At 37.0% G+C, this 68,564-nt stretch overlaps 1 pseudogene across 1 annotated transcript; it reads left to right on the top strand.

Moving 5' to 3' along the window:
• Positions 1-20,127: 20,127 nt before the first annotated feature.
• On the top strand, positions 20,128-33,098 carry LOC114301664 (uncharacterized; annotated as a pseudogene). Its single transcript, XR_014336720.1, has 4 exons — positions 20,128-20,226; positions 21,926-23,112; positions 29,288-29,368; positions 30,147-33,098. The product of XR_014336720.1 is annotated as an uncharacterized LOC114301664 (transcript).
• Positions 33,099-68,564: the final 35,466 nt, after the last annotated feature.

Consider the following 68,564-nt stretch of genomic DNA (forward strand, 5'->3'; position numbering starts at 1 on the left):
ATTATTACAAAACTTGAATTAATTAACTAAACTAATTTAACTAATTATTACAACACTTGAAAGAATTAACTAGATTAACTAATTAATTTACAACACAAGTAAACTAAGCAATTAACATTCCTAACTATGCTGTCAATACTCTACCCCGGGAAGTGGAAGATGCATATGCTCGGTTTTTGCCTGAGAAGCCCTCTGTTTTGCTCTCGAAAGCTTCTGTTTGCATGGTTGAGCATTTCCAGAACCTTCCAGCTCCATCTTACCAAATATTTGCTAAGATTTACATCAGTGGCCCGTTGGCCATGGATGGATGCTGCCAGCCCTCTGTTGGACAAAAGGGTGGTCTGCCCACCATTTATGGTGCACTGCCAGCCACCAATGGTGCATTGCCGGCCACTGATGCATTGGATCACCATGTTGCAACAAAGTACAAACAAAGCAAAAAGAGGGTTTTTCCAAGGATTGTCTGCATAATTCACCTCTCCTTTTCATGGACAAATCCAAGGAATTGTGACCTTAAACCACAAACCACCAATCAAAGCAATTTCATTGCATGATGGCTTGTGCTTCAAGGTGTGCAAACTTAATGAATGCAAAACAAGACACTCAAGAACCATCACCCTATCATGCATGATCAAGGGCAATGGAGACATAGGAAAGTGGCACATTTCATCACTTTTAAGTATGAAATGTCCCATTTTCCTTATGCTCAAACTAACGTCCGATTTGAACACATGTAATGCAATACAAAGAAATGCTTATCTTGCCTCTTTTGCTTACCAATTTTGTTTACACATTTTAGTTACCAAATCATTCTTTAATCAATTTGTCCATTGGTGAATGTCCTCTAAGATGAAGGAAGTGATAACCAAGGGATAATGTAAGGCAAGAGAGAGATCATGTCGTTGATAATGAACCCTTAAAGAGGGTTAAAGTATTAAGCATGACCTCAATCTCAAGCTTAAAGGATCCCAAGCTTGAAACAACTCTTAAAAGCAAATAAAAGAGTGAAGCAAAGAGGGAGGTTGTAGAGTTTATGGTGCGAAATGGAGTGAAAAACAACACCAAAAGATGCTATCAACTCAAACAAGAGGTGTCTAAGACCCTAAAACACCAACTTGTGAAGACTATTACATTGCAACCATGCAAAACAAGATTCAACCGACCCAAATAGCCCAAAACAGAGCTAAAGCAATCTATTTCAGAGGCAAAAACATGTTGGACTTGAGCTAAGATAAGCTAGAAAAATATACTAACACATGAATTTAACTAGACTAGCAAACAAGACACAAGAAGGGGAGGCTAACCCCTCCAATTTTAGACTTCAAAATGAGTTTTTTGCCACTAAAAAACCTCTGAAATTCAGTGGTTAAAGGCCCAGAAAAAGGTAGTTTTAAAATGGGAAACAAAAGTGCAAAGGCCTTAACAACAATGAATAAAGAAAGAAGAACCACCCTCTAACCTTTAATAGCCAAAACACCAATTTCAGCCCATGAAAACAAAGGGCATGTTTGGTTTGGCTTTGTAGAGTGATTTTGGGAAAAAATTTCTAAAAGACTTGTTTGGTTTGTAATTTTTCCAAAACAATTTTCAAAATCACTTTCTCTCTCTTACACATTATTCAATCACTTTTTCTCTCTCCTCTCTCATTCTCAATCACTTTTTCTCTCACACACATCTACTCAATTACAACAAAATATTAAATCATTCCAAACTCCCAAACTCCAAAGCTACTTTCAAAATACACAACCAAACAAAACAAAAAAATTTCTAAACTCTCTCCCTAAAACAATTTTTAAAAACTACTATCTCAAAACCAAACCAAACCAAACATACCCAAAGTTTTTTATAGCTCAAAATCAGCCCACAACAGTAGGAAAAAGATGGAAATACAAGTAATCAAAGTAAGCTTAAAAGGCTAGTATTATACCTCTTGAAGTGAAGAGTGATTCCAAGCCACAATTCAAGCCAAAACCAACTTCAAGAGCTCCAAGAAGGACTCAAAGAATCTCAGCTCAAAGATGATCAACTTTGATTAAGGAGGTGTAGGCAAAAGTGTAGTGTATGTAGGCTAATTTGCACAAACTTGCAAGAGAGAGAGAGAGAAATGTAGAGAGAGAGATTAATTGTAGAGAGAGAGAGACTCCCAAAAATTTTTTGACCTTGAAATATGAGAGATATGTCATCTATATATTGAAAAATGTGAGCTTTGGTCGAAAATATCATCAAATGGACAGTTGGAACTTTGTGCAAACAGCTGGAGGTTAATAACAAAAAAAAAAAAAAAAAAAAAAAAAAAAAAAAAAAAAACTGATTTTTGACACCAGTGACCGGCAAACTTCATCCATGGTTGGCAACAAAAATCTTTTTTTTCGGGCCCGACTTTAAATGGGCATATCTCCTTCATCCGGACTCCTTCATAGGTCATTCTTGAGTCTAAATTGAATCTCCAGAAGTCCACTTTCCAATGGTAGTGGCCTCGCAATTATAGTCCAAGTGTACAAAAGGATAGGCCTGATTTAGTGGAGACTGCTCAATCCTCTCTTAACGGTTTCAAGCCCAACTACTTCCCCAACTAGTTTTCTTCCTTCCACTCTTATTTTCTTCAACTCCAAACCACTAAATAAGATGTTTAAAATATTTTTCAAACAGTTCACCTCTCTTTCATTTATTTTCACTTTGTCCTTACTCGGTTTACCGAAAAGCGCAATCTTTAACGAAATGCGAGCCTCGAAACATCGTAGAAACTTTTTGAAAAATATTTTGAAAGAGAGGGTTTAAAGGTCTAAAATAGTTTTAGTTCAAAATAGGGTGTAAGGTTGGGATTTAGAAACTCTTCTTGTTGAAGAAATCAAACATTTGCACAACACAACTTTCATCATCGAGTGATCAATTAGTGGCGCCCAAGTCTTAAGGGCGGTCAAAAATGGGTTGTCTACACATGATACTGATAATTACATCATCATATCCTTGCTTGCGTGATTTATGCTTTTACTATAGTTGATTGAGCTTTCTTTGTCAATTCATGACAAAAAAAAATGGAGAAAGTTTGAGGGTGCATGTGTCTTAGGATTTCATCTATTCATGCTATACGTTCTTAAAATCTCCGATTTACATCTATTCATATTTCCATCTCATGCTTCAAGATAATCTTGTCATATGTCTTTTTCATATACTCTTGTGGCATTAATAGTTGTTTTGGAAATTGTGGCACTAATTACTGTTTTGTAGATCATGACCTTGAGAAAGAAGTTTGCTTTTGTTAGCTGTAACGGGTTGGGGTGATTAGGATTTTATTTGTTAGGTATGTTTTGTCACGGCATTGCCAAAGGGGGAGATTGTTAGGTTTTTATTCTTGGTAATCTCGTTTGACAAAATTCCTTTCAGTTGTAATTTTGTTCAACTTTTATTTTAGTGAGACTATGAGTTTTAGATGTGAATCCAACCCTAATTGTGCCTTGTAGAGATGTTTCAGAAGTTAATTCTTTTATGTTTGCCACTTCGTTGACTATGTCGGGGATCGAGCTATTTGTTCGCTCGAGAGGCTATTTCTGCGCTCAAGCAGAGATCGCGACCTTTCAGAAGTTTCACTCACCTGCAAAAGTACTAGGAGTTGTTTTTTTCTGCTTGAGCGGCCATTCCTGCACTCCAGCGCAGATCCGCTCAAGTGGCCATTCTTATGCTTGAGCAGAGATCGCGGATCTATTTTCCATAAATATGTGTTTCAGTCCATTTTTAGGGTTACGGCTTCCAGACCTTCTTCTTAGGTATTAGGGTTTTCTTCTAAAGCTTCTTTGCTTGTTTCTTTTGATATTTGTGAGAGATTAATCATGAATTGAGTGGATTATATCAAAGGGTTTGTTTAGTTTATTTTATTCACAAAAGAGAGAGTTACTCTTTAGTGGGTTCCATGGAACTTGAAGCTGAAACTTTGGTGGATTCCGGAGTGGCTCATCGTCGTGGATTCGACATCGGCGTTGTGGATACAACGTTGGGCAAGACTATTCCGAGGTGAAGATGAGGCTGGAAAGGCACATAGGGGTCGGTTCGATTTGGGCATGGATTCGCTAGGTAATTGAGAGTATACTTGTGTAATTCCTTTATATCTTTTTAGTGGATTGTTTTGTGGCTTCGGCTCGTGATTTTTTTTATCACAATTGAAGACACTCCAATTGTGGTTTTTTCACGTTAAAATCGTTGTGTCGATTTGTCTTAATTGTTTGATTAGGATTGTTATTTACTGCTTAAAATTGATACATAATCACAAATCAATATCTAGGGGATTTCTAGATTTTTCAATTAAGTAGGCCAAATTGACATAAAATTTAAAATTAAGAGTCAAAATTGAGTCAATTAAAAATGTAGAACCAAATATAACAAAATGAGTAAAATGTAAGAACTACTGAAGCAAGTTAACCTAAATTTTGTTTTTGGTACATAACAGTTTTATCTCAGCAAACTAAATGAATGAAAATAGATGTTGTTAGGATTAGTGAGTCCACTTCCAAATTAATTTTACTCATTCGAACAGTTGATTTTATTAGAGTTATTGAAAATTTTATTTATAAAAAATTGGATAAATTACAAATATACCCTCTAAAATTTGCTTAAAATACGAATTGCTTCATGTGGTTTAGAAAATTACAAATACCTTCCCTGTCATAATTTTTTATTTAACAAAATTAATTGAAAAAGTGAAATTTCTAACTGTTTACCTGTACAATAATAAAATTATCTGAATTATTAATTGAAATAATATTTAACATTATTAAAAACTGTTAATTAACTTGATGATTTATTAATAAAATGACTTATTTGTTATGAAATTAGAAACATTAAGGGCATAATGTAATTTTTAGAACTGTAGAAGATAATTTGTAATTTAACTAAATCTTAGATTATGTATTTGTAATTTACTCAATTTTAAATTAATTGGCATAGATAACTCTCTACCAAAGATGTTCTGGTGCCAAAATTCAAACATGACAGATGGGAGCTTGTTAGACTTTTCTCTAATTGAGGCTGCTGGTCATACCGACCACTTCAAACTCTCTGGTGCCGTTTGGTAACACTTACGTTTTCAGTTTTTTGTTTATATTTACAAAAATTTTAAAAACTCAAATAAAAACTTGTTTGGTAAATTTTTGATTTATAAATCAGTGGTCTCCGTTTATAAATTTGGCCAAAAAATGAAAACACAAAAAATGTGTTTCCGTTTTGAGCTTTGAGTTTTTTTTTTTTTACCGCCCAACACTAGCCACCACCCGCCAATATTTTCCATCATCGTCTTCCGCCACCACCACCCACCCCACACTACCACCTGCCACCACCACCCACCACCCGCCACTACCACCCGCCACCCATTCGCCACCACCACCCATCCCTCGCCGCCACCACCACCACCCACCACCTACCTGCCATCCACTCGCCACTAGCATCCACCGCCCGCCACCTACTCGCCACCACCACTCACCACCCACCTGCCACCACCATCCACCACCCGCCACCACCAGCCACTACCCACCTACCCGCCACCACCACCCACCACCTACCACCACCACCACCCACCATCCACCCGCCACCCACCTGCCACCACCACCCACCATCCACCACCACCACCACCTACTCGCTACCACCCACCACCCACCACCGTCACCCACCCACCCACCTACCACCACCACCACCCACCACCTATCCGCCGCCACCATCCACCTGTCACCACCCACACCCACCCGTCACCACCCACCACCACCCGCCATCCGCTACCCACCTGCCACCACCACCCGCCACTCGCCACCACCACCACCCACTCGCTACCATCCACCACCCGCCATCATCACCCACCCACCACCACCTGCTACCCACCACCCACCGTCACCACTTTCCATCACCGTCTTCTGCCGCCACTTGCCACCACTTGCCATTTCTCACTCTTTTTTATATTTTTAAAATTTTTGAAACATTTTGTCAATTACCAAACGCGTTTGTAATTTATGTTTTTCTAAAAATAAACAAAAATCAGTTTATAAAAATTTTGTAAATATAAACTGAAAACGTAAACGTTACCAAACAGACTATATTCGTGTTTAATTAAGGATGTATTTAAATCTTATATTTCAGTATATGTCTTGAAAGAGAGACAAAAAGAAAATTAAAAAGAAAAAGTAATAAAATTTTAGTTTATGTTATTGTGAATATTTGTGTTCTTTTTTCTTTTTCTTTTTTCTCTTAAATCACTATTATATAATTCAAAATTTAAACACGGTTTAAAAATTGCGAATTGTTTTCTTCAATAATGCTCATAAATTCTAATTGAACTTAGCTTACATCCAGCCCACTCTAGTGCAGTAGGGGCTCATAGGCTCACACAAGTCTTATTTCGATAATTCGAATCGTTAATTTTTTAATTTTTTATGTGTATGTTGTCTATGCAAAAAAAAAAAAAAAATTATATTGATCTAACAGTTATAGTCACTTAATTTAATTAAATTTATTTTCAAAAAAAAAAAAAAGAACAGTTTGTTTCTAAATTTATATTTGTCATTTTAAAAAAAAAAAATGATTAAGGTAAGTGTCTACAATTATTAGATTAATGTAATTTTTTATACGGATGATCGACATATACAAAATTAACAATGTAGATTATTAAAATAGGATCCGTGATTACTTAACCAGTCCAATGACAGTATGAACTAGAGAAGCTAACCTCATTCTAATTTATGACCTGAGACCCAAAATTCAACAAGTCTTCTTGGCCCCACAAATTAAATTGGTAGAAAATGAAAGCAACTATTACTTGTGTTACAAAAATGGTGACCCATAAATGCCCGCCCTTGTAATGGTGAAAAATGGCTTTAGAAAAGGTTTTTGTGGTTTTGAAGGACCTCTTGATCCTTATGCTTCTCTTTGCTTCTGAGGTTGCTGCAAGAGAACTGATCCACACTTCGAGTCCTCTCATTCCCTGTAAGTTTCCAATTGCTTGCGGTTCATTTAAATTCTGAAGACCATACAATACACATACTACATGTATTTATAAAGAGAAACCACCAATATTCATCATAGTAGAGCAACAAAAGTATTCTTTGCAGATCGTCTCTCTCTCTGTCTCTCTCTCTCTCTCTCTCTCTCTACACATATATATAGAATTTCCATTATATATATGCAAGGCACACACATAATGTATAATTTATAATTGGATCTAATAACTAAATAGATATTTGAAACAATTAAAAAGAATTGAAGTAATTTATATCATGGACAAATTGTATTGATAGTGCTTATACTTTAACCTTTGTAATTGGATCTAATAACTAACAACCGTGATTTATACGCCCAGTGGGGGTCGACCCCAGTGAGGTGGCGACCCCCTATTCGCTGAAAACACAAAAAAAAAAAAAAAAAAAACTGTTTTTTTGGGCCAATCCCCCAGTGACACCTCACTGGGGTCGACCCCCAGTGGGGGTAGGAAGCATTTCTGAATAACTAAATAGATATTTGAAACAATTAAAAAGAATTGAAGTAATTTATAACAGGGACAAATTGTATTGATAGTGCTTATACTTTAACCTTCGTGTCATTTTATAATTGACTCGATATTGACCTTATTTTTTTAATTTATCTCAATTTGGCCTAATTAATTAAAACTGTTAGCATTATTTTATAAAAAAAAATGCCCTCATGAATGATATGTGTCATGCCTTTTGGGACAAAATTATAAACTCGATCAGTGAATTAATCTCAATCAACTTAGTAATCATTTTCATAAAAAAAAATTTAAAAAAAAAAAAAAAAAAACTAATGACATTGTCAATTGAACCAAATTGACACGAAATTTAAAATTAATGGTTAAAATTAAGCTAATTAAAAGTGTAGTGTCAAAATGATATAAAAGACAAAATATAAGAATTACGGATGTAATTTATGCTTATAACAATTATCATGTTTAGGGGTATTTTCGGGAAAAAAAATTATGTAATGTCTACACCAACAGATGCGTTTACTTTATAAATTAGTGTGTATATATATATATATATATGTATGTATATTAATGGTAAAAAGCCATTGGTTTACTATTTTTCATCTAAAATTTTGAGTACATTTCATTAAGCTTAGGGAGTCTCCCCAATTTATTCAAAAATTTACCAACTGTATTGATTACTTAATTAATTGAAATGTTATTCTTTTCCTTAAGAAAATGCTTGAGACCACTAATTAGTCGTAGTATTAATGATGTGGTGATAGGCCTCACCCACTGCCATAGTGTTGTCGTGTCTTGTTTTTTTCTTTTTTCTTTTTTCTTTTTTTTTTTTTTAAGTGTGTACCAACTCACTAGTGATGCTTCAGAGCACAATTTTTAGTGGTACATAGCAGCACTGTTTCCTTAAAAGCTTCTACTTTGATGTAGGCCACTATATGGATAGTTAGTAAATATTTTGATAAATTAGGAAGGCTCCCCTAGTCTTATTGTTTCATTAATGATGAAGGCGTGTTGAATTTAAAAGCTATTTAGTATTTATTTAAGAGTTTTAATAGAGGTTGGTTGTTGGCAAAATAAAATGTGTGGGCTATTAACAGTTTAGGTTATTTGAATAATCCTTCAAACTCTCAGCGGGGTGACCCCATCACTTCCGCTATTTTTTGATTGGTGCGGATTTTTTTTTTATTATTTTTTTCTAAAAGGCATGCACTCGCAGCCCCCCACGTGGGGTGGGGGGTGCTGGGGTCACCCCCCACTGGGTCCCCAGCTGTGCTGAGGTTATTTACATAGAAACCCTTTAAATTATTAAAAAATATTATTTTGACCCTTTGAATTATAAAAATATACAAATAGATCCCGTAAACTATTGAGAAGTATCATTTTGATTTCCTTAAATTATAAAAACGCACAAATAGACCCCTAAATTATAAAAATGTACCAATTAGACCCCCCTAATAAAAGGGTTCAACGTAAAACTTGTCAATAGTTCAAGGGTTCATTTTTATGATTTTATAATTTATGGGGTAAAGCGATATTTTTCAATAGTTTAAGGGATTTATTTGTACGCTTTTATAGTTCAAGAGTCAAAGTGATATTTATCAATAATTTAGAGAATCTCTATCTAAATAACCTCAACAGTTTTATAAGTACTTCTTGGAAAACAGAATAAGGGTAACGAATCTTTGAAAAATATTTACTTCAAACAGGTGTATATACTTTATATAATACTAGTTGTTTTCAATTTCACATCTAATTTTTGGGGGATTTAATGAATAACAAAGACGGGTTGAATTTGAAATCATTCAGCAGTTGTTAACAGTTAACACTATAGGCATTCATGAAAAAAAATGTTAATATATACTTTTAATCTAGTTTCAATTTAATCATTTCATTCAAGTTGGGCACTTATCATTCTCCTAAAGTGTACATATAAAAAATAATAATGAAATTTTGGACAAAATGACTAAATTAAAATTGAATTTAAAGACTAGAGATTAAATTATTTAATTTAAAAATAATAAAGATTATAGTAAAATTTAAATTACACGATTACACATTTCCCCAGTAGAATACATAGTAACCTCTTGAGTAGTAGACAATTTGTTCCTAATAGCAAACCAAAGTATGAAACTACATTGTTTTGGAACTAATTTTGTAATTTTTTTATAAAAAGATGTCAAGAAAAATATTTTTAAAAAAAAGAAAAAAAGAGTTGAGTTTTTAATACTTAAAATAGCTATTGTCAAACTTGATGTTAACAGATGGTATTTGCCTTTAGGAATGACAACGGTCCGGGGCAGAACCGGGGATCACTTTTCCTGTCCCCGATCCTTGAAACTACAAAATTTCTCGTCCCCGGCCCCTATCCTCGGCGGGGAATCCATCACCCCCCCGCCCCCGCCCCCTAACGGAGATCGGGTTTTCCCGACCCCAGAAAGTCCGCGTAACTCATCATCAACAACATCATCAACGGCAGCAACATCATCAAAAAAAAAAAAAATGAAGACAGATCTGGCGGAGGAGGGACGACATTGACGGTGGCGGTGGCGAGATCTTCTTAGATCTGCCTTGGCAGAAGGAGTAGAAGGCGAGAGATAACAGAGTATGAAGGTTTGGCGGTGGCCTGGCGAAGGAGGAGCCGACGGAGGAGGAGGCCGTGAGAGGCGACAGAGGAGGAGGCAGTGGTGGAGGAGGCGACGAGCAACGAAAGAGACGACTGCAGAAAGAAGAAAGAGAGTGAGAGAGGCAGATCAAAGAGTGAGGGTCAGAGTGATGAGAGAGATAGATCAGATCAAATTGTATAGAGGGGGGTTATATATATAAATGAATAGAGGGGTATTATGATAATTTTATTTCAGGGAGAAACGGGGTTGGGAACGGGGCTGGGAAAGTAATTCCCATCCCCAATCCGAAACTGATCGGGGATTTAATTTTAAATATCATTTCCAGCCCGTCAAGAATATTTTTTAAAAAAAACTACTTTTATCGAAGATAAAGGGTCGAATCCTCGTCAAATCGGATTTAAATTGTCATCCCTATTTGCCTTGTTCAACAGATAAGCCGGCTGGCCAGCTGAGTAATGTGAAAGCTATAGGTAAACTGCCCAACTATCCCCAGCCGCACAATCCATGATATTCTTTGTTTGACAAAAGAGACAAAATTGTACCTTCTTACTATTAAGTTTGGACGAATAAAAATAAAGTTTGTAAAATAAAAATATATGTGAGATTTTTTTCTCGTTTTTTAAATTTTTAAATTTTTTTATTTCTCTTTTATGATGGATAATCTTAGTATTATAAAAATATGAGTTACATTTTGTACGGCTACACATTACATTTGTTTGGACAGATTGTATTAAGTTGAATTAGCATTCTCATGACTAATAGTGTTATAGTTACGAATCATTTGCATTGCGTATTTTATCCTATGTTTGGATTGAGATAAAATTATAAGGAATGATTAATAAAATATTATCCAATCTGATATTTGTTTAAGAGGATTAGAATGGATAGGATATGGGACATCCAATACATTGATCATAATTCCTCAATTATGGTCATTTGATAAATTAGTCCGGACTTTGACTTACTCCCGCAATTTATATCGCACTCCCTATGTAAGATTGAATAACCCATCATATATGGGATACCATATCCAGATGGATTGTTAGTCCGTACTTTAATTTTTTAACCAAATATCGGATTAATAATTTTATTAGACTATTAGTCCAATCCCAAGTACATGTCTGCCTAAGCAAGCATGACCTTAGGATGTATTTGTTTGGACAGACTGAATAAAGGGGGATTGGAATCCATCGGACTGTTAGTCCTGCAATACATTGTCTCCGAACTATTTGATTGGACTGGAGTTGTATCCCATGTTTGTTTAGTCATGGAATTAGATGTCAAAAAATGACTATTTGGTTAGATATTATATGAATCCTACATTTGTTTGGAATATTATGGAGAAAGATAAATTTTCAAATAACTATTTTACCATTTTCAATTATTTACTAAGTAATAGCAATATTAAACATATCTTTAATATTTTAATTATTTTTAATTAGATTAAATAAAAATTTATTTTATTTTATTTTTTACACAATTAAATAAAAAAAATTTAAAAAAATTAAATAAATAAAATATCAATAAAAATATATGTTATTTTTTTAACTAAAATTTTAAATAAATTTATTTTAGAAAATAATAATAATTGAATAATGAAATTAAATAAAATATAAACAAAATTTTAAAATAAAATATCTATAAAAATTATTTTAAAAAGTTAAATAAATAAAACATCTATAAAAATTAAATAAAATTATTTTATTTTTAAATTGAGACATTTAAACTTTATTGAATTTTACTAAATATAATACATAATTAAATAGTAAAAGGTAAAAATGGTCATTTCAGCACCTAATCCCATATCCCTCCTTATCCCTCCATTTGTGTCCTACCCCTCCTCCCATAAGACACAATAGTCTAATGGATTTAGGACTAATAGTCCGGTATAAAAATTTTGAACCAAACAATAGATTATTAGTCCAGATGGACTAATAGTCCAATCTCACCCCCCAATCCCTCAAAACAAACACCACCTTAATCCTCAATCCCAAATTTTGAATTAAGTTGAAATTGGGCTTATTTATATAACACAATTTTTAAAACTAATGGACAACAATCATGTAATAGTATTGATTACACATTGCATCCTTTCACGGTTATCAAAATCTCAGTTTTATCCTCCACTTTAGTCTTTGACATGTTTATACTTTTATCAAAATCTCACTTTAGTCTATCCACTTTAGTCTATTTGTCAATTTTCAAAACTATGTTATATGACTAGACGTAAATGTAACTTGACTTGAAATCTAAGGCGTTAACTAAAATAGTAAAACATTTGGGAGACAAAGTGAGATTAAGTGTAAAGTATAGGGATATAAAGTGCAATTTGTCCTAAAAATATATAACCAACCAGCTTGGTTTCTTACAAAAGTACACCAATTTTTATGAGGATTTAAAGTGATATAACACGGGAGTTCTCTTTCTCCCTATATGTCATTATTTCTTACTAGGCTTATTTGAAGGTTCCTTCTCCTTCACAAATGTATTGTTTCTAGTATGTAGATTGCCCTTTTTAAATTTTACCATATTCCAGGTAAGGTCATCCAAGGCTTGGTCGCGGCGCATTGCCCGTGCCTTCCAAACCCTGAGAGAGGTTTCTTTATAAGAGGGCTCCAGTGACTTTGGTCGTCCTTCGTTGTCTGCATCCTTCATGTTGTTTGCCTCATTGGTCCTTCTTTGGTGATTTGTTCTTTCTCGTGTTTGAGTCTCATGTCCTTTATTGATTTCTCTCATATTACATTCATTTTGAGCTCCAACACTCAACTTGTCTTCGTTTCCACAGATGGCACGAAATTATGTAACTGAAAATTTGTACCACATCGTTGATGGTGGGAACACTAATTCCCAATGTCTAGGAAAGACATACATGTCAAACAATACTCGTAGACCTTGTTTGTTTTGGATTATAGAGGAGGGGATTCAATTAAAATGGAGATTGGGACTACTAAAATCTTGTTTATTTGCAAGGTGAAGTTCAGGATTATTCAGTATGTTTGGTTTCAATTTTTTGAAAAAAATTTTTTTATTTTTCCTATTTTTATTTTTATTTTTAGTGAATATTTTTAAAATTTTAAATAATTTTTTTTATTTATATATATTTTTAGATGCATTTTACTTAGATGTATCTAAATAATAAAATATTTGTGAATTTTTTTTTAAAATTAATAAATATACAAAAATACGAAAAATATACTAAATTTTAGAATTTTTTTATATTTTTGGTATTTGGTGAATTTTTTAAAGATTTTTTTCACAAATATTATATTTTTTAAATGTATTTATTTTAGGTGTATTTAAAAATTAAAAAAAAATCAGTGAAAATAAAAAAAAAATACGAAAAACAAAAAAGTAAAATTTTTTGAAAACCAAAACCAAACAAAGTGATTAATAGCGAGCTTAGGGGTTTGGTATTGGAAAAGCAATCCCTTGAGATTAGAAGAGAATTTACTATTTTGCCCTCTTATTGTCTTACCTAATTTACTTACTCCACTTAGTTAGTGTCGTCTTTCCTCCACTATTTTTTAAAAATTATTTCATCATTTTTAGCTCCCACCATTCTTTATATCAAAATAATTTAATTTAAATATAATTTTTAATATTAAAATATAATAGTATAATAACATTTATATCAAAAAAAATTATATAAAAAATAAAGGTCAATTACAAAAAAAAATCCCAATGTTTCACACATTTTCTACTTTAAACCCCAGTATTTTAATTTTGACAAATTAAACCCTGAAATTTCATCTATGCTTTAATTTGCCCATCCATCAATCTCTGTTTGTGTAAGATAACAGAAAAGGTTTAAAGTGAAAAACACTAGGGTTTACAGTGAAAAATGTGTAAAATCTTGAGATTTTTTGTATAATTAACCATTTTTTTAAAATTAAAATCACGAAAAATAAAAAAGGATTAATTACAAAATAAGCCCCAAGATTTCATGTGTTTTTCACTTTAAATCCCAATGTTTTTCACTTAAAACCGCCTTCATTACCTTGCACAAACGGAGATGGACGGAGGGGATAAATTAAAACACAAATGGAACTCTAGAGTTTAATTTGTCGAAATTGAAACACTGGGATTTAAAATGAAAAACACATAAAACCTTGGGATTTTTTTTGTAACTAACCCAAAAAATAATATATTAAAATAATATAGTACCAAAAAAAATAATATAGCCATGAAATATAATTTTTAATATTAAAATATATCAAAAACAATAAGGGTATTTATGAAATTTCATATAGTTAATCCCATCATAAAATGACAAAACAAACATGAATCCTTGTTAGTCCAATGGTCATCAAAAAATATAATTTTTCTTAATTCTCTCACTAATAATCTCTACACAAACAATCATACACAATCTAACTCTAAAAACAAACGGGACCTTCATGCTAAAGTCCCTACAATCATACCCAATCTAACTCTAACAACTCTCTCTAGAACACTTTAATTTCTCAATATTAGAGCCATTTAGTCCCCACCCCTACTTGGTTTAAGATTGCGATTTTTACTAGCAACAGGTATCCAAGAATCATTTTTCTATTTTGATCCATTCAAAACGTTCAAATCAGAGTGACTCGAAATGACATTCCCTTTCTTTCAAACTTAACTAGAGTAGATTGAATGGAGAAAATTTCCAGAGTTCGTACTATTACCTATGATTTTGTTAGCCTTTTTTTATTATTATTACAAAGAAAATAAGACCCAAGCATACACTCCAATAAAAAATATAAAAAATAAAAAATAAAAACAATAAGTTACATAAATCATTCCTAAAGTATATCACCTATTTCATTTTAATTATTAATATTCAGTTTATATCAATTGCATCATTAAACTTCACATATTAATTCAATGTAGTTCATCTCCTTAACTACCATATTTAAAACATATGAAAAAGTGTGTATGTGAACCTTACATCAAGTATTTCTAGGGCATTGGGAGAAAATTTTCTCATTTTTTTGCTTAAAAGAATAAGGAGACATGAAATATATATCCAAGCCTTTCATTCAATTATTGAGAACCAAATGCACAATATGTAGCGTCCCCAAAAAAATATTTCAAATAAACCAACTCATACGAGAAATGAACATAATAGAATTGATATACTTCCATTCATCAGTGTTCGTATTATAAAAAATAATACATGTAATATACATTTATAAATATTTATTCTGAATCTATAGCATGTAATATCAATTAATGACAACAAAATGAATGTCCTACGGGTCTACCTCTTTCTAAGATATTACTTGGTTACAACAAAAGAGAGAGTCATATGCGTTGTACATATAAAGCCCTTGGCTTGAATAAATATTTAAACATTTGAACAACAAAATGGAGTCTCCAACTCCTAAGTCTTCGCAAACTATGTCCTTGGAGGAAGAATGTCACTGGTATCTGAAAGTGGTTTCCCAAGTAAGCTAAGCTAAAACCCAGTAGAAACAGTCTAACACAATGTATAAGGTTTAACTAAGACATAAGTGTCAGATAAACATTCAGTATTCATGACCAACTTACATTCTTCCAATGACCATTCAATACTGATATTCACATCTCGATCGATTTCTATTTATTCATTTCAAGTTAACTCATTTCATTTCAAGTCATATAACAAGTATATATAATTTTGCAAATAACCCAACTGAGACTACAACTCAGTGGTTCTCAATCAACATAACTATCATACAAACACTTTAACCTTGCCATTTTAGGAAAATTTCGTCCGCGGGATCGACACCCATGTATATATAAAATTTTGAGACTTTCACCCTGGACACTTTGGCCAACTGAAATCTCAATGGAGTCCATCCTCTATCTCCTCCCAAACAATGAAGTACATCTCATTTCTTCTTTCAAAACGTTATACATATACAATGTGTTTAAAGTATCGTCATATACAATGACTATCCACAACACATATTCAATGCTTTAATCATACCGTCATATTCAATGATACAATTCAAATGATTAGTTTAAATTCATCTAATCATCATACAATTCTGAAAACAATCATAGTTAGCCTCCACCGATAATCCAGTACAGATATTTCTAAACAGATATACAATCTTTATAACAGACAATTTATCAAATTTCCATGGGTGAGTGATTAAACAAATCCAACTACACCATTCATTTATACTTTTCCACAATTTCACATTTCTCACATCAATTTCATTATTTATACAAAATAATTATTTAAGACATATTAGGGCAAATTTTCCCTTTTTTCAAATACTAATCCAAAGGTTAAAACCCATCATTCTAACACAAGAAAACTTCATATCCAAAACCCCATAGTCATTTATGTAATCCACATGGGAACCCCTCTTTTCAATTTGAACCCAAAACCCTAGGCTTTCTCCAAACACCCCAAATCCCATCATTTATATATAACAACAAATAACTAGGTTAAAGATCATAACAAAGTGTAAAATATCCCTACCTCAAGTGAAGAAGGTCAAAGGAGAAGTAGAGGAACTTAAAAAATGCCCAAACTTGACTTTATTTGGATCAAATGAAAGCCCACAAGATGCTCTACCTTTTTATCAAAGGGAGTGAGGTGAAGAGATTAAAGGATCTAAGCCAAAATGTAGAGAGAGAGTGAGTATTTTAGAGGGAGAGCGTCGAGATTTAGGGTTTTGGAGAGTTTTAGAGAGAGAGAGAGATGTGAAAAAAGTGATATAAAATGTCACTTTTACGATCTAATATACGCACAGTCCGCTCAAGCAGAGAGTTTGACACTCAAGCATTAGACACAAAGTTTTGTTCCGCTCGAGCGCAAAAAGTCCCGTTTGAGCGCAGAATGCATACCTCCAGTACTTTGGCAGACAACAAACAAACCGCTCGAGCTCAAGGAAGGCCACTCGAGCGCCCACTCGTTCGAGCGTAGGAAACGACGTTCGAGCGTGAAAAACATCCCTCCAGTAGTTTGCAAGTGTGTAAAGTACTGAATGTTTGCAAACCCCGCTCGAGCGCAAGAAGATCTGCTTGAGCGGCAGACCAAAATTCTGGGCAACAACATTCTAGACCAACTAGCAACCAACATGTTCTAAACACGCCCAAGACATTCCAAAACTCAAATTCATAGAGAAAAGGAAGAAAAAGACATAAATAACAATATTAAACCACAAGGGCCGAGTCTGGAATATAACAAAGGTCGGGTCAAAAATCAGAATCGCTATATAATATGTTTCTTTTTTGGGTAAATTACAAACACCCCCCCTAAGGTTTACTTAAATTACAAATTACCCCATTTGGTTCTAAAAATTACATTATGCCTCCTAAGGTTTCTAATTTCATGACAAATTGGTCTTTTATTAATAAATCATTAAGTTAATTAACAGTTTTTAATAATGTTAAAATTTTATTTTAATTAATAATTCAAATAATTTTATTATTGTATAGGTGAACAATTAGAAATTTCACTTTTTCAATTAATTCTGTTAAATAAAAAATTCTGACAGAGAGGTATTTATAATTTTTCAAACTACAAGGGCAATTCATATTTTAACCAAACCTCAGGAGGTATATGTAATTTAACTTATTTTTTTAACTGTTTAAAATATAATTGATATAAACTAAATATTATGAACTAAAAATATTTTAAAGGCCATTGGAATAATTTGCTCTAGAAAAAGTAAATAAGAATAGTTAGAAAGCAAAGTCGACTTATTAAAGTGATGAGAACCGACACAAGGCCCCCAAAGTCTCCAGCATTCTTTGTCAAAGATGGAGGAAATATACCGTCGGAGGAGTTGATTTTAAACACTAAGGATCCTAAAATCTTTTTGACCTTATCGTCTTTGGCAATATATTATTTTAATAATTTTTTAATTTTTTATTAAATTATGAGATTAAAAAATTAATATATTTAGATTGATCTTTTAACTTTTTATAAAAAGATATGAAAAACGTAAAAAAAAAAAAAAAAAAAAAAAAAAAAAAAAAAATTAAAATCTTTAACTTTTTTATATAAGTTGTTACTCTCTCTATCCCAATTTGTTAGTCCCTTTTGGAGATTTTAACTTTTTAAGAGGACATGCAATCATTACACTTAAATTTAAATTTTAAAATATTTTTCTACTAATGTTCCTATCTTTTCAAATTTTGAATATATTTATAATTACCCAAAAAGGATAATTTTCGAAAATCAAATATTTTTTACTTTGATCTTTCAAATGAAACTATCATTTTGGGACATTTCAAAATAGAATAATGGATTAACAAAACTATACAAGACATAGTGAAGAGGAATTATAACATTAACTTAGTTCTACCTAACACCGATTACTTGTATTAACTTTATGAATAAAACCTGACTCAATAAGTCATCTTAATTTTCTAAACACCACGACATAATAGCCTCGAGCTTCATTGTTGAAGGACTTCAATTACTCAACTAGTCTTGAGTGTAGAAGGAACAATGCAAAGATATTCCAAGGTTTTGAAAGGATTTTGGAAAAACGAGTTATGAAAGCTTTTATATAGAAAAATCAATATCCAAAATCAATAAGGAAAATAATTAATAAAAACTAGAGAAGCAATCGATCGCTCTCGACAAAATGATCGATCACTCACTCTCAAAAGGGATTGATCGCCTAGTGATCGATAGCTACTGTTCCAAAATTGATTCCAGATAATCACTCGTTAGTCGATCATTCAGCAATCACTAGCTACTACTGAAATTGTGATAGCTTGCCGATCAATGATTGATCGCTATCACTGTTGAAAGTGCGATTGATCACCCCACTTCAATTAGAGCTAATTTTGCATGCAATTTCAAACCAAATTTTTGTATTTGATTCTAATTCTTTTTTCGAAATTAACTATGGGAATGGGGTTACCTTGGGGTTTGAAATAAACTCCTCAAACAGGTTCCATCTATATCTTTGACAAACATAGTGAACTTAGGCCGATGGAGATAACTGTGCCCATTTTGAAAAATGTTCCCCCAAAATTCTTAATCACACAAGGCAATTCAAACTTTTTACTTCAAAATTCACAAAGGGACTGTTTGTTACAGTTTTTGAGATCGCTTATAGCTTATTTTGATTTGGGAGTCTGTGCTAAACTGTTTGATGCAGCTTCTGCTTATAGCTTATTAGGCAGAAATAACTTAAATAAGCTAAAAAAATATGATTATTTAGAAGTTAAAATAAGGGTGCTTTTGGCTTCTATTTTCTAATTATCAACTTTTAACTTAAAAAAACTCCATCAAACATGGCCAAGTCAATCTTCTTAATTTCACCTGTACCATCACAATCACCAACCAACAACCAAGAAAGTATGTGAATGCAAATTAAATACATGGATATGATAAAATTTAAAAATAAATATAATATAAGTACGATTTGATGTGTATAAAAAATAAATTTTTATAATTTTTAATAATGCATAACATTCAATAATTTTTATAATTTTTAATAAAATTTTAATTTGTGTTATTGTGAATATTTGTTTCTTCTTTTTCTTTTCTCTTAAGTCACTATTATATAATTCAAAATTTAAATACTGTTTTAAAATTGCGAGTTATCGTTGTTTTCTTCAATAACACTCATAAATTTTAATTGATCTCAGCTTACATCTAGTTAGGGGTGTAAAAATGACTCGTGACCCGTAGGCGGTTCAAAACCCGCCCACAGTCCGGAGTGGGCCCGATCCGATTAAGCTTGGGCCCAAATCCAACCCAAAAGCTTGAGCCTGAACTGTCATTTTAAAATCCGGCCAGCCCGACCAGACCATTGAAATATTGTGTTTGGATACGTATCTTGATTGGTTTGGTGTGAATGCAGAATTGGAGAAGAAGAAAAGAATAATTTTGCTGTTGAAAAGTCGATTCAATAGTCATGTAATAATAGACGTCTTAGTGAGTGGACATAAATAAATTCAAGGGTAAAGAAAACCTTTCATAACAGACAAAAATAAGATGATTCAACAAATATATATATTGCTCACTCACCCTTTATATATATATGGATGAATATGCAGATGTATGTAGATAAAAAGAGTTACAAAAGTTTGTTGTTTTTTGGAAAGTCCTCTCGACTGTCATCCTGCTCTTGGTTTTTGAGGTGTCTGTAAGTGAATTGGTTGATAATTGGAGGCCTCTCCTTCCTGGTATGTTTGTCCACTTATTTATTTATTTGTTTATATATATATATTAACAATTGGTAGCTAGAAGGGAAAAAATTGAAAGAAATCAAAATTTCCATAAGACACTATTATGAAGTACGGATATTTTTCTCCAATATTTCAAAAAGAGAGATGTATCTATGTTATGTTTGTATTAGATATTTACTTTTCGGATATTCACAGATATGTATCAGATATTTTAAATCACATAATACTTCTTTTACAAAATTAAAATTGTAGTGTGTCTTGCATAATAATATAATATAAATAATTGCAAGGATAAATATAAGAATATTTTTCTAATACTTTATTTAGTTATTTGATAAGAAGAATATAGTGGATTAAAGTAATTAAATTTGTCAAATTAATATATCTTTTTTCGTTCATGCATGTCCCATATAATTGTATAGAAAGTAAGTATTAATAAGAGAATATAATAATAGTATAATTAAAATTAAATATCAACATATAAATAAGCAAGAAAACTTGAAAATAATATTCTTTACCTGTGCCAAAAGGAAAAATGCAGGGACAAGTTGTAAATTGTTTTATTATTGTAATACAAACATATTAGATGTTAAAATAAAATATTTGCAAGATCTATTGAAAATTAAAAAATAAACAAGCTATTATCTTAAATTAATATCTAGTTCTTAAATGTTAATATTTTGTATTATAAAATTATAGTATGATTTTTTAACATTCTTGATTTTATGCGTAACTCGTTAATAATAATTTTAAAAAATAATTTATTTGTTTTTTTTTAAAAAAAAAACATATCCTAATCGAATTGGTTCCATATTTTTTTACTTTTTGTTCTATAATCGTATCCGTATCGTATTATATCTAGTATCCTGCTTCTTAGACACAATGATAAGATTTGAACTAAATATAAATGTAGTTTTAGTAGTTCTATCTAAGAGTAATGTTATATATAATTATATTTTTTATTTTAGTTTCTCACTCTTGAACACAAAGTAATAGGCCCAAGGCCATTATATTCATAAATGCATATAAAATGGGCTTGCTTGCTTGTGTTTTGTAGTGAGAAAAAGATATGAGGAATAAGATTATAGGTAGCATTTTGCTTCATCTAATGTTATCTATCACTGAAATTCTTAAGGGTTGAGTTCCTCTCCAATGGTGATTCCACTAGATAAATTTTGTTGTCCAATTTTATAAGATAAATGTGATACGGTCATGTAATTATCAATATCCAATTAATTTAATTTTTGAAATAAATTAACGTATCTACGAATCCCATAAATTGAAAGGTTCCAATCAATTAGGTGGTCCTAAAGTGAACCGAGGAGCCCAACCCAATAGCACCACTCCAATTAGATCACCAACTTAAAAAATAAAAAAAATAAAAAATAAAAATAAAAAAAAGAAGAAGAAAAATTCTTAGACAATTTGCCAAAAAATTAGATATAGGAGATAGACTTTGAAGCATTTCAAGGGTGTTCCATTTTTTTTAGATAACTTAAAAAATGTACTAGCCACGGTCAGTCTGTAATGTGAGCTTCGAACTTTATGAGAAAACCTTTTTGGAAAACTCTTTTAGACCAGTCTGTGATCTTTTAAGTTTGGTTTCATTCACGTAATATATCCTATGTTCTTTCTTTTTTTCTTTATATATATATATATATATATATATAACAAATTTGGTAATTTGTTTAGATAGGATTTCCACTAATTTTACAAGATATGCTGTCGAATGCAATTGTTGATCCTGTCTCCCTTTACTTAGATGAAAAGCTTACACACCTATCTGGTACAGACTCCGAGTGTTATATCTACAAAGTGCATGATCGACTACGTTGGCAAAATGAAAAGTTATATGAACCAGAAATAATGGCTATAGGACCATATCACCATGGTAAAGACAACCTACAATGGATGGAAGAACACAAATTACGGTATCTGCAATTGCTTCTTAAACGAAGAAATGAGACTAGTGTGGATAGATACATAGTAGCCATGAGAGATTTGCACGAACGAGCACTTAGATGTTATGCAAACTCAGTATGGCTTAACAAAGACGAGTTTGTGAAAATGATGCTTCTTGACAGCTGCTTTCTCGTTGAGTTGTTTCGCAAATTTACCATAACAAGTATGAGAGATAGAAATGACCCGCTCTTCAAAATTGATTGGATACTTCCAAGTATATTGCGCGACTTATATTTATTTGAAAATCAATTGCCATTCTTTGTTCTTGTGCAGTTGTTCGATATGACCAAAGTTCTCGACCCTCATGACAATATCACTGATTTAGCCATTCGATACTCTTATTCTGTCAGTCATTATGTATGTTATAGTGCATCACAAGGTCTTGAAAAGGTTTTATATGCTTGTAATGGAATTTCAACTTGCCAAGTGAAGCATTTTCTTGGTCTGGCACACCAAGTTGCATCTTTTTCACTCTCGAAATCAGTACCTCTAACAAGTGTCATCGCAAACAAGAAAAAGATATGGGAAAACATACATTGTGCCACAGTGCTACATGAAGTTGGGATCAAGTTCAAGAAATCTAAGCATGATACATTCTTTTGTAATGTAAAATTTAAAAATGGGGTATTAGAAATCCCGACATTCGTCATACATGAGAAGACAGAATGTCTCTTTAGAAATATAATTGCATACGAGCAACATCATCTCAAGGGGGACATTGGCCTCAAATATGCCACTGATTATTTAACTCTCTTGTGTTGCCTCATTAACTCGTCACAGGATGTCTCCTTGCTTCGTCGCTGTGGAATTCTCAGAAACATGCTAGGTGGTGATGAGGCGGTTGTGTCAATTCTTAACAAGATTTCTACTTGTGCCATTGCACCTCGTGACAATTTTTATTACTCTCAATTATTTAACAACGTAAGCGGGTATAGTAAGCAACGTTGGAACATATGGACTGCGATGTTAAGGCATAATTATTTCAACAGCCCATGGACATTCATCTCGTTTCTCGGAGCTATTATGTTGCTTCTACTCACTTTGACACAGACAATGTTTTCCATTCTTGCTTACTTCTGTAATAGAGGTTGTTGAGCCCATGGAAAAACTTTTAAGTGAGATTATTTGAAATCTTGAACTATATTCTTAAGAAAGTTGGAAGAAGGTGTTTGATAGAATTTTCCAAAATTACACAAAATGATGTGGTATACTTATAGATTTATTATTTAAAAACAAAAAGAAAAGGCATTGAATATTCTTTATATTTCTTCATATTTAATTTTGTGGGTCGCACATTAGGCCCATAAGATGATTGGAATCGTTTATCTCATAAAACTTATAATGAAGACTGTAAGAAGTGGAAACTTAAAAGTACAAAATTCAAATCTCTTGCCCAAACTTTGAAGACTGGAAGTGGTACAAAGAGTTCAGACCATGAAATTCTCTGGACAAACTTTTGGACTTGAAACGGTCCAAAACCATGGATCCAAATATCCTTTGCAACCGAACTCGAAAAGGTTTAGAGCATAAACCCAGAGATCTGAGTACTTGGCTTCGAAAATGTTTCGAGGACTCAGAAGTTACTCCATTAAGAATCCAAGAACACTTGCGAACTTGGAGCCTAATTGACATGTTAGAACCATGATATGACGAGTTTGAAAATGGACCTTCTCTTGAAGATGGAGAACTCAAAGATAAATTCGTTCATCACTCAAATTAGTCTATACTCAAAGTCGAGGTAGCAAGACTTGGGAAGTCCCCTTGGACTTGGTATCATACGGCAGGAAGTCCCTTGGACCACACCTGACCTTTATCTTGGGATGGTAGGAATTGTTGGTTTGGTTGCTAAAATCAAAGGTTCGTCGAGATAATTTATAAAACCCTCAAATATCTTATTTTTCTCGGGGATACCTAAGGAGAAGACACAAAATGTTTGGGGTCGCAATTATCTCGACCAGGCAGTTAAGGAGGGAATCTTTCTCATGTGATCACATGGCATCACCATAATCAATTGCTGGGACTTCAAGCCAATTTTGGGTATGTATACACCCACTCATAGTTCATGATTCAGAACCAACATAGTAACAAATTTGGTGAGTTGGAATGAAAGAGTGAAAGTGGGAATTCTATGGGATGCTCTGCTATTTATTTATTTTTTTCTCTCTATTTTACTTTCTTTGATCTTTTATCCAAGCACCATTTCTCTCAATCTCTTCTTGAATCTAGTTTGATCATCAAGAAATCTAACCTATCTCTTCCATTTCTAGAAAGAAAAAAAAAATCATCTTTTTCAGTAAAATTCATCTTCTCTGATGAGTTTCTGGCGAAATCCATCATTTTCCGATGAGCGTACTAGAACCCATCTCATATAAAGACTGAATGTACAAAGAATCAATTTTTTCATATATCAATCAATAGATGAACAATTTATATTTTGTTTTATAAAATAGATTGTTTAAGTTTAAATTCATAGTTGGCATCTATTTTTAAAAAATGTAATTGTTCATGTGCCTAATAATGTCCAATAAAACTAACTTTTTAGACAATTTATCTTTTCCATTAAATTTTTAAAGAGTGATTCTACTTATACCACTAGCTTACCTCTTTACACCCTCCATCTCATTATACTACCAAAAAAAAAAATTTTGATTCTCATTACACCTATAATACTATCAAAACTAACCCTAAATTAAAACTCTTCAAAACTCTTTCAGTTTTGTCTCTTTACACTGATAACATTTGGTAATATAATGCTAAAAAATTTGAATTACTCCAGTGTCATATTATCAAACAAACTATTTTTTTTCAACCAATTGTTGCCCATTCGATTGGATGATTTTACTTTACTTTAACAATAAATTAGTCAGAGCCCATTTGTTAAATGCCTGTTCGGTGATATATTACCATACAAATTAGATTACTCCAATGTCATGTTGCCAAACTAAAATAAATTTGTCCAGCCACCTGTCGCTTTACGTGCGTTGTAGATTATCTTCATTGTTGTCGCATTAAAGGCATCCTTTCGTTTCAATGTAATCAATATCTCTTATGGTCGCATCATACTCTTTGACATATTAATTAACAAGGATGTTTCCTCCTTAGATATTCTACTAGCAAATGAGTACCCTTTAAAATGTTCAGCAACCGGATTATTGTACTTGCATTGCTACAATGAATAGAAATATAATTCTTCCAAGCAAAAAAATATTTAAAAAAAAAATTGAAATGAAAACGCACAGTAATGAGTAACCGAACAAATTAAAAACGTTCGACCTTGGATTACCGCAAATGTATCTTTTATTTAGTGGTAGGTTACTGGACATATATTTTTTTGTTCGACAATGTGATTCCAGATTATTTTATTTTGTTCAATTTTGACATACCAAACAAAATTCAAAAAACTCTATCAAAAAATGAAACGAAAACTTACCAAACAAATAACAAAAACTCAACATTTCACCTTTTTTTTTTTTATGGGTTTTCACTATTGTTTCTTCATTCATTGCTTTCTTCTATGATCAAAACACTATTGATTCTCACTTTTTGAAAAGAGATATGTAGCAGAGAAAAAAAAAACTGAGAAAGGAAGATGAGCAGTAGGGATTGAAGAGTAATGAGTGTAAAGAGATAATAAAATATATTTAATTTTAGTCTTTTGTCCTTAAAAGTAATTTCATACATGAAAAAAAATGAGAAAAAAAAAACATCTCATATAAAAGATGTGAAGAGGTAAACTAATAGTGTAAATAGAATCTCTCATTTTTAAAACAAACAATTCAAATTATAATTATGAGTTGAGATAATAATGCCCACAAAATAAAATAGGAAGGATAATAGAGAATAACCACTTGAATTATGGTTGTAGGCCCGGAAAGCCATTACCAAATCCTGAGATAAAGTGAATTTTTTCAAAAAATAAAAATACTTTACTTTGGGTTCATTTGGAAAGTAGGCTAGTTTTTTGACTTTTTAACTTTTTGGCTATTTTAGCCCGGGATTAAAACGCCTCGTTTGAGAAGAATTTTTTTGGCTTTTTTGATTTTTTGTGAGAGAAAGAATGTAATGATTATTGGTTGGATGTGGTGTTCTGTCTTATTTGGCTAAAAAGCCTATTTTGTTTTTTTATGACTATTTTAGCCAAAAAATTCCAAACCTCAACTTCCCAAACGAGCTCTTTGTTTGATATTTAAGGCTGTGTTTGGTTGGAAGATTTGGAAAGAAATTTAGAAAATAAAAAGGAAAAAGTGTGTGAAACTAAGTAAAATGTAAGTATATTTTATTTACATTTCACTTACATTTTTTCTTTCACTTTCCAAATCATTTCCCAAATCTCCAACCAAACACAGTTTAACACTTTGTTTGGGTCGTAAGGTGATATGAGAAAAGAAATAATTGTGGTTTCTCACCTAAGTGAGAAAAGAAAAGAAATGATTATGATTTCTCACCATTTATGTTTGGATGAATAAAAGATAAATGAATGTAGTTTCTCACCTATCTTGTTTTGATAGAGTAAATCAGAGAAAATAAAAGAAATTTTTATATTTCATTTTATCAAAATATATTACCTTTCATATTAATAAATTATGTTTTTTCATAAGGGTAATTTTAGTACTTTAAAAACGTTTCTTTAAATCCAATTTCTTTCTCACCAAATTTCACCACTTCTGGTGAGAAACAAAATATAAGTTTGGTGAGAATTTTTTTTCACAATCTCTTATCATTTCTCACCTACTTAACCATACAAACAAGTGAAGAGATTTCCTAGTCTCACCATTTCTTTTCTTTTCTCACCAAACACCTCCATCCAAACGCAGTGTAAGAACATCTTTTTTCTTTTTTTAACCATACAAACAAGTGAAGAGATTTCTTATTCTCACCATTTATTTTTTTTCTCACCAAACACCTCGATCCAAACGGAGTGTAAGAGCATCTCCAATGGCAAGCTATTGAAGCTGCCATTGCCAAAATTTGGCAAGAGTCTCGAAAAACTTTGCTCCAGTGGGTTGCTATAACCCCTTTCAAATTTGGCAATTGCCATTTCCACTACCAAACATTATCCAAATAAACAAAATTTGACTCCAAAATTTCCATGAAACAAACAAACACAGTGGGAAAAATCCAGCAACAATACAATAATAATAAAAAAATTACTATTTTTCAGATTTTTGGAGATGGAGATGGAGGCAAAACCCTCCAAACAGAATATATATATTAACAAAATTAAAAAAAAAAAAAACAACAACAATCACTACAAAAACAATAATCATAACAACAATAATCAAACAATTTCAGAAAAATTTCAAGCAATTTTTCACAAATTTCAAGCCATCTCAAACAAAGCAAAAGGAATCTCAACTAATTTCAAGTAATTTCTGAAATGTAATTTCATAAAAATAAGTACTTGGAAAGGGGTTTGAAGTTTCTTCATCTTCTTCAAATTGTGATTTTGTTAAGCTTCTAAGATGAAAGAGATGAACCTAAATGATAAAGATTCAAACAAATCTTGATGGATCAAATGAACTCCTGACCCCTTTTGGCCCTTGATGGATTCGAACGAACCCAAGTCGAATGAACTCTAACCCAAACACATACAATCGTTGAAGGAGAGAGATGGACAAACTTGAGAGAGAGAGAGAGAGAGAGAGAAAAAAAAAAGGGGGGAAGAAGTTTATGGAGAAAGAGAGCAAGAGAGAGCTCTAGAGATAAAAAATAAAAAATAAATAAAAAAATAAAATAAAATAAAATTAAAACCTTGGAAGTCTCTGGAATTTAGTATTTGTAATTTTTAGTATTTTTTTTAACGTAATTTTTATTTTTCAATTTTTAATGTAGTTCATAATTTTTTTATTTTTTTAATTTTTTTTTGCAGTGGTATCACTTGGTGGGGTGAATTATATTTATATATATTTTTGATTTTTTTTATATTAGTCTACTTGAATAGAATGTAAATATTTAATTTTTAAAAAAAAATTAAAAAAGTCATTAAAGAAAAAAATATAAACAATAAAAAAAATACTTAAAAACCTATATCTAAACATCACCTATAAAATTGAAGGAAAAATTTGTTAAAATTTGTCAAAATAGCCTGTAACCATTGGAACATTATTTTTATAATTTGACAATTTACTATTATATAGATTTTGAAATTATAGTTTTGACCATACTATTATAACATTTGTCAATTGGAGATGGTCTAAGAGTATCTCCAACGTTTACTCTATTTTTTTTTATTAATTTTGAATAAAAATTTAAGTAAAAGTTTCATCTGATATCGCGCGTTCCAATGGAGTAACCTGAGATTTCATCAAACCATTGGTCGACTAGGATGACAACTGGAGTATGTCCAGCCAGTCGACCGACCAATGCAAATTTTCCAAAATCCTAAAACAAATTTTGTAAGGAAGTGGTCGACCGGGAGACAATCGGCCAAACATCCATCTAGTCGTCCAATACTTATGCATACCGGTAAGAATAATACTTGGGACCCTCTTTTGGGGGTCGACCCCCTTTGCCACGTGGCGGGTGGTGATTGGAGGAGCAGGAAAAAAAAGAAAAAGAAAAAGAAAATGTAACCAATGAGAGAGAGGGGGGGTCAAAGGGGGTGGGGGGAAAAGGAGGGCTGAATCATTGTTGTACCGGTAAATCTAACGGTTATCTATAGTAATTTGATAAAAGACCCAAACATAATTTGATAAAAAATCTGAAATATTCCGAATTTAATATTAATTTAATGTTAATATGGGAGTATAATGTTTATCAAATTTAATTTAATGAAAGGTTTCGATTTTATCACGACTATAACTCTTCAAGATCCCGAGATAAACCCTGTTCCTCTTTTTCACTGTGTTTATGCCTCCAATTCCCCCTCCTCTCCGTTTCATTCTCCTCCCCCCATTGAGAGAGAGAGAGAGAGAGAGAGAGGGCTAGTAAAGACCATGAGGGTGCGTCAAACCCCTTGAAATGTGCACTCCACTGACCACATTCTCCCTCCTCTCTCTCTCTCTCTCTCTATATATATATATATATATATCTCTTTCTCTCTCTTTCTAACACAACTCAATACCCTTCTCTTTAGATCCTAATCTTCGAACACCAGTTTCTTTCTGAGAATCCATCAGAGATTGTTCAAGCAATATCAGCTTTTGAGGTGAATATTTTGCTCGTTTTAATCATCTGGGTATCTTCCAAACACAAATTTTTGATGGGTTTTACTTTTTTTCAAATATTTGTATGTATTGGTGGAATAACATAGCTCAATACCATTCTCTTGTTTTGATCGTTTGATGTGATTATGCATTTTTGTATTTTTTTTCCCCTCTGTTTTAATATGTGGGTTTGTAATTAAATGACTATTGGATTTTAGGAATGGCTTGGTTTACTAATAATTGTTAGTCTGTTTTTTTAAATTATTAATTATTTAGTGTTTATTGTTTATTGTTTTATTCGATTGCTTTGGAACGGTTTTTTTTTTCTCTCCTGATCATTAGGATGTTTGCTTAACAGTCCTCTTGGTAAGTTGGGTTAAGGAATGAAAGAAAAAGATTATGGTAGTGAGGAAAAGAAATAATTGCGGTTTCTCACATTATGTTTGGATGAATATGATAGAAAGAGGACTCTATTGGTGTTCTTTTTTCTTTTTAATTTTTAATTTAGATGGACAATTTAGGTATTATAAAAATTTTACCTTTCTCACTAAATGGCACCAAGTTTGGTGAAAAATAGAACATGAGTTTTAAAAGACTTCACTTTCTCTCAATTTCTTCCTTTCACATCGTTTTGCCTTATCTCATTCATCCAAATAAGTGATCATATTTTTGTTTCTTACCATTTCTTTTCTTTTATAGTCAAACCCCTTAATCCAAATGAGATATGGATTTGGTTTTATTTCTTTTTGGGTATTTGGTGTTTATAGTTTTCCAGGATTGGTTCTAGGAATTAATGGCGAAAAAAGTTAGAAGAAAGCCCAAAGTGGTCATACCGAGAAGCGAGTTTCTACCCTTTCTCAGAAAACTAAAACTATCGCCCAGCAAAGCATTCCAAGCACTGATGATGAACTTTCAGTCATAAAAGAGAGGAAAGTGTGTTCCCATCTTGATAAGGGTATTAATTTAGCTAAAATTTCTTCAAGAATAAGTTCTATAGAACATATTAGGTGTGAAGATTGCAGAGAAGGTGTGGTTGATAGGCGGGCAAGTAACGGAAGGGGCAAGCAGGTGAAGAAGAAAGAGGGAGGTTCTGTGGACAAGAAACTTGAGTCTAAAGCAATTTGGGTTTGTTTGGAATGTGGTCATCTTTCATGTGGGGGGATTGGATTCCCAACAACCCCTCAAACCCTTGCAGTTCGGCATGCCAGGCAAACTCGTCATCCATTGGCTATCCAATTTGAAAGCCTTCAACTATACTGGTGCTTCCCTTGCGATACACTTATTGCAGTTGAAAAATTTGAGGAAAGTGGTGAACAGAAAGATCTGCTGTCAGATATTGTGAAACTGATAAAGGGGCGATCATTTCAAGGGCCCTCAGTGGATGTTGAGGATGTTTATTTTGGGAGTGGCAATGTTATAAGTGAGATAATCAGAAAACACCATTGTAAGTAGTTTGGATGGAAAAAGTGGTTTTGTGGTCAGAGGCTTGGTTAATCTTGTTAATACTTGCTTCTTTAATTCAATTGTGCAGAATTACGGAATCGCTTCTGGAATTGGATGAGTCTGTAGGTCCTTTGACCGTTTCTTTAAAGAAGCCCTTTATTGAAACTAGTCCAGAGGCTGGCTTGAGAAATGTGATAAATCCAAAATCCTTTTTCGGGTGTGTTTGTTCCAAGGCTTCCCAATTTAGGGGGTATCAACAGCATGACAGTCATGAGTTGCTTCATTGTTTACTTGATGGGTTGTGTACTGAAGAGTTGAGTGCAAGAAAACAGACTACTTCTTTGGAAAATGAGATTTCCTCAAATCTGGGTCCTACTTTTGTTGATGGCATCTTTAGGGGCCAACTATCCAATACTGTTTCTTGTTTGGAATGTGGGCACTCTTCAACTGTATTTGAGCCATTTCTAGATCTCACTTCCAGTTCCAACTGAGAAACCCCCATCTAAAAGGGCCCAACCTATTTCTCGAGCCAAGAAACCAAAGCTGCCTCCAAAACGATGTGGAAGGATTCGTCCAAAGCTTAATAGGGATGCAGATTCTTTAGCATCTGAAAGTGTTTCAGTTCTGTCAGCCGGTGGTTCATCTTCTTGCCAAGTAGAATCTACTGTGCCTGTCAAAGAAAAAGTAGGAGATGCTTTGGTCGATTCGGTACTGTTTGAATCCATTGGCCCTGGTACAGTGACAGATAAAAAGAGTTCAGTTTCATCAAATCTCTTGACTGCTGAAGAGTTTGAAAAGAATACATTCCTCAAGAATGTCATGGATAAAACAGAGGCTTCAGTTGACAACTTAGCATGCTTGGATTACCTGGAACCAGATCCTGTGTCAAATGATGATGATACAGATTCAAAACCTAATGATATTGTAGTAATATGGTTCAGGAAAACAATATGGTGTTCAAAACGATGCCTTGTTACAGGATGGCATAAAATCTAGCAGGTAGATCCATTCTCTTTGTATAGTAGAAACATCAGGTTCATTGGACAATTTGACATGGTTGGATTACCTTGAACCCGATACATTATCAGATGATCATGTTATGGCTTCCAAAGTTAATGATGGATAAGTAGTCCAAGATTCTGGAGGCAAGGATGGTTTAGGGAATTCTTTTGAAAATGACCTTCCATTACTGGTCCAAGATTCTGAAGTTCCTCTGCTTCCTCATAAAGGAGAAATTTCAACTAGTGGTGAGATATTGAGAGAAGGTGAGGTCTCATCGTCAGCTGTTGGCTGTGAACCAGATGCATTGGACTTTGATGGTTTTGGAAACTTATTTAATGAGCCAAAAATTGCTGCAGGGCTCGATGTAAAACCCTTGTCAAGTGAGAATAATTTTTCAGTAAACGAAATTGTAGAAACTGATTTCTTAGATGTAAATAGCAGTGAGTCTGATCCCGATGAAGTCGATAATAGTGATTCTCCAGTGTCCGTAGAGAGCTGTTTGTCGTATTTCATGAAGCCAGAGCTTCTCTCCAATGAACATGCTTGGCATTGTGAAAGCTGTTCAAAAGTTCTTCGCAAGCAAAAGATGAAATCAAGGAAAAAGCGGCAGAAAGCTACATCCAAGATTCAGGTAAGTGGGATTGAGGAGAGATTCAAAGTGCTCCATCAAGTGCAACAAATACAATACAAAACTTTCCAAATGGTAAACACATAAATATAAGCACGTCTCTGAATTCAATGCTGCACATAACGGGATATTAGATCGGAATAATCGCGACTTTCGAATTAATGTGATAGAATTCTGACTAGAACTACATAATACAAGAGTATCGTACTTAATGATAATCTCATAAAATATAAAGAACACAAACATAGATTTGTACTAAGTAGAAAACTTATATAGAAAACAAATTTCGTAAAATAATAATCTGCAACAATATTATCAGATTCTAATAAACAAAATCATGAATAACCAAAATCATGACTCAAACATAGATTCATATAAAATCATATTTTAAATACAAAATATACAAAATAAAATAACTACCGAATAAAAATTCTATAGGTAAACAAACCAGAAGCGTTCGAAGAAAAAACAAAAAAAAAAAGCCTGAAAACATAGAATAAAATTCTGTATTGAAAACAGAATACATATACAACAAAATTGGGAAAAGAAAAATAACAATCTGTATTTTTTGAAAAACATTATTGTCCATTAAATAAAATTAATTGATGTTGCATACTTACTCAACATGACTTAATGGTCATAATCAAAATTATAGAACGTTAGTCTCAATGTTTTGGAAAACCAAATGGATGTCTTATTCTTATAATAGATATGCAAAACAGAAATAGAATCAATACCCATATCAAGGAAGAAATCACACAGGGAAGAAGCATAGATGAAAGATGCAAAACAGATTTAAAATGGACTGTATAATCACAATAGAAACTGAAATTTGTCTGACAACAAATTTCATATAGAACTAACATTAGTATACTGGAATAGAATTCCACTTAAACACAATTTTAGGTGAAAATTACCAATCATATTTGTCGATTCTATTACTAGAGAAAAGATGCAGTAACAATACTGGAGTTACAGAAAGCAGGAAACAAAATTTTGTAGGAAACCAAATTTGCAAAATATTAATTTAACTGAAAAAAATTAATTTGTATCATTATAGATAGGATAATTCTATCTTAAAATTCTAAGAAAATATTTTCGGTAAAATCAATTTAATACAAATAAATAATAAAATAAAACACAAGAAATTTCTTACAGAAATTCTGTTAACTTAGTACAAATTGTGACCGAGGCCAGTGTTTGAATACTGTGTGTTTAAGATAGAATTTTGCCCTCGCCTCTAGTGCTTGCGATTAATGGTCGTCTTACTTTCAAGATACAACAATCACCTCACACAAAAATTGAACAACTTTCAGTGTGTATAGTAAACCAATTTCTGCCATGAACTCTCTCTTATATACTTAACTGGACAAAATGTATGAATCCTAAAACAAACCTTAACTTATGCATCAATGCCATGGGATTGGATGGCATTTATAGAAGTACCTATGACCTTTAGAATGACCATGTCTCTTGGGTTCACCCCTTTTATAGGAATAGACACCATGAAGGATTGCATCATTTCATTCAAATAGGGTCAATTCTCATTCACTTCTAAAATTTTCCAACATTTTATTTTTTATTTTAGGCCAAATTACGTCAGTAGTCCCTATACTTTAGTCCCTATGTTATTTTGATTCATATAATTTAAATTGACTCAATTTTGACTCTAAATTTATAAATTTGTCTCAATTTCATCCAACCGATTACAATTGTAAGTATTATTTTATGAAAAATATACACATAAATGGCATGTTTTATGCTTTTAAGAGAAAAATTATAAATTTTTTTAACCCAATGAGTCAACCTCAACTAATTCAGTAATTACTTTTCGTCAAAAATTCTAATAGTGTTATCAATTAGACCAAATTAACACAAAATTTAAAATTAATAGTCAAAATTGAATCAATTAAAAGTGTAGAACTAAAATAACACAATGGATAAAATGCAGGGACTGCCTGTTGGAACAATCTTTTGTATATAATAAATAAATTGAAATAAATCAAATAAATAAAATAAATTACGTACTGAATTTATTTTTACCGAACCGAATGAATAATTAAGTTGAGTGTGTGACACTCTGTCCTTAAGACATATTCGTCCTGCTACGGTGCTTACAGTTAAGTGGCGTCTATCTCCCAGGATACAATGATCTTCACAAATTTGTAGTAATTTGTAGTAGCACTCCAAACAAATTTGTCCGACGAACTAAAACCTTGTGTTCTAATACTCTCTTTAATTTTCTCTAACACTAGAATGAAGAATAAAATGCAAAGGAGAAATATGGACTGCAAAAATGAATTTTTTCTGATTGTTTTTTTTTTTTTTTTGGATATCAAGACTGCTGGAACAGATCTGAATTTATAAGCAAAAATTCTGTCCTGAACAGGTACATACAAGAAGTGAACAGGTGTGAAACAGATTTGAACAGATGCAATTTGAATTCAAACAGATCTGCAGCCAATATTCTGAATCTATTTGGCAATTACAGATTTGTAACTGTTGGGCAGTTATTAACACTGTTCAAACAGTTTAAAATGCAGAATTCAGACAGAAGAGGCATCAAACATGGACAGAAAAATTTAAATTCAATTTTGGTTCCAAATTTGAATTTAATTTCATTTAGATTTTTCTGGAAAAAATTCAAATAAATTTTGTTCAAAAAAATAATATTAGAACCGACTCGACCCATAACCCACACCTGCGCCCCGCCCCACACGACCCGGCCTAGCCCGGCCGCGCGTGTGGGGTGGTTTGAGCCAAGGTTCCATTTGTCCATAACTCCTTCCTTCTACAAACTTGGGGTGCCCCTTGGGGCCCAACCCAAGTGTTGCAATCTAGAGCTTTTATACTCAACAAAGTTCTCTTAAAGTTTCAATGTGGGACAACTCATTTCAAAGAAACTCACATTTAATTCTTTAAATGTCTATTCTACGAACTCGAAAACGACGTTAAGTTTCCATTCATTCATAAATGGTTTTGACGGAACCGTCTTCACCGTGTGACTTGCCACGCGGCAAAGAACACATCACCTCTTCGGACTCATCCCAAAAGACGTTTGGAGCCCACTCCATTTTGGGCTCAAAGTTGGCCCAAAATAAGCCTTATAAACTAAATTTTCTAACAATCCCCCACATGAATGGAATTTGACAGAGAGAAAATGCAACAACATGATCTAAATACAGAGAGTACAGAAATTGAAAATATTCTGCAAAAGATAGGTAGCTTTTGGCTTCGAACCTTCCCTTGTGAGACTATCGGATTTACTAACTAACTAGTGAACATGATGTCTTGAACTGTTCAGCCGTTTGTGTAAACTAAGACAATAGAACTCACACAGTATATCCCCAGACACAGTTTAGTTCTTACTATTGTATTCATTTTGGCCCTGAACAACCTGGTCTTTCATGAGTGCTTTAGAGAATTGTAGCCCTTCACAAATCTCATAGAACCAGCCCAGTTCACACTCACATAGGTGATTCTTATGAAGAGTATCCTGCCATACTCCAGTAGGTTTATCTAGATATAAGAATCATTAAGATTTTACTTAGCCTAAAACGCTGCAGACATCACTATTTCATCATAGAAATGGGTAGGAGTTTGACTCCCCAGTGATCCTTATGAGTCATTCACAACTCGGCTGTCCCTTTGAACCTAGATCTTAGGATCTCCAGTCAACTAGGTTGGGTTTCCGTTGTGATAACTCTTATTTAATAGGCTTTAGTCCCATTTCCCTCGATGAATTCTCAACTAACTCTCTTGCCAACCCTTTGGTTAGTGTGTAGCGATCCCGGTTTCGATCCTTCTTTCATAATTTGCCACTTCGATTGGGCCGATCGGGGGTCAAGCTGCCCGATCAGCTTGCGGGGGTCCAGAGACAACGCCCCTTTGCGGGTCCTAGGGCAAAGCCCTGGCGGGGTTGAGGGGCAGCACCCCCAAAACAAAAATGCAAAATGCATTCGAAGTTGCTTGTTCGCTCGAGCGGCCGTTTATGCGCTCGAGCGGAGAATGTTTGGTTTCAGAAGTTTGACATGTCTACAAAAATACTGGGTGAGGGTATTTGACCCTTGAGCGGGGCATTCTACGCTCAAGCGGACCATGTTATATCAGTTCGTGAATCTGATATTTCATATCACTTTTTCAGTCCTCTCTCTCTCTAAAACTCTCCAGAATTCTAGATCGGGAGCTTCTCTCTCTAGAAGTCATCTTCTCTCTTTGATTTCTCCAAATCCATTAGGATTTAGAGCTAAGTTCTTCGCCAAAGTTGGTTATCATCTCGAGGGCTTCGTTGTGTGCGACGAAGATCGAGTTTCGACACCATTGATTATGGGAGTTTCATCTCATTTCTTCTTCAAAACTTGAGGTAGGGATTTTCTTAGAGTTATATATATGTTTTTGCAAGATTTAGATGATTTTCAAAATCATCCTTTGATTAGCTTTGAGAAATTGATTGTTAATTTCAAGAAAATGAGTGATTTTGAAAGAGGGTTTAATTTCTTTTCCTTTTAAAATAGAAATTGAAGGTTTTGAACCATATTGATTGAAGAAAGATGACTTTAGGGAGATTCTTCTAAATATCTTGGAGATTAATGGTTTTGGTGAGAAAACCTAGAAATTGGGTCTTATCTTTGAAAGATGTTGAAAATCTTTGGAAGATGTTGTCATATTTATTTTGTGTACTAAACTAAATGGATGTTTTGAAAATTGTTTATTTATATATAAATGACAAATTTTGTGAAAAAAAAAATGAGAAATGTTTATTTTAGGAAATTGTTATCAAAATGTTGATTTAGTCTTAAATTGACTAAATTGTTGAGATTGCTCGAAATGTGGGAAGTACGTTATTCTCTTGAATGAATTGTATATAAAACTATATATATATATATTCATCTTGTGGAATTGTGTTGAAAAGAGGATTGGGAATTTTGATCACAATGGTATATTGTGTGGAACAATTGAATATGGAAATAATGTTGCATTGTATTGCATTATTAAGCATACATTGGCATTTCAATTCATTGGACTACGTTAAGCTTTGGAAATTTGCATTGAGAAAAGAATGTTGGGAAATGGGTTTTCATGAAATGGTTTTGGGGTAAATACGGTGGTAAGTCTTGATAGGTGGTGTAGATGAAATTGTTTAAGTTGGCCTGAGTGTCCTTGGTGAAAGACCAGAAAGTCGCGCGGATAGGTGTCGAGCCTTCTGGTTAATACCGATAAAAATGACAATTGCTAGTACTCGTATAGTCTACTTGCAGACACCGACCTAGGGATTACCAAAGTTGTATTTATCGCCCCCTTTAATTAAATTGATAAATTTTGAACAGTTGAAGTTGCATAACATCATTGAGCATGATGGTTTTCAAAAGATGAATATGTGTTTTATTTTCAAAAAGGTCTGGCATGGCATGTGCATTCATCTCTTCAGACTTGTATAAAAATGTATATACTTTGTTAAGAATTTTCTACTGGGCTTTATGCTCACCATACCGAATTTTTGTGTAGGAAAAGATGTGGTGAATTCGCCTAATTGAGGGCGTAGAAATGTGTGTGTTGAGAGCACTAAAGTTCTCATTTGCTATGATCCTATTTGTAAGCCAAAGGCTATGTATGTGTGGGTTTGAATAACCATTTTTTGTACCGGGCTTAAGCTTTGGAAGATTGTAAACCCTTGGGGGTGCTTATTTGGTTATTTACTTATTGTTGAATCAATGTAATATCGCATGAGGAACTATTATTATTTTGTAATGCAAGTATGAGAAGTTATATTTGGTTTTCCTTTAAGAGAGCTATGATTGTTGCATTATCATTTGGATTAGAAATTTGAGGCGTTACAACTTGGTATCAGAGCTATCGGGCTTGAATACTTAAAGCTAGTGGGAAGTGGTTGTTTAACCACAGTGGGTTCATCTAACATGCTTAGGAAGTGTTATATATTTTGCGACTATGTGATAACATGCTTTTGTGACTAAATGTGTATGGGATTGGATTTTTGGGATGTTGGTTGCGCCTGTTAAATTCCTTGAGGTCTCATTAGAAGGGTACTTGACCAATACTCGTTCTACTAAGAATTCTTGATTTTCATGGGACAAATTTGATCATGAAAGAATGATCTGTATGTGTTTACATGACTAAGTGTTTATGTGTAGTGAAATTGAATTGTGTATATAGTAGAGAAATATATGGAATTATTGTAGTCGAACGTGTGAGTCAAGTTACGAGCACATATGAGTTAATGTGCTAAATTATTTCCCTCGTGTCCTTTATTAGGATGTCAGGAAGGGGTCAAGTCCATGGTGGTAGAGGCGGAAGGCGTGGTAGGGCTCGCCGAGGTGTGCATGAGGTACCGATCCATAGGGTTCCGGTGCAAGAAGAACGGTTTGGCCAAGCTAATATGGCCGAGCAAGCAGGCCAAGCTAATGCGGCCGAGCAGGTAGGACAAGCGGGTCAAACCGCAATGGGGGCCCTAGCCCGAGAAATGGCGGGGGCTTTGAGGGAGTCTATGAACTTGTTGAGGGCGGAGAATCAAGCCCGAGAGAACACCATGGAGTCAAGGATGAGTTTCCTTACTAGAGAGTTTTTACGGGCCAAACCAAATGAATTCCATAGTGGCCCCGAGCCCAAGAAAGCAGATGAGTGGCTCGAACAAACTGTGACGTCGTTCGAGATGCTTCATATAGATGATAGCAAGTTGAGGATGACTTTAGCGAGTTACTACCTTAAAAGGGATGTGGGTCAGTGGTGGAAGTATGCCAAGGGTAGGGTGGAGCCATCATGGGAAGCCTTTGTGGTTGCTTTCGAGGATAAGTATTTACCTCCCGCTGCTAGAGAGAGATTGAGGCAAGAATTCAAAGAACTCAAACAACTCGGCATGACCGTGGTCGAGTTCGAGGCAGTCTTCTCTAGTTTATCTAGGTTTGCACCGGAGTTGGTAGTAACGGAAGAGCGCCGTTGCATTGAATTCGAGAAAAAGTTGAAAACCAAAATTTTCTTTAAGATTGTTGGAAACATGATTTTGAACTATCACCGTCTTGTAGAGTCGGCGGCATACGTTGAGATTTCCGTACAAGCCGAGGAGTTCGAGGCTTCGGAGTTCGAGGCCTAGGGGCCAAGAGTCTCAAGGAGACTATAGGCAGAATAAGAAGAGCAGGGGTACTTTTTCATTCCAGCCACAACCACAACAGTTAAAATCCACTTTTCCTTTGCCTAGTGTAGTTCCGGGAAAAAGTACATCTAGTGGCTTCACATGTTTCAAGTGTGGCCAGCCCGGCCACAAAGCCTTTTCGTGCCCACAGAAGGGTGGATGTTAGTTGATGTTGCCACCACCACCACCTAACCGATCTCAGAGTCATTCTCAGTCTCAAAATGGAGGCCAGGGATTTAATTGTTATCAGTGTGGCCAGTCGAGGCATATGAAGAGGACTTGTTCTCAGTTGGGAGGCGCATCTGGCGCATCAGGGTCGAAGCAGACTCAAAGCCACCAACAAGCTCATTCAGCTTAGGCTTCACGAGCCAATCAAGGAGCCACTTCGGCTCAGTTGGTACAACAGGCCTATGCTCCGAGAGGGGGGCAAGTTAATCAAGGGCCACAAGGGCGCGTGTATACTGTTACCATGCCAAGCAATTGCCAGAATCCTCAGTTATGAGAGGTATTGTTGTTGTGTGTAATTCTTTGGCTCATATATTGATAGACACGAGTACGTCTCATTCATTTATATCTATTGCATTTGCTTCTGCATTGGGGTTAGAGGTAGCACGGTTAGTGCCTCCACTTAGAGTAGAGTCACCTGTTGGGGGTACAGTTGATTTAGACCGGGGTTGTCGTGATTGTGAAATAGAAGTTGCCGAGCGTCGACTTCCGTTTGCTTTTGTGTTGCTAGATATGTCGAGTTTTGATGTCATTTTAGACATGGACTGGTTGTGTTCTTATCAAGCTGTGATTGATTGTTACCGTCAGAGAGTTACAGTGTGCACTTCGGGTGGTGATCGTTTCTATTTTTGCGGGAACCGAGTTGATAGAGCCTTGTCGCCAGTTGTTGACCCTCACAGTAGGAGCAAGCTTAGTGGACTTCTTGCAACTCTCTTAGATAGTGAGAGTGACAGGGCTCGTGTTGAGTTACCAAGGGTAGTTTGTGAATACCCAGATGTCTTTCCAGAAGATCTTATTAGTTTACCACTTCACCTGGAAATTGAGTTCTCCATTGAATTAGTGCTTGGCACGGCACCGATTTCCATGTCACCATATAGATTTGCACCCGCTGAATTGCATGAGTTGAAGATTCAACTCCAAGAACTTTTAGACAAGGGCTTCATTGGCCCTAGTACATCGCCTTGGGAAACGCCGGCTCTCTTTGCGAAGAAGAATGATGGGTCATTGCGGTTGTGTATTGATTACCACAAGTTGAATAGAGTTACAGTTAAGAACAAGTATCCTCTACCCAGAATAGATGATTTGTTTGACCAACTTACAGGGTCTCGTTGCTTCTCAAAAATAGATTTGAGGTCGGGGTACCATCAGTTGAGAGTCGGGAGGAGGACATTCAAAAAACGGCCTTTCGTACGCGTTATGGCCACTATGAATTCCTTGTAATGTCTTTTGGGTTAACCAATGTTGTAGCGATCCCGATTTTGACCCGGTCAACTTCGGGGGTCGAGCTCGCCGAAAGCAAAAATGCAAAATGCATTCGAAAATTTCTTACGGGAAAGTGTATTTCACGCTCGAGCGACCTTGTTTATCAGTCCGTAAATTAGGGTTTCATATCACTTTTTGCAGCCCCCTCTCTCTCAAAAACTCTCCAAATTTCCCGATCTAGAGCTTCTCTCTCTAGAAGTCATCTTCTCTCTTTAGAAGTCATCTTCTCTCTTTGATTTCTCCAAATACATTGGGATTTAGGCCTAAGTTCTTCACCAAAGTTGGTTATCACCTTAAGGGCTTCATTGTGTGCAGTGGAGATCGAGTTTCGACACCGTAAATTTTAGGGTTTCATCTCAGATTCTTTTCAAAACTTGAGGTAGGGATTTTCTTTGAGTTATATATATATATATATTTGCAAGATCTAGATGATTTTCGAAATCATCCTTTGATAGCTTCTGAAAATTGATTGTTGATTCAAGAAGTTAAGCGATTTTGAAAGTGGGTTTGTCTGTTGTTCTTTTTAAATGAATTTATGGGTTTTGATATTCGTTGATTGAAGAAAAGATGATTTTGGAAAGTTTTCTTTCAAAAGATTTGAGTTGTATAATTTTGGTGAGAAAACCTAGAATTTGGGAATTTTCTTTAGAGACTGAAAATCCATGAATGATATTGTTATATTTATTTTGTGTGTCAAAATAAATGGATGTTTGCAGAATTTCTTATTTATATTTATATAAATGACGAATTTCAGGGAATATGAGAATTATTGTTCATTTTGGAAATTATTGTTCAAAACGTTGAAATAGGCTTGAAATGACTAGTTGTTGAGGATACTTGAGAAGAAGAAATTGTACTATTCCTTGGATGATGAATTGTGATAAAAGTATTTATATTTATCTTGTGAAATTACATTGAAATGAGAAACGGGAATTTTGATCACAATGGTAGTGTTATGTGGAAGAATTGTTACATTGTATTGATTGTTGTTGCATTGACATATCAATTCATTTGATTACATTAAACTTTGAAAGTCGATTTGAAAACTTACATTGAGAAAAGAATGTTGAGAAAACAAGTTTTCATATAATGGTTTTGGGGTAAATACGTTGGTAAGTCTTGATAGGTGGTGTAGATGAAATTGAATAAGTTGGCCTGAGGGTCAGGGGTGAAAGACCGAAAACCCGCGCGGATAGGTGTTGAGCCTTCCGGTTAATACCGGTAAAAATGACAAATTGGTAGTACTAATATAGGCTATTTGCAGACACCGACCTAAGGATTACCAGAGTCGTATTTACCGCCCTTGAAATAAATTGTTAAGTTTTGAACAATTGAAATTGCATCACATCATTGAGCATGATGGTTTTCAAAAGATGAAAATGTGATTTATCTTCAAAAATGGCATAGCATGGCATGTGCATTTCATCTCTTGAGACTTGTATAAAATGTATATACTTTGTTAAGAATTTCCTATTGGGCTTTATGCTCACCCTACGAGATTTTTGTACAGGAAAAGATGTGGTGATTCCACCCAACTAGGGGCGTGGAAGTGTGTGCGTGTTGGGAGTATAATGCTCTCATTTTGCGTGACTCTGTTTTGTAAGCCAAGGGTTGTATTTGTGTGGGTTTGAATAACCGTTTTGTGTAACCGGGCTTAAGCCTTGGAAACTTGTAAACCCTTGAGGGTATCTATTTGTTTGTTTTATTTTGTTTTGAATTGAATGTATTATCGCATGAGAACTATTTGTGTTATGTAATGCAAGTATGGGAATTTATTTCGGTTTTCCTTTAAAGAATCATGATTGTTGTATCAACATTTGGGCTTAGAAATTGGGGCGTTACAAATGCGCCTACTTCATTTATGGATTTGATTAATAGAATTTTTCGGGAATACTTAGACCGTTTTGTGGTCGTCTTTGTGGACGACATCTTAATTTATTCAACCTCTGAGGAGGAATATAAGACTCACTTACGGGTAGTGCTTGAATTGCTTGAGAAACACCGTTTGTATGCCAAGTTTGAGAAATGTGAGTTTTGATTAACCGAAGTAAAATTCTTGGGGCATGTAGTGTCAAGAGAGGGAGTAACAGTAGACTCCTCAAAGATAGATGCCGTACAAGATTGGGAACAACCCAAGAAAGGGTATCAAATTTGTATGGAGTGAGGCTTGTGAAAAGTCATTCCAAGAACTTAAGACTAGGTTGACTACCGCACCGGTCTTGATAATTCCGGAAAGGGATTTGAATTACACAGTCTATTGTGATGCGTCCAGGGATGGACTTGGTTATGTCTTGATGCAAGAGGGAAAAGTTGTGGCCTACGGTTCACGACAATTGAAGATTCATGAGAAAAATTACCCCACCCATGATTTAGAATGAGCAGCGGTGATTTTTTCCTTGAAAGTTTGGAGGCATTACTTGTATGGTAAGAAGTTTGAAGTCTTCTCTAATCATAAGAGTCTAAAATATTTATTTTCTCAAAAAGACTTGAATTTACGCCAACGAAGGTAGATGGAATTTATGGAGGATTATGACTTTGAGTTACACTATCATCCGGGGAAGTCCAATGTGGTGGCCGATGCTTTGAGTCGGAAATCTGTGAGTAGTTTGGCAAGTGTGGCCATTCGGGAATGGGATATGCTAAATGTTATTGGCAAGTTTGATTTGCACTTGGGTGAGTCCAGAGAGAGTGCTACCTTGTTTACTTTGAATGCTCAACCTACCTTGGTTAGTAAGGTCATAGAGGCACAACGAGGAGACCGTGATGTGGAATCAATCTGTGTTAAGATTTCTAATGGGAAGGAAGAGGAAGGTTTGAACGTTCACTCGGATCTGAGTGCACGTTACCTAGACCGTTTGTTTGTACCAGAATCTTGTAGAGAGGAAGTACTTCGGGAGTTCCATCACTCACGCCTTGCGGTACACCCGGGAGGCACTAAAATGTATCATGATCTTAGTCGTCAGTTTTGGTGGAGAGGTATGAAACGGGATGTCGCTTTATTTGTATCGAAGTGCCTTACTTGTCAACAAGTGAAGGCCGAACATCAAAGACCAGCAAGTTTGTTACAACCTTTACCAATAGCCGAGTGGAAATGGGAGCATGTTACCATGGATTTTGTAGTAAAGCTTCCTAGAACACAACGAGGCAATGACGCCGTTTGGGTGATTGTTGATAGGTTGACTAAATCTACCCATTTCATTCCGCTGTGCACCAGGTAGAGTTGTATATTAGAGAGATAGTTCAACTTCATGGAGTCCCTGTGACTATTGTGTCGGATAGGAATCCTCGTTTTACTGCCTAGTTATAGCTAAGCCTTCAAGTGGCGTTGGGAACTAAGTTGACTCTTAGCACCGCTTATCATCCTCAAACCGATGGACAGTCAGAACGTACCATTCAGATTTTGGAGGACATGCTTAGAGCTTGTGTCCTTGATTTTAAGGGGCCTTGGGAAAGGCACTTACCATTGATTAAGTTTTCTTACAACAATAGTTACCAAGCTAGTATTGGGATGGCATCATTTGAGGCCTTATATGGCCGACCTTGTAGATCACCAGTTTGTTGGGTCAAAGTGGGCAATGCACCGTTATTGGGTTCGAAAATTGTTAGAGAGACAACCGAGAAAGTTGTTCTCATTCCGAAAAGGTTAGCTACGGCCCAAAGCCGGCAAAAGAGTTATGCCGATAAGAGGAGATGACCTTTATCTTTTGAAGATGGTGACCATGTGTTTCTAAAAATCTCACCAAGGCAGGGTTTGATGAGATTTGATAAGAGTGGTAAATTATCTCCAAAGTTCATTGGGCTTTTTGAGATCTTAGAGTGAATTGGGAAAGTGGCATACCGGTTAGCTTTACCGCCACAACTTTCAGGAGTTCACAACGTATTTCATGTATCTATGCTTAAGAAGTATGAATCTGACCCTTCTCATGTTCTTGATTGGGTTGACTTTGAGGTAGATGAGGATGCCTCTTACGAAGAGCGACCGGTTCAAATATTAGATACCCGGGAGCAAGTGTTATGGAGCAAAACTATACCATTGGTAAACGTGTCGTGGAGACACCATGGGGTTGAAGAAGCGACGTGGGAACGGGAGACGGAAGTCCGCTCCAAATATCCGAATTTATTTGAAAATGTTTAAGTTGCTTTTCTCTGTAATATTTCCTAGTGTTGAGGGAAAACATATTTAAAGTTGTTAACCACATGTTGATATGTGCGTTGTTGTTTTAAATATAAGGTTGTTTAGAGTTGCCATTACTTTTTGGGAAATTTCATGTTTATACATATTTGGGAGGTTGTTGTTAATGAGATAACCATGGTGGAATTTGGTTGAGAGTTAGTATTGTGATTTGAAAATGAAATAGCGTGGCTTTGATCGCTAGAAACCGCTTTGTTTGGGTAGTTTGATTTGAAATTTCGATGACGAAATTCTTTAAGGGGGGAAGCTTGTAGCGATCCCAGTTTTGATCCTTCTTTCATGATTTGCCATTTCGACTGGGCCGGTCGGGGGTCGAGCTGCCTGGTCAGCTTGCGAGGGTCCAGGGGGCAGCGCCTCTTGGCGGATCTTAGGGCAGTGCCCTGGCGGGGTTGAGGGGCAGCGCCCCCAAAACAAAAATGCAAAATGCATTCGAAATTGCTTGTCCGCTTGAGTGGCCGTTTATGCGCTCGAGCGAAGAATGTCTAGTTTCAGAAGTTTGACATGTCTGGAAAAGTACTGGGTTAGTGTATTTGATGCTCGAGCGGGGCATTCCACGCTCGAGCGGACCATGTTATATCAGTTCGTGAATATGATATTTCATATCACTTTTTCAGTCCTCTCTCTCTCTCTTAAACTCTTCAGAATTCCAGATAGGGAGTTTCTCTGTCTAGAAGTCATCTTCTCTCTTTGATTTCTCCAAATCCATTGGGATTTAGACCTAAGTTATTTACCAAAGTTGGTCATCATCTCGAAGGCTTCGTTGTGTGCGGTAAAGATCGAGTTTCGACACCGTTGATTTTGGGGGTTTCATCTCATTTCTTCTTCAAAACTTGAGGTAAGGATTTTCTTAGAGTTATATATATGTTTTTGCAAGATCTAGATAATTTTCAAAATCATCCTTTGATTAGCTTTGAGAAATTGAGGCCTCGTTTGGGAACATGCTAATTTAGTAACTTTTTGGCTATTTGGCTAAAAAGGTAGGTAAAAAAAACTTGTATGTTTGGGATGACTTTTTGACTAATTATGAAAAGATGTGCAAAAAGTAGAGAGAAAAGAGAATTTTTGACTTTTTGGTATGAGTTGTTGGCGTTTTGGCTAATTTAGTAACTTTTTGGTTAATTGGCTAAAAGGGTAAGTCCCCAAACGGGGCCTGATTGTTCATTTCAAGAAGATGAGTAATTTTAAAAGAGGGTTTAATTTCTTTTCCTTTTAAAATAGAAATTGAAGGTTTTAAACCATATTGATTGAAGAAAGATGATTTTGGGGAGATTCTTCTAAATATCTTAGAGATGAATGGTTTTGGTGAGAAAATCTAAAAATTGGGTCTTATCTTTGAAAGATGTTGAAAATCCTTGGAAGATGTTGTCATATTTATTTTGTGTACCAAAATAAATTGATGTTTTGAAAATTGTTTATTTATATATAAATGACGAATTTTGTGAAAAAAATGAAAAATGTTGTTTATTTTAGGAAATTGTTTTCAAAATGTTGATTTAGTCTTGAATTGACTAAATTGTTGAGATTGCTCGAAATGTGGAAATTACGTTATTTTCTTGAATGAATTGGATATAAAAGTATATATATATATATATATATATATATATATATATATATATATATATTCATCTTGTGGAATTGTGTTGAAAAGAGGATTGAGAATTTTGATTACAATGGTATATTGTGTGGAACAATTGAATATGGAAGTAATGTTGCATTGCATTATTAAGCATACATTGGCATTTCAATTCATTGGACTATGTTAAGTTTTGGAAATTTACATTGAGAAAAGAATGTTGGGAAATGGATTTTCATGAAATAGTTTTGGAGTAAATACAGTGGTAAGTCTTGATAGGTGGTGTAGATAAAATTGTTTAAGTTGGCCTGAGTGTACTTGGTGAAAGACTAGAAAGTCGCGCGGATAGGTGTCGATCCTTCCGGTTAATACCGGTAAAAATGACAATTGGTAGTACTCGTATAGTCTACTTGCAAACACCGACCTAGGAATTACCAAAGTTATATTTACCGCCCCCTTTAATTAAATTGATAAATTTTGAACAGTTGAAGTTGCATAACATCATTGAGCATGATGGTTTTCAAAAGATGAAGATGTGTTTTATTTTCAAAAAGGCATGGCATGGCATGTGCATTCATCTCTTCAGACTTGCATAAAATGTATATACTTTGTTAAGGATTTCTTACTGGGCTTTATGCTCACCCTACCGGATTTTTGTGCAAGAAAAGACATGGTGAATCCGCCTAATTGAGGGCGTGGAAATATGTGTGTTTAGAGCACTAAAGTTCTCATTTGCTGTGATCCTATTTGTAAGCCAAGGGCTATATATGTATGGGTTTGAATAATCATTTTGTGTACTCGGCTTAAGCCTTGGAAGATTGTAAACCCTTGGGGGTGCTTATTTGGTTATCTACCTATTGTTGAATCAATGTAATATCGCATGAGGAACTATTATTATTATGTAATGCAAGTATGGGAAGTTATATTTGGTTTTCCTTTAAGAGAGCCATGATTGTTACATTATCATTTGGGTTAGAAATTTGGGGCGTTACATAGTGGATCCGCTATGTTGTCTTTAGAGTTCACATAGTCAATGGAAATAATTCCATTAGAGAATAGTTGTCTCACGGTGTTATGTCGACGACGAATGTGTCGTGTCTTACCGTTATACATATGATTTTGTGCTTTACCTATTGCTGATTGACTATCGCAATGTATGCATATAGCAGGCACCGGTTTTGGCCATATTGGAATATCTTCGAGGAAGTGACGAAGCCATTCTACTTCTTCCTCAGCTTTATCTAAAGCTATGAATTTTGATTCCATAGTAGACCTAGCTATGTAAGTTTGTTTGGAAGATTTCCAAGATACAGCTGCCCCACCAAGAGTAAAAACATACCCATTGGTGGACTTTGAGTCTCTAGTATCTGATATCCAATTTCCATCATAGTAACCTTCAAGTACTGCTGGATATCTAGTATAATTCAACCCAATGTTATGAGTAAATCGGAGATATCTTAAAACGCTTATAATTGCTTTCCAGTGTTCTACTCCCGAATTACTCGTATATCTACTTAATTTACTTACTGCATAAGCTATATCCGGGCGAGTGCAGTTCATCAAGTACATTAAGCTTCCAATAATTTGGACATACTCTAATTGAGAAATACTTTCTTGTACATTCTTAGAAAGAAACAAATGAACATCCATAGGTGTTCTAGCAAGATGATCATCATCTTTGCTAAATTTGTCAAGTATTTTCTCAATGTAATGAGATTGTGACAAAGCATATCCTTCTGATGTTTTGGTAATTTTCATACCAAGAATTACATTAGCAATGCCATGTCCTTCATGTCAAAATGTTTATTCAACATTTTCTTGGTAGTTTTAATCATGTCATTATTACTACCTATGATGAGTATATCATCCACATAAAGACATACAATGACATAACCTTTGTCTGTGTTTTTAATATAAACACATTTGTCACACTTATTAATTTTAAATCTATTTGACATCATTGCCTTGTGAAATTTCTCATGCCATTGCTTTGGCGTCTGTTTTAAACCATATAATGATTTAACCAATTTACACACTTTCTTTTCTTTTTCTGGAACAGAAAAACCTTATGGTTATTCCATGTAAATTTCTTCATCTAACTCACCATTTAAAAAAGCAGTTTTCACATCTATTTGATGAATTTCTAGATTGTACAAAGACGCAATAGCAATTAGCATTCTAATGGATGTTATTCTAGTAATCGGTGAGTATGTGTCAAAATAATGTACACCTTCTTTTTGTCTAAATCATTTGACCACAAGTCTTGCCTTGTATTTGTTAATTGATCCATCCGCTTTTATTTTTCTTTTAAAAATCCACTTGTACCCAAGTGGTTTACAACCTGGTGGTAAGTCCACTAATTCCTAAGTGTGATTTTGCAAGATGGATTCAACTTCACTATTGACAGCTTCTTTCCATAAAGGAGCTTCAAGACTGGACATAGCCTCTTTAAAAGTTAAAGGCTCATTTTCTAACAAAAATGTTAGAAAATCTGGACCAAAAGATTTTGAGGTTCTAGCACGTTTACTACGCCTAAGTTCCTCTTCCTTATTTTGATCTATCTCTTGCTCTTGATCTTCTTCTTGATCATTATTAGTAATAGCATCAAAAGATCTTTTATTATTACTAGTCTCTTGTCCAATCTTATTCGGAAACACATGTTTAAAGAAAGATGCACTCTGAGACTCAATGATAGTATTTACATGCATTTCGGAATGTTCTGATTTATAAATCAAAAACCGATATGCACTACTATTTTTGGTATAACCAATGAAAATGCAATCAACTGTTTTAGGACCTATCTTAGTCTTTTTAGGACTAGGAATAGCTACTTTAGCCAAACACCCCCACACTTTTAAGTATTTGTAGAATAGTACTCTCCCATGCCACATTTCATAAAGTGTTTGATTCACTTTCTTTCGGGGTACTTTATTTAAAAAATAATTTGTAGAAAGTATTGCTTCCCCCCACAAGTTCTAAGGTAATCCAAAACTTATTAGCATGGCATTCATCATTTCTTTTAAAGTCCTATTTTTCCTTTCAGCAATTCCATTTTGCTGATGTAACGCCCTCAAAAAAGACATTAAACCCATCAAATAAGACATTCATTGACATATGAAATAACCACATGCTTCTATTCATCAGAGTTTCATTACAAAAGTATTACATGTTAACAACAAAAGCAAAATGCCCTATGGGCTTACAGCTTTCCAAGTTAACACTTGGTTACAACAAAAGAGTGCTAACTCATCTACACATTAAGCCCTTGGCTTGTATATACATGTAATACATCAAAAAGAGCTAAAACAACAGCAATCTGCTCGCCTCTAGCCTCCCAAGCTATGACCTTGGAGGTGGCATGCTACCTGTACCTGAAAATGATATTCCCATATAGGGTGAGCCACAGCCCAGTAGAAATACACTAAACCAACCATGAACAATGACTAAAAGATTAGCAATTGATAGATAGCCAACACTGATACATCCACATAAATCACATTTTATGTCATACGACTTAAGAGTCCAAGTTACTTTTCATTTTCCCCTTTTCAACAGATAAGCATATTAGCTCTATCATCATTTCAACAGATATGTATAAAAACTATATCCCACATTCACAGATAAGCATAGGAGCTATATCCACATTCTCAACAGATATGTATAACAACTATATCTCACATTCACAGATAAGCATATAAGCTGTATCCACACTTCACAAAGATAAGCATATGAGCTCTATCTTCACTTCTCTAGACAAGCACATGAGCTGTATCTACGGAGTTCATCCCCTATCTTCTCCCAATACTATCCGGTTTAGAGGTACATCCCCCATCTTCCCCTAAACCGCGGAGTACATCCCCCATCTCCTCCTTTACACATAACGTATACAAACACATTGGTTCTATATACAATCACTCAATACATACAGTTAATGTATTCTATCAACCGTCAAATTCCATGACACATTCCATTGATTAGTTTTCGTTTGCCTAATCATCATGCATTGTCTACAACAATCACGACTATCCTCCACCGATAGCCCAAGCAGTTATTTCTAAGCAGAAAATAAATGCACAAATGGATATTCAATCAACATTTCATTTCGGTGAGTAAAAAATAATTCAACTACACCCTTTAACCCCATACATTCCCAATCTCAACAATTCCATTCCATTTCCTCATTTCCCACAATTAATTATCCCAATTAATCGAACAATGTAATTAGGTCAATTCCCATAATTAACATTACAACCCTTAGGTCCCATTTTCATCAATGATTCAGCATTTATTCCATTTCTCTATGCCAAACATGCATCTAGGTTTATTATGAATAAAACCCCAACTTTTGTAAAATAACACAAAAGCCCCAAACTTTCACAAATTACCAAACCAACCCCAACATCTCAAAATACTAAAATTTAAAGACAAAATCCATAGAGAGGAGTAGGATACCCCTACCTCGAAGTTTGAGCCAAAAAGGAGATGAAGACTCGAAGACCAACGTGCTCTAAACCCAAACTTTTTCAGATTAAATCGAAGCTCTCAACGCCCTCTATCTTTTTAAGGAAGACCCTAGGCTAGATTCACACTCTAGGGAGATCAAATCTTAGAGAGAGTGTAAGTTTAAAGAGAGAGAGTCTCGGATCTAGGGTTTGAAAGAAAAAGAAAGTGAAAAACTGATGTTCAAAAACGCTACTGTCCGCTGATATAAAACACGCTCGCTCGAGTGAAGACTTTGTCGCTCGAGCGAAGACTTTGTCGCTCGAGCGACCAGACACAGAAAAATCTCGCTCGAGCCGAAAACTCAGAAGTGCGCTCAAGCGAAAGAATGCTCGCTCGAGCCAACAACTCAAACCCTCAGGTCTGCAACCAGAAGCACGCTCGAGTGACAGACTTCTCGCTCGAGCGAAGAACAAACCAGACCGCTCGAGCGAAGAAAGCTCGCTCGAGCCAAGAAATGCAGCTCTCAGGTCCAGAACCAGACGTAATCGCTCGCTCGAGCGAAGCCACTCTGGCTCGATCCACCAGACACGAACTCAACTCTCGCTCGAGCGACCAACTCCTCGCTCGAGCGAAGGTCCAAAAATTTGGGCAGCAGCACTAGGCTCCCAAACACAACCAACCTATAACAAACCTGCCCAACACATCCTATAACTCAATATACAAAGTAAAAAGGATGCAAACAAGATAATAAACAACTACCAACATCCACGGACACATGTCCGGATCACTGTACAACAAGGGTAAACCCGGGATCGTTATAACCTCCCCTCCTTAAAGAATTTCATCCCCGAAATTAAGCACAAGTTTTCAAAAAAACAAGTTTTTCTCCATTTTAAACAATGTTACATTTTAACATTCAACAATTCGACCCATTACCGGTCATCCCATCCCTTTAACAAGAGGCATCTCACAATATGTAAACAACATATGTACTTTCAACATGCATCAACATTACGCATTTCCTTTCCAATTTCAACGATATATTCAACATATAAAATGTTACAATCAACTTCCATATGAGGCAAGTTCCAAAACATACTTCCAATAAACCAAAACATTTTCAATGTTTCACAACTTAAGACATATATAAAAGCTCTTAAGTTCAACAATAGTTCAAAATTTAAATACAAGATTACATATCAACAAACAAGTCCGGATATTTCTCACGGACTTCCAACTCACGTTCCCAAGTGGCTTCCTCCACTCCGTGATGTTTCCACAAGACTTTCACCAAAGGAATGGTCTTGCCACGCAGGACCTGATCCCGCCTATCCAAGACCCGAACCGGTCTCTCCTCATACGAGGCATCCTCATCTACCTCTAAATCAGTCCAATCCAATACATGTGATGGATCTGGCTCATACTTCCGAAGCATACTCACATGAAACACGTCATGAACTCCGGATAACTGCGGCGGTAAAGCTAACCGATAAGCAACTTCGCCAATCCTCTCAAGGATCTCAAAAGGCCTAATAAACCGAGGGGATAACTTCCCGCTCTTCCCAAACCTCATCAAACCTCGCCTAGGTGATATCTTCAGAAAGACATGATCACCTACCTCAAACGCCAAAGGCCTCCTTCTACGGTCAGCATAAGATTTCTGACGGCTCTGGGCTGTAACAAGCCTCCTACGGATAAGTTCAACTTTCTCCGTTGTCTCTCTAACCAACTCCGGACCCAACAAAGGTGCATCACCCACCTCGGCCCAACAAACTGGAGACCTACACGGTCGGCCATACAAGGCCTCAAACGGTGCCATACCGATACTAGACTGAAAACTGTTGTTGTAGGCAAACTCTACCAAGGGAAAGTGCCTCTCCCACGTCCCGCTAAAGTCAAGGACACAACCCCGAAGCATATCCTCAAGGATCTTAATAGTACGCTCGGACTGCCCGTCAGTCTGAGGATGATAAGCCGTACTAAAGGTCAACTTAGTGCCCAAGGCACTCTGCAGACTCTGCCACAACTTAGCAGTAAAACGAGGATCTCTATCCGAGACGATTGTCACTAGGACCCCGTGCAATCTCACTATGTCCCGAATATACAAGTCGGCAAGATGATCCACCGAATCTCTCACGCGCATAGGAATAAAGTGCGCCGACTTAGTCAACCGGTCTACAACCACCCAAATAGCATCACTACCCCGCTGAGTCCTCGGAAGACCTACAACGAAGTCCATAGTGACATGCTCCCACTTCCACTCGGCAATAGGCAAGGGTTGCAACAAACCCGCTGGCCTCTGATGCTCGGCCTTCACTTGCTGGCAAGTAAGGCACTTCGATACGAAAATAGCCACATCTCTCTTCATACCCCGCCACCAAAACTGGCGACCCAAATCCTGATACATCTTAGTACCTCCCGGATGCACCGCAAGGCGCGAATGGTAAAACTCTCGGAGTACTTCCTCTCGGCAAGACTCCGGCACAAACAAACGGTCTCGGTATCTCACACTCAGGTCGGGATACACCGTCAAACCTTTCTCAACTTTCCCACTGGAGATCTTCTCTCGGAGGGATTCTACCTCGAGGTCACCTCTCTGTGCCCCTAACACTCGTGTCACAAGTGTAGGCTACGCAACAACAGAAAACAAGGCCGCAGCCTCAACGGATTCGCCCAGTAGCAAATCAAACTCGCCAAGTGCTCCCAACATCTCCCATTCCCGGATGGCTATACAAGCTACATCACTAATGGATTTCCTACTAAGGGCATCGGCCACAACATTGGCCTTTCCCGGGTGATAGTGTAACTCAAAATCATAGTCCTCAATGAACTCCATCCATCTCCTCTGCCTCAAATTCAAGTCTCTCTGTGTAAACAGATACTTCAAACTCTTGTGGTCCGAGAATACCTCGAACCTCTCACCATAAAGGTAGTGCCTCCAAATCTTCAAGGCAAAGATCACTGCTGCTAATTCTAGGTCGTGTGTGGGGTAATTTTTCTCGTGTATTTTCAACTGACGTGAGCCATAAGCTACCACTTTCCCCTCTTGCATCAACACACAACCCAAACCCTCTCGTGAGGCATCACAATAAACCGCATAACCCAACCCTCTCTCCGGGATAATCAACACCGGAGCGGTGGTCAATCTAACTTTCAGTTCTTGGAACGACTTTTCACAAGTCTCACTCCACACAAACTTGACTCCCTTCCGAGTCAGTCTAGTCAACGGTGACGCTAACCTGGAGAAATCTTTACAAACCGACGGTAATACCCAGCTAATCCCAGAAAACTGCGGATCTCAAACACACTCTTAGGCTGTGTCCAATCTTGCACTGCCTCAACCTTGGATGTATCAACAGACACCCCTTCCCCGGATACCACGTGGCCTAAGAATTTGACTTCCCTCAGCCAGAACTCACACTTCCCAAACTTGGCATACAGCCTATGGGCTTTAAGTAACTCGAGCACCACTCTCAAGTGTTCCTCGTGCTCCTCCTCTGAAGGCGAATAGATAAGGATGTCGTCCACGAAAACGACTACAAACCGATCCAAGAATTCCCGGAAGATCCGGTTCATCAAGTCCATAAAGACTGCCGGTGCATTGGTAAGCCCGAATGGCATCACCAGAAACTCATAATGGCCATACCGCGTACGGAATGTCGTCTTAGGAATATCCTCCTCCCTGACCCTCAACTGGTGGTAACCCGATCTCAAGTCTATCTTAGAGAAACAACGGGAACCCTTCAACTGGTCAAACAAATCATCTATACGGGGCATAGGGTACTTATTCTTAACCGTAGCCCGATTCAACTTCCGGTAGTCAATACACAATCTCAAGGCACCATCTTTCTTTTTAGCAAAGAGGGCCGGTGCTCCCCACGGTGAAACACTAGGGCGAACAAAACCCTTATCCAGCAATTCCTGGAGCTGAACTTTCAACTCAACCAACTCTGCTGGAGCAAAACGGTAAGGTGCCATAGAAATCGGCGCCGTGCTGGGCACCAAATCAATGGAGAACTCGATCTCCCGATGAGGTGGCAAACTAACGAGATCCTCGGGAAAGACATCCGAGTACTCACAAACTACCTTCGGCAAAACAACCTGGGTTTCATCACACTCACCACTCTCAAAGCTAGCAAGTAGACCACTAAGCTCACTTCGTCCTCGGGAGTCATACCCCGGTGGCAAAACACTACCAACCCGGTCTCCCAAGAAATGGAACCACTCCCCGCTCAAGGTACATAACGTGACCCTCTGGCGGTAGCAATCGATGACAGCCCGGTATGACGATAGCCAGTCCATACCCAAAATAACGTCAAAGCCCTTCATGGGCATGACAACAAACGGAAAAGGAAGCCTATAATCGGCGACCTCTATATCACAACCTCTATATCACAACCTCTAACACCTTGTTTCAAGATCAACTCACCACCAATAGGCGATACCACACAAATAGGAGATGCCAACTGTAACGCCCTCAAAATAATAACATTAAACCCATCAAATAAGACATTCGTTGACATATGAAATAACCACATTCTTTTATTCATCAAAGTTTCATTACAAAAGTATTACATGTTAACAACAAAAGCAAATGCCCTATGGGCTTACAGCTTTCCAAGTTAACACTTAGTTACAACAAAAGAGTACTAACTCATTTACACATTAAGCCCTTGGCTTGAAATTACATGTAATACATCAAAAAGAAAACGACAAAAGTATGTCCGCCTCTAGCCTCTCAAGCTAAGTCCTTGGAGATGGCATGCTACCTGTACCTAAAAATGATATTCCCATATAGGGTGAGCCACAGCCCAGTAGAAATACACTAAACCAACCATGAACAATGACTAAAAGATTAGCAATTGATAGATGGCCAACACTGATACATTCACATAAATCACATATTTATGTCATACGACTTATGAGTCCAAGTTACTTTTCATTTTCCCTTTTTCAACAGATAAGCATGTTAGCTCTATCATTATTTCAACAGATATGTATAAAAACTATATCCCACATTCACAGATAAGCATATAAGCTGTATCCACATTTCACAAAGATAAGCATATGAGCTCTATCTTCACTTCTCTAGACAAGCATATGAGCTGTATCTACGGAGTTCACCCCCTATCTTCTCCCAACACTATCCGGTTTAGAGGTACATCCCCTATCTTCCCCTAAACCGCGGAGTACATCCCTCATCTCCTCCTCTACACATAACGTATACAAACACATTGGTTCCATATACAATCACTCAATACATACAGTTAATGTATTCTATCAACCGTCAAATTCCATGATACATTCCATTGATTAGTTTCCGTTTGCCTAATCATCATGCATTGTCTACAACAATCACGACTATCCTCCACCGATAGCCCAAAGCAATTATTTCTAAACAGAAAATAAATGCACAAATGGATATTCAATCAACATTTCATTCCGGTGAGTGATAAATAATTCAACTACACCCTTTAACCCTTTGCATTCCCAATCTCAACAATCTCATTTCATTTCCTCATTTCTTACAATTAATTATTCCAATTAATCAAACAATGTAATTAGGTCATTTTCCATAATTAACATTTCAACCCTTAGGTCCCATTTTCATCAATGATTCAACATTTATTCCATTTCTCTATGCCAAACATGCATCTAGGTTTATTATGAATAAAACCCCAACTTTTGTAAAATTACACAAAAGCCCCGAACTTTCATAAAATTACCAAACCAACCCCAACATCTCAAAATACTAAAATTTAATGACAAAACCCATAGAAAGGAGTAGGATATCCCTACCTCGAAGTTTGAGGCAAAAAGGAGATGAAGTCTCGAAGATCAACGTGCTCCAAATCCAAACTTTTTCCAATTAAGTCGAAGCTCTCAACGCCCTCTATCTTTTTAACAAAGGCCCTAGGCTAGATTCACACTCTAGGGAGATCAAATCTTAGAGAGAGTGTAAGTGTAGAGAGAGATTGTCTCGGATCTAGGGTTTGAAAGAAAAAGAAAGTGAAAAACTGATGTTCAAAAACGCTACTGTCCGCTGATATAAAACACGCTCGCTCGAGCGACCAGACACAGAAAACTCTCGCTCGAGCCAAGAAGTTCTCGCTCGAGCCAAAAACTCAGAAGTGCGCTCGAGCGAAAGAATGCTCGCTCGAGCTAACAACTCAAACCCTCAAGTCTGCAACCAGAAGCACGCTCGAGCGACAGACTTCTCGCTCGAGCGAAGAACAAACCAGACCGCTCGAGCGAAGAAAACTCGCTCGAGCCAAGAAATGCAACTCTCAGGTCCAGAACCAGACGCAATCGCTCGCTCGAGCGAAGCCACTCTGGCTCGATCCACCAGACACGAACTCAACTCTCGCTCGAGCGACCAACTCCTCGCTCGAGCGAAGGTCCAAAAATCTGGGCAGCAGCACTAGGCTCCCAAACACAACCAACCTATAACAAACCTGCCCAACACATCCTATAACTCAATATACAAAGTAAAAAGGATGCAAACAAGATAATAAACAACTACCAACATCCACGGACACATGTCCGGATCACTGTACAACAAGGGTAAACCCGGGATCGTTATAACCTCCCCTCCTTAAAGAATTTCGTCCCCGAAATTAAGCACAAGTTTTCAAAAAAACAAGTTTTTCTCCATTTTAAACAATGTTACATTTTAACATTCAACAATTCGACCCATTACCGGTCATCCCATCCCTTTAACAAGAGGCATCTCACAATATGTAAACAACATATGTACTTTCAACATGCATCAACATTACGCATTTCCTTTCCAATTTCAACGATATATTCAACATATAAAATGTTACAATCAACTTCCATATGAGGCAAGTTCCAAAACATACTTCCAATAAACCAAAACATTTTCAATGTTTCACAACTTAAGACATATATAAAAGCTCTTAAGTTCAACAATAGTTCAAAATTTAAATACAAGATTACATATCAACAAACAAGTCCGGATATTTCTCACGGACTTCCAACTCACGTTCCCAAGTGGCTTCCTCCACTCCGTGATGTTTCCACAAGACTTTCACCAAAGGAATGGTCTTGCCACGCAGGACCTGATCCCGCCTATCCAAGACCCGAACCGGTCTCTCCTCATACCAGGCATCCTCATCTACCTCTAAATCGGTCCAATCCAACACATGTGATGGATCTGGCTCATACTTCCGAAGCATACTCACATGAAACACGTCATGAACTTCGGACAACTGCGGCGGTAAGGCTAACCGATAAGCAACCTCGCCAATCCTCTCAAGGATCTCAAAAGGACCAATAAACCGAGGGGATAACTTCCCACTCTTCCCAAACCTCATCAAGCCTCGCCTAGGTGATATCTTCCGAAAGACGTGATCACCTACCTCAAACGCCAAAGGTCTCCTCCTACGGTCGGCATAACTCTTTTGTCGACTCTGGGCTGTAACAAGCCTCCTACGGATAAGCTCAACTTTCTCCGTCGTCTCCCTAACCAACTTCGGACCCAACAAAGGTGCATCACCCACCTCGGCCCAACATACTGGAGACCTACACGGTCGGCCATACAAGGCCTCAAACGGTGCCATACCGATGCTAGACTGAAAACTGTTGTTGTAGGCAAATTCTACCAAGGGTAAGTGCCTCTCCCACGTCCCACTGAAGTCCAGGACACAACCCCGAAGCATATCCTCGAGGATCTGGATAGTACGCTCGGACTGCCCGTCAGTCTGAGGATGATAGGCCGTACTAAAGGTCAACTTAGTGCCCAAGGCACTCTGTAAGCTCTGCCACAACCTAGCAGTAAAACGAGGATCTCTATCTGAGACGATCGTCACTGGGACCCCGTGCAATCTCACTATGTCCCGAATATACAAGTCGGCAAGATGATCTACCGAATTTCTCACGCGCATAGGAATAAAGTGCGCCGACTTAGTCAATCGGTCTACAACCACCCAAATAGCATCACTACCCCGCTGAGTCCTCGGAAGACCTACAATGAAGTCCATAGTGACATACTCCCACTTCCACTCGGCAATAGGCAAGGGTTGCAACAAACCCGCTGGCCTCTGATGCTCGGCCTTCACTTGCTGGCAAGTAAGGCACTTCGATACGAAAACAGCCACATCTCTCTTCATACCCCGCCACCAAAACTGGCGACCCAAATCCTGATACATCTTAGTACCTCCCGGATGCACCGCAAGGCGCAAATGGTGAAACTCTCGGAGTACCTCCTCTCGGCAAGACTCCGGTACAAACAAACGGTCTCGGTATCTCACACTCAGGTCGGGATACACCGTCAAACCCTTCTCAACGTTTCCACTGGAGATCTTCTCTCGGATGGATTCTACCTCAAGGTCACTTCTCTGTGCCTCTAACACTCTAGTCACAAGTGTAGGCTGCGCAACAACTGAAAACAAGGCCGCAGCCTCAACAGATTCGCCCAGTAGCAAATCAAACTCGCCAAGTGCACCCAACATCTCCCATTCCCGGATGGCTATACTAGCTACATCACTAATGGATTTCCTACTAAGGGCATCGGCCACAACATTGGCTTTTCCCGGATGATAATGCAACTCAAAATCATAATCCTCGATGAACTCCATCCACCTCCTCTGCCTCAAATTTAAGTCTCTCTGTGTAAACAGATACTTCAAACTCTTGTGGTCCGAGAACACCTCGAACCTCTCACCATAAAGGTAGTGCCTCCAGATTTTCAAGGCAAAGATCACTGCTGCTAACACTAGGTCGTGTGTGGGGTAATTCTTCTCGTGTATTTTCAACTGACGTGAGCCATAAGCTACCACTTTCCCCTCTTGCATCAACACATAACCCAAACCCTCTCGTGAGGCATCACAACAAACCGCATAACCCAACCCTCTCTCCGGAATAATCAACACCGGAGCGGTGGTCAATCTAACTTTTAGCTCTTGGAACGACTTTTCACAAGTCTCACTCCACACAAACTTGACTCCCTTCTGAGTCAGTCTAGTCAACGGTGACGCTAACCTGGAGAAATCTTTCACAAACCGACGGTAATACCCAACTAATCCCAGAAAACTGCGGATCTCGAACACACTCTTAGGCTGTGCCCAATCCTGCACTGCCTCTACCTTGGATGTATCAACAGACACCCCTTCCCCGGATACCACGTGGCCTAAGAATTTGACTTCCCTCAGCCAGAACTCACACTTCCCAAACTTGGCATACAACCTATGGGCTCTAAGTAACTCAAGCACCACTCTCAAGTGTGCCTCGTGCTCCTCCTCAGAAGGCGAATAGATAAGAATGTCGTCCACGAAGACAACCACAAATCGATCTAAGAACTCCCGAAAAATCCGGTTCATCAAGTCCATAAAGACTGCCGGTGCATTGGTAAGGCCAAATGGCATCACCAGAAACTCATAATGGCCATACCGCGTACGGAATGCCGTCTTCGGAATATCTTCTTCCCTGACCCTCAACTGGTGGTAACCCGATCTCAAGTCTATCTTAGAGAAACAACGGGAACCCTTCAACTGGTCAAACAAATCATCTATACGGGGCATAGGATACTTATTCTTAACCATAGCCCGATTCAACTTCCGGTAGTCAATACACAATCTCAAGGCACCATCTTTCTTTTTAACAAAGAGGGCCGGTGCTCCCCACGGCGAAACACTTGGGCGAACAAAGCCCTTATCTAGCAATTCCTGGAGCTGAACTTTCAACTCAACCAACTCTGCTGGAGCAAAACGGTAAGGTGCCATAGAAATCGGCGCCGTGCCGGGCACCAAATCAATAGAAAACTCTATCTCTCGGTGAGGTGGCAAACTAACAAGATCTTCGGGAAAGACATCCGAATACTCACAAACCACCCTCGGCAACACAAGCTGGGTCTCACCACTCTCACCACTCTCAAAGCTGACAAGTAGACCACTAAGCTCACTTCGCCCTCGCGAATCATACCCCGGTGGCAAAACACTACCAACCCGGTCTCCCAAGAAATGGAACCACTCCCCGCTCAAGGTACATAACGTGACCCTCTAGCGGTAGCAATCGATAACAGCCCGGTATGACGATAGCCAGTCCATACCCAAAATAACATCAAAACCCTTCATGGGTATGACAACAAACGGAAAAGGAAGCCTATAGTCGGCGACCTCTATATCACATCCTCTAACACCCTGTTTCAAGATCAACTCACCACCAAGAGGTGATACTACACAAATAGGAGATGCTAACTGTGCTAACTCCAATTCCAAAACAGATGCAAATGCAGCAGATACAAAAGAATGAGACGCACCCGTGTCAATCAACACACTAGCAACCGAGTTGCAAAACAGAAAAGTACCTCTCACTACCGATGGAGCTGGTACTAAATCCTGCGCGGTAACAGCATACACGTGCCCCGTAGGCCCCTGGTCTACCTGCTCACCTCTCGGAGCAAAAGACTGCTGCACAGACTGGGCTGACGAAGCTCCCGGATTGGCCCTCGAGGCCTGCACAGACTGAGCTGGCTGAAAACCCTACGTCTGCCTAGAACCAGACGCTCCCGAAGTGGCACTCAACTGCGGGCAAAACCTCTTCAGGTGCCCAGGCTGTCCACACTGATAACAAGACAAGGGCTGCCCCCTGCCCAAACTCTGACTCTGCGGTCTAGCTGAAGAAGAAGCAGCTCTCTGACCCCCACCCTTCTCCGGGCAAACTGAAACCTTGTGACCCAGCTGGCCACACTTGTAACAAGTAAACTCCCCCTGATTGCCTCTCCCCGAGCCTGCACTCGGCACTGGAAAGGTCGATCTAGAAACTACACCCTGAGGCTGCTGAGGGTTATAACCCCTCTGCCTCCTGCCATCACCCTGACCATCCTGGCTCCTCTTGGAGCCCCTCTGTTCTTCCTCATCTTCCTGCATCATAATTTCCATATGAGCAGCAGCATATACCAGGTGTCTATACTCTCGGATATAAGACCCACCAACTCTCAACTTGAGGCCCCGCCTCAACTTCCGCTCAAACTCATAGCAACGGCGTTCCTCAGACGCCACCAGTTCCGGTGCAAACCTGGACAGACTGGTAAAAGTAGCCTCAAACTCGGCCACTGACAAGCCCTGCTATTTAAGCCAGCTAAACTGGTCCCTCAGCTTCTCCCTAGCTACTGCAGACAAAAACCTCTCCTGAAAAGCATTTACAAACGCCTCCCAAGTACCACCAACACGAGCCTTCTCGTACTTCCACCATTGACCCGCATCTCCCTTCAGTTGGAAGGATGCCAAGGTCACTTTCAGTGCTCCGTCCTCGATGCCAAGCATCTCGAACGTCTTACTCATTTGCTCTAGCCACTCATCAGCCTTCAGTGGCTCCTTCGGATCCCCGATAAACTCATCCGGATTTGACCGGAAAAACTCCCTCTTCAAGAAAGAAGGCCCTGCATCAGCTGCCTGATTCCCAGCTCTAAGAATACCCAAAGCTCCTGCTATCTCTCTGGCCAAGGCACCCATAGCCTGCTGACTTGCTGGCTCGGCCACATTGGCCTGGCCAACTCCCCCCTGCACTGCCGGAATCTCACCCGGTAACGGTACTTCCTGCCTCGCAAGTCTACCACGCCTAGCACCTCTTCCTCGTCCTGACATCCTAATAAAGGTAACACAGAACATTAGCACATTCACAAATGTGCCGAAACTAAACACCCACGTCCTAGTGCATGGACAACTGTAATTCACTCCACGTAAGCACATAAACACATAAGCACTTACGAATTTCATTTCCGGATAATGATAGTCCCGAGGCGTTACTAGAGTTCCTGGTTAGAAATAGCATTGATCAAGTGCTTTTCCAACAAGACTCCCAGAAACTCAAGGATCCAATCAACATCCTAGAAATTAAATCCCATACCCACATAGTCACATAAGCATGTTATCAATTAAGCACAAAGCATAAGATAAGTCTCTATCAAGCGAGACAAACCCATTGTGATACTAATCACTTCCCACGTACCCAAAGTATTCGAACCCAGTACGCTCTGATACCAAGTTATAATGCCCTCAAAATAATAACATTAAACCCATCAAATAAGACATTCGTTGACATATGAAATAACCACATTCTTTTATTCATCAACGTTTCATTACAAAAGTATTACATGTTAACAACAAAAGCAAATTCCCTATGGGCTTACAGCTTTCCAAGTTAACACTTGGTTACAACAAAAGAGTACTAACTCATTTACACATTAAGCCCTTGGCTTGAAATTACATGTAATACATCAAAAAGAAAACGACAAAAGTATGTCCGCCTCTAGCCTCCCAAGCTAAGTCCTTGGAGGTGGCATGCTACCTGTACCTGAAAATGATATTTCCATATAGGGTGAACCACAGCCCAGTAGAAATACACTAAACCAACCATGAACAATGACTAAAAGATTAGCAATTGATAGATGGCCAACACTGATACATTCACATAAATCACATATTTATGTCATACGACTTATGAGTCCAAGTTACTTTTCATTTTCCCTTTTTCAACAGATAAGCATGTTAGCTCTATCATTATTTCAACAGATATGTATAAAAACTATATCCCACATTCACAGATAAGCATATAAGCTGTATCCACATTTCACAAAGATAAGCATATGAGCTCTATCTTCACTTCTCTAGACAAGCATATGAGCTGTATTTACGGAGTTCATCCCCTACCTTCCCCCAACACTATCCGGTTTAGAGGTACATCCCCTATCTTCCCCTAAATCGCGGAGTACATCCCCCATCTCCTCCTCTACACATAACGTATACAAACACATTGGTTCTATATACAATCACTCAATACATACAGTTAATGTATTCTATCAACCGTCAAATTCCATGACACATTCCATTGATTAGTTTCTGTTTGCCTAATCATCATGCATTGTCTACAACAATCACGACTATCCTCCACCGATAGCCCAAAGCAATTATTTCTAAACAGAAAATAAATGCACAAATGGATATTCAATCAACATTTCATTCCGGTGAGTGATAAATAATTCAACTACACCCTTTAACCCTTTGCATTCCCAATCTCAACAATCTCATTTCATTTCCTCATTTCTTACAATTAATTATTCCAATTAATCAAACAATATAATTAGGTCATTTTCCATAATTAACATTTCAACCCTTAGGTCCCATTTTCATCAATGATTCAACATTTATTCCATTTCTCTATGCCAAACATGCATCTAGGTTTATTATGAATAAAACCCTAACTTTTGTAAAATTACACAAAAGCCCCGAACTTTCACAAAATTACCAAACCAACCCCAACATCTCAAAATACTAAAATTTAAAGACAAAACCCATAGAAAGGAGTAGGATATCCCTACCTCGAAGTTTGAGCCAAAAAGGAGATGAAGACTCGAAGATCAACGTGCTCCAAAACCAAACTTTTTCAGATTAAGTCGAAGCTCTCAACGCCCTCTATCTTTTTAACAAAGGCCCTAGGCTAGATTCACGCTCTAGGGAGATCAAATCTTAGAGAGAGTGTAAGTGTAGAGAGAGAGTGTCTTGGATCTAGGGTTTGAAAGAAAAAGAAAGTGAAAAACTGATGTTCAAAAACGCTACTGTCCGCTGATATAAAACACGCTCACTCGAGCGAAGCCTTTGTCGCTCGAGCGACCAGACACAGAAAACTCTCGCTCGAGCCAAGAAGTTCTCGCTCGAGCCAAAAACTCAGAAGTGCGCTCGAGCGAAAGAATGCTTGCTCGAGCTAACAACTCAAACCCTCAGGTCTGCAACCAGAAGCATGCTCGAGCGACAGACTTCTCGCTCGAGCGAAGAACAAACCAGACCGCTCGAGCGAAGAAAACTCGCTCGAGCTAAGAAATGCAACTCTCAGGTCCAGAACCAGATGCAATCGCTCGCTCGAGCGATCTGGCTCGATCCACCAGACACGAACTCAACTCTCGCTCGAGCGACCAACTCCTCGCTCGAGCGAAGGTCCAAAAATCTGGGCAGCAGCACTAGGCTCCCAAACACAACCAACCTATAACAAACCTGCTCAACACATCCTATAACTCAATATACAAAGTAAAAAGGATGCAAACAAGATAATAAACAACTACTAACATCCACGGACACATGTCCGGATCACTGTACAACAAGGGTAAACCCGGGATCGCTATTCCAACTGTGCTAACTCCAATTCCAAAACAGATGCAAATGCAGCAGATACAAAAGAATGAGATGCACCCGTGTCAATCAACACACTAGCAACCGAGTTGCAAAACAGAAAAGTACCTCTCACTACCGATGGAGCCGGTACTAAATCCTGCGCGGTAACAGCATATACGCGCCCGGTAGGCCCTTGATCTACCTGCTCACCTCTAGGAGCAAAAGACTGCTGCACAGACTGGGATGACGAAGCTCCCGGATTGGCCCTCGAGGCCTGCACAGACTGAGCTGGCTGAAAACCCTGCGTCTGCCTAGAACCAGACGCTCCCGAAGTGGCACTCAACTGCGGGCAAAACCTCTTCAGGTGCCCAGGCTGTCCACACTGATAACAAGACAAGGGCTGCCCCCTGCCCAAACTCTGACTCTGCGGTCTAGCTGAAGAAGAAGCAGTTCTCTGACCCCCACCCTTCTGCGGGCAAACTGAAACCTTGTGACCCAGCTGGCCACACTTGTAACAAGCAAACTCCCCCTGATTGCCTCTCCCCGAGCCTGCACTCGGCACTGGAAAGGTCGATCTAGAAACTGCACCCTGAGGCTGCTGAGGGTTATAACGCCTCTGCCTCCTGCCATCACTCTGACCATCCTGGCTCCTCTTGGAGCCCTTCTGCTCTTCCTCCTCTTCTTGCATCATAATTTCCATATGAGCAGCAGCATCTACCAGGTGTCTATACTCTCGAATGTAAGACCCACCAACTCTCAACTTGAGGCCCCGCCTCAACTTCCTCTCAAACTCATAGCAACGGCATTCCTCAGACGCCACCAGTTCAGGTGCAAACCTGGACAGACTGGTAAAAGTAGCCTCAAACTCGGCCACTGACAAGCCTTGCTGTTTAAGCCGGCTAAACTGATCCCTCAGCTTTTCCCTAGCTGCTACAGACAAAAACCTCTCCTGGAAAGCATTTACAAATGCCTCCCATGTACCCCCAACACGAGCCTTCTCGTACTTCCACCATTGACCCGCATCTCCCTTCAGCTGGAAGGATGCCAAGGTCACTTTCAGTGCTCCGTCCTCGATGCCAAGCATCTCGAACGTCTTACTCATTTGCTCTAGCCACTCATCAGCCTTTAGTGGCTCCTTCGGATCCCCGATAAACTCATCCGGATTAGACCGGAAAAACTCCCTCTTCAAGAAAGAAAGCCCTGCCTCAGCTGCCTGATTCCCAGCTCTAAGAATACCCAAAGCTCCTGCTATCTCTCTGGCCAAAGCACCCATGGCCTGCTGACCCACTGGCTCGGCCACATTGGCCTGACCAACTCCCTCCTGTACTGCCGGAACCTCCTCCGGTAACGGTACTTCCTGCCTCGCAGGCCTACCACGCCTAGCACCTCTTCCTCGTCCTGACATCCTAATAAAGGTAGCACAGAACGTTAGCACATTCACAAATTTGCCGAAACTAAACACTCACGTCCGAATGCATGGACAACTGTAATTCATTCCACATAAGCACATAAACACATAAGCACTTACGAATTTCATTTCCAGATAATGAAAGTCCCGAGGCGTTACTAGAGTTCTGGTTAGAAACAGCATTGATCAAGTGCTTTTCCAACAAGACTCCCAGAAACCAAAGGATCCAATCAACATCCTAGAAATTAAATCCCATACCCACATAGTCACATAAGCATGTTATCAATTAAGCACATAGCATATGACATTACATCTAAGTCTCTATCAAGCGAGACAAACCCATTGTGATCCTAATCACTTCCCACGTACCCAAAGTATTCGAACTCGGTAAGCTCTGATACCAAGTTGTAACGCCCTCAAAAAAGACATTAAACCCATCAAATAAGACATTCATTGACATATGAAATAACCACATGTTTCTATTCATCAGAGTTTCATTACAAAAGTATTACATGTTAACAACAAAAGCAAAATGCCCTATGGGCTTACAGCTTTCCAAGTTAACACTTGGTTACAACAAAAGAGTGCTAACTCATCTACACATTAAGCCCTTGGCTTGTATATACATGTAATACATCAAAAAGAGCTAAAACAACAGCAATCTGCTCGCCTCTAGCCTCCCAAGCTATGACCTTGGAGGTGACATGCTACCTGTACCTGAAAATGATATTCCCATATAGGGTGAGCCATAGCCCAGTAGAAATACACTAAACCAACCATGAACAATGACTAAAAGATTAGCAATTGATAGATGGCCAACACTGATACATCCACATAAATCACATTTTATGTCATACGACTTAAGAGTCCAAGTTACTTTTCATTTTCCCCTTTTCAACAGATAAGCATATTAGCTCTATCATCATTTCAACAGATATGTATAAAAACTATATCCCACATTCACAGATAAGCATAGGAGCTATATCCACATTCTCAACAGATATGTATAGCAACTATATCCCACATTCACAGATAAGCATATAAGTTGTATCCACACTTCACAAAGATAAGCATATGAGCTCTATCTTCACTTCTCTAGACAAGCATATGAGCTATATCTACGGAGTTCATCCCCTATCTTCTCCCAATACTATCCGGTTTAGAGGTACATCCCCCATCTTCCCCCAAACCGCGAAGTACATCCCCCATCTCTTCCTCTACACATAACGTATACAAACACATTGGTTCTATATACAATCACTCAATACATACAGTTAATGTATTCTATCAACCGTCAAATTCCATGACACATTCCATTGATTAGTTTTCGTTTGCCTAATCATCATGTATTGTCTACAACAATCACGACTATCCTCCACCGATAGCCCAAGCAGTTATTTCTAAGCAGAAAATAAATGCACAAATGGATATTCAATCAACATTTCATTTCGGTGAGTAAAAAATAATTCAACTACACCCTTTAACCCCATACATTCCCAATCTCAACAATTCCATTCCATTTCCTCATTTCCCACAATTAATTATCCCAATTAATCGAACAATGTAATTAGGTCAATTCCCATAATTAACATTACAACCCTTAGGTCCCATTTTCATCAATGATTCAACATTTATTCCATTTCTCTATGCTAAACATGCATCTAGGTTTATTATGAATAAAACCCTAACTTTTGTAAAATAACACAAAAGCCCCAAACTTTCACAAATTACCAAACCAACCCCAACATCTCAAAATACTAAAATTTAAAGACAAAATCCAT

The sequence above is a fragment of the Camellia sinensis genome, chromosome 7 (genome assembly GCF_055761805.1).
Source record: "Camellia sinensis isolate YWXY chromosome 7, ASM5576180v1, whole genome shotgun sequence".
In the NCBI taxonomy this organism is placed as follows: Eukaryota; Viridiplantae; Streptophyta; class Magnoliopsida; order Ericales; family Theaceae; genus Camellia; species Camellia sinensis.